The sequence below is a fragment of the Polypterus senegalus genome, chromosome 4 (assembly GCF_016835505.1).
Source record: "Polypterus senegalus isolate Bchr_013 chromosome 4, ASM1683550v1, whole genome shotgun sequence".
Lineage (NCBI taxonomy): Eukaryota > Metazoa > Chordata > Cladistia > Polypteriformes > Polypteridae > Polypterus > Polypterus senegalus.
The window spans coordinates 184351653-184423741 of NC_053157.1; the positions used below are offsets into that span (position 1 = coordinate 184351653).

Consider the following 72089-nt stretch of genomic DNA (forward strand, 5'->3'; position numbering starts at 1 on the left):
CACTCTGTCAGCCTGTGCGTTTCTGTGGCCAGTTAAGCCACCATGAATATTTGAACATGGCAAGAAGCAGCAACAAGAAAGGAATGGATAACAGCAAAGACGCACATTTTTGGAGCAATGTGGAAACCAAGGCTAAAGCTCAGCAAGAAATTTAATATTTTGACTCATTTAGATGAATAAAAGCAACACAATGGTAAAAAGATCAAATTTCTGAGGCAAGCGCACCAGAAATTGCATTATTCATTTTCCTAATTAAAATAATTTGTCTCAGTATTTCTGAAATCAACACATTTATGTTAATAAGCTGAAGGTACAGTGCTAAACAAGCAGCACAATCTCGGGAGACACAGGCTCCCAGTATGTTTTCAGATTCTTGGTAGCCAGTTATGACATTTGACACTTTTTTGTAGTTTAATGATGACAGAGTGTTTTGCCAAAGGAGAATTTCAAAATAAACCGTGCTAGCCTTATCCTGGTTTTGTGTGTGCATGTAAACACACTCCATGTTAGAACCAACAATTAAAATATGGGTTGTTCTATGCTAAAATAGTATTTTTACAGGAAACCCACTTACTAAGTAAGGATCAGTTCCGGCTGCAAAAAGACTGGACTGGCCAAATGTTCCATTCTAGTTTTACAAAGAAAACTAGAGGGGTGGGAATTCTCATACATAGAACAGTACCATTTGTAGCATCAGATGTAGTATTGGATCCTGAAGGGAGATATGTGATGGTCATGGGAGACTTATCTAACTGTAAAATGATTTTGATAAATGTTTATGCACCTAATGTTGATGATAAGGAATTTATACAAAATTTATTTGCATCCATTCCCAATCTGAACACTCATAAACTTATAATGGCTGGGGACTTTAATTGTGTTCTAAATCCACTTTTAGATAAGACTTCCTCCACAGGGGGAACGGCAACTAACACCGCAAAGATAATTACAAAGTTTATAACTGATCACAACTTATCAGATCCCTGGAGGTTTTTAAACCCAAATTCAAGAACATATTCTTTCTACTCACCAGTACATCATTGCTACTCAAGGATTGATTACTTCTTTATAGATAATAACTTCTTGCCTAAGATTAAATCTTGTAAATACGATGCTATTGTTATTTCAGACCATGCTCCGATGATCTTGGAGCTGAAATTACTAAGCCCCATACACTCACCCGCAGATGGCGTCTCAATCCGCTTCTATTAGCTGACGAGAATTGTACTGAATTTATATCCAAACAAATTGAATTCTTTCTAGAGACAAATACATCCCTGAGATCTCTGCAGGAATACTCTGGGAAACTCTTAAGGCCTTCTTAAGAGGACAGATTATCTCATATCTTTCCCACAGAAATAAATCCGAGAAGAAAGTAGCAGAGATAAAAGCGAAATTACTAAAATAGATGAAGAACATGCCAGACTACCAAGCGAGACTCTACATAAGAGGAGGCAGGCTCTACATTCAGAATTAAACCTCTTGACAACTAAAGAAACCGAACAACTAATTTACAAATCCAGACATCATTATTATGAACATGGAGAAAGCTAATAAGCTTTTAGCGCAACAAATTCACAAGCAAGATATGCATAGCGCAATCTCGGTAATTACTAACACGAACGGAGATAAAATCATCGAACACAAAAATATAATGTACACTTTTAGAGACTACTATAAATCCCTATATACTACTGAGTTTAAAGAAGACAATATACAATCTAATGCATTTCTGGATAAATTACAGATACCACAAATTGACGCTATTAGTGTGGAGGAGCTCGATAAACCTCTGTCATTATCAGAATTACTGGATGCTATAAAGTCACTCCAAGGTGGAAAAGCAGCAGGCCCTGACGGCTACCCTGCAGAGTTTTACAAGAAATTCTCCGCTCAGCTAGCTCCCTCCTATTAGCAACATTTACAGAAGCCAGAGATAACCAATCTCTTCCACAAACCTTTAAGCCAAGCACTAATCACTGTCTTTCCAAAACAAAATAAGGACTTATTACAATGTGCATCATACAGACCAATTTCACTTCTGAATAACGACGTTAAAATACTCTCTAAAATCATAGCTAGAAGGATGGAGAAAGTGCTCCCCTCAGTAATATCACAAGACCAAACTGGATTTATTAGGGGCCGACACTTATCTTCAAATCTTCGACGCCTGTTTAATGTAATATACTCACCAACTAAATCAAACACCCCAGAAATATTATTATCATTGGATGCAGAAAAAGCATTCGACATGATTGAATGGAAATACCTTTTACTATTTTGGAGAAGTTTGGGTTTGGCCCAACATTTGTGCATGGATTAAATTACTGTATACTAACCCAGAAGCTTCAGTTTGCATCAATAACATTTGCTCAGACTACTTTAAACTAGAGCGTGGCACAAGACAAGGATGCCCTTTGTCACCACTGCTGTTTGCAATTGCCATTGAACCACTGGCAATACATTGTCGAAATACTGATCAGATAAAGGGGATTAGCAGAGAAGGACTGGAACAGAAAATCTCATTATATGCAGATGACATGGTACTGTATATATCGGACCCAGAAAATTCTGTGCCTGCAGTCTTAGCAGCACTCACAGAATTTCAAAAGCTCTCTGGTCTCAGAATTAATCTGAATAAAAGTGTACTCTTTCCGGTGAATTCGCAAGCATATAATATTAGATTAGACACCCTTCCTTTTATCATTGCAGAACAGTTTAAATACCTCGGGTAAACATCACAAGTAAACATAAAGCTCTTTATCAACAAAATTTATCGTCTGTATGGAAAAAATTAAACAAGACTTGCATAGATGGTCAACCCTTCATCTCACACTAGCTGGAAGAATTAACACTGTTAAGATGAATATTCTTCCTAAGCTCCTTTTTATTTCAAAACATACCAATATACATTAATAAATCGTTCTTTAAGCAATTAGATTCAACAATAACCTCATTTATTTGGAATTCTAAACATCCACGCATCAAAAGAGCGACCCTACAAAGACAAAAGGCAGAAGGTGGCATGGCTCTACCTAACTTCCAGTTTTATTACTGGGCGCAAATATACAGTCGATAAGAACCTGGACACAAATAGAAGAACATACACAGGCATGGACCGCAATAGAAGTAAAATCCTGCAGTACTTCTTTGTATTCCTTGCTTTGTGCTCCAATAAACACACGTTATCGGCAATACACTAATAACCCAATTGTGCTCCACTCACTTAGAATCTGGAACCAATGTAGAAAGCATTTTAAGACGGAGAAGCTTCTTTCTGTGGCACCCTGCAAAAGAACCACCTCTTTCAACCCTCACAAACATATGCAGTTTTAATATCTGGAAAAATTTGGAATTAACTTGCTTAGAGATCTTTATATAGACAACGTCTTTGCATCCTATGAACAATTACATTCCAAATTTAACATTCCAGCTACAAATTTCTTTCACTATCTTCAAATCAGGAACTTTGTTAAACAGAACCTTCCAGATTTTCCTCATCTTGCACCCTCATCCACGCTGGAAAAATTATTGCTCAATTTCAAGGAGTTAGACTCCATCTCTACAATATATAAAATCCTTTTACAATCCCTTCCTTTCAAAGATCCAAGAGGACACTGGGAAAATGACCTCTCAATTAATATATCAGAAAAGGAGTGGAAAGTAGCAATGCAGAGAATTCACTCAAGCTCCATATGCAAAGCATACAATTATACAACTCAAAATTATATATCGAGCACATCTGTCTCACTAAAACTCTCAAAATGTTTCCAGGGCATGATCCAACCTGCGAGCGTTGCAACCAAGCCCCAGCCTCACTAGGTCACATGTTCTGGGCCTGCTCCAAATTAACATTATTCTGGACAAAAATTTTTAATTACCTCTCAGACAGTCTTGGACTCACAATCCCTCCTAACCCATTAACAGCTGTGTTTGGGGTTCTTCCAGAGGGTCTTAAAGTGGAGAAAGACAAACAAATTGTGATTGCATTCACTACACTGTTGGCACGCAGACTTATTCTGATAAACTGGAAGAACCCAAACTCTCCTCTTTAAGTCAGTGGGAAACTGATGTGTTATATTATTTAAAATTGGAAAAAATCAAATACTCAGTTAGAGGATCTGTGCAGACTTTTTCAAAACATGGCAGGATCTAATCAGTAATATTTTGAAATGATTTTATAAAGCACAGAGAATTTGTTGATTTAGGTATTTTTAAAAGCCTTAAATTTTACACGTTTGGCTTGCTCTCTCTCTCAAGGGTGGGGATCGATCTGTTCTTAGCATAATTCTTTTTTTTTGTAAAACTTGATTGCTATGTATTGATTGTAATAAAATTAATAAATAAATAAATAAAAAAAAAAAATATGGGTTGTTCTAGGGGGTCTGGGACCCCTTAATTTTTCCATTGTAACACCTCAAAACAGAAAAATCCAAATTGTGGAAGATCCCTGAAAATAAACTTTAAAAAAACATGTTGTGGTATTAAAAATCACTCTGTGCTCATTACAGGGTTTGAAAGAAAGTGTTGTAGCAGCCTGCAGACAGCTTGGGATTAATAAAGTATCTATCTAGCTATCTATCTATCTATCTATCTAGCTAGCTAGCTATCTAGCTAGCTATCTTCACAGGCTGAGTAGAAAAGCCTCCGATCTGTGAAAAATTTTCGAGATTTGGCCAGATTGGATTTTTGAGTGACAGTACCCTGTCTGGCAGGGAAAAAAGGGCATCCTTTGACAAGCTTCAAGAGGATTTGAGAAACAGGTTGGGACTTTCCAAGAAACTGTATAAAATGGAGCTCTATGCAGTCATTAATACTTGCCTTGGTCTCAGTGTTCCTGAAAAGTTTAATAGTGGGTAAAAGAAAGTCATAGAGGCTATTGAGTTTGCAATACTAACAGTGGTTGTGATGCAAGGAATACTGCACTACCCTTTAATTGACATGCTTCTGTCTTCCACACTCTTAACTAACTGGTCTGTGGCAGAGTGGTGAATTGGTTCATACCATGTAATGACCATAATCTGTTTGATGGAATATCCATTTTAGCCTTGCACACACAGTGTGTGTATGTCTAGTTAGAAGTATAAACTGTAGGATGTGATTCTTCTACTTAAGACATGCATAACCTAAATCACATTATTTAAAATATAGCTAATTTATTGCATACTAGGGAGCTTACCCCCTGCTCGCTTTGCTTGCGAACCTCCCTTTTCTGCACTATGTGCCAGCCACTTTGCATCTCTGCTGCTTGTGTTGTGAAGATGGGGGCTGAACGCACCCCAAGGAGACGCAGTCGCTCCTCTGAAACCCCCTTTTAAACGGTGATACAATGGGAAACAAATGCAGTTTTTTTTTTTTACCTCCTCTTTGCTTCATCAGCTGCTGGCTTGCTGCTGCCGTGCTGCATGATCTGCATCTCGCACGGCGCTTCAAACATTTAAAAGCCTGTACAGCAGCCATCTTTGTCATCTACTCTTTGTCTTTTATTTCCGGCCCCGGGCATGCTTAAATGTCTTGGCACAAAGTCTTGTCTTGCGGGACATGAGTTCTTGATATTTTTTAGTTTATAATTTAAAAATGGAATAAGAATCTGAAAATCTAATAACATCACATTAAAGTTCGAAATATTCTGAAAATAACGATACCAAAAATATATATGTAGGTTTTAAAGTAAGCCCGATTTAAAGCGTGACATAAAATTTTATTTAACTCACTTTTCAAGCAGAACAAGGGTAGCTCTCAGTAGATACAGCAAGCTTATTGGAGGTTTGATTTTAGTGCAAGGGGCATCCATTGACGTAGCAGTTTTCAGATTGGATGAGTACTTAGAATTTCTTTATTTTCAATGATTGGAATGATCGTAATTTAGTCTTCTTGTACAGCAGTTTGCATAATCACACTAGTAGCATGCCATAACTTCTTATTTTCACGGAACTCTCAAAGTGGTGATCTGGATAGTCACTGTCAGTTCTTACACACAAATGACCATTCCTCCATAAAATCAAAATTTCATTATCTTGTTTTAGTCACATGTCCCTGTGCAACAATGGTTGAGATTCTCATCTGTTTCTTTGCTAACAAACACATAATATTGGGTGCCAGGGTGGCTGGTCTAATCCCATAAATTACAGTTTGCTACATACATGAAAAATCAATTAATTATATAGAGGAGAAGGAGGAGAAGGTTATTAGCACGTGCTGATACAACGCATTGCCACACTCACCACACGACAAGCCAACTCAGGATCCAGATTAGGACCCGAGTGCAGCCATGCAATGGGTGACACCTCAGCACCACACTAGTTCAGATGGAGTGGAACAGCGTGAGGTTTTTTATGTTGGCTGGAGTGCCAAGTCTGTCATCAACCCCCAAGTTTTTACCTGCAGGTTGGAGAGCCTACATGCAGGGCTGGATGCAGATTAACGTCATACTCAGTACGGAGCAATTGCAGGTTAAGGGCCTTGTTCAAGGGCCCAACGAAGTAGAGTCATTTTTGGCATTTATATAAATATGAAAAATGGCTCAATATAAATCAAGAGATATTCTGCTTAGAATATACTGTATAATGCACTAGTTAGACCACATTTGCAGTGTTGTGTGTAATTCTGGTCACCATACTACAAGAAAGACACGACAGCATGTGAAGTTGTGCAGAGAAGAGCCACCAAGTGCATCCCAGGACTTAAAGACATGCCGTACTCTAACAGAGAATTATACCTGTGTAGTCTCGAGCAGAGGAGACTGTATGAGGACCTAATCCAAGTCTTCAAAATCCTCAGAAGACAGTAATAAAGTAGTTCTAGCCAAATTCTTTTGGCTTAAAGGTGAAACACATACTCAAGAATATCCATGCAGGTGGTGCAATGGTGGCACTGCTGCCTTGTAGTAAGGAGATTATGGCTTTGTGTCCGCTGTCCTGTGTGAGAAAAGCACTATATAAATGTAAGGAATTATTACCATCAGTGGAAATTAAGGGAAAAGTGCATTTAAGAATGAAACCAGAAAGTGCTTCTTTACACAGAGGTGTGGAAATCTGGAACAATCTACTGAGCCATGTAGTTGCATCAGAAACCTTAACATCCTTTAAGAAGTATCTGGACAAAATATTGGAGCTTGATGGAATAAATGTTCCACTCTAGTTTGTCAGGTTTCTTATGTTCTTATGAAAATATGGAAGAGAAATCATTATACTATATTTGACACACACTAGGGCACTGAGGTGTACAGTCTCCCTCAGTTGTAAGGTTTAAGTGCAAATTAGGTAGTTACTGTATGCTGTAGAAAAAAATATCCACCTCTCATTTTCATATTCACTTAATCCAGTTCAGATCAGCATACTGCCATACTGTTTTGGGTTCAAATCCCATCTAAGGCAATGACTATGTTTGATTTTGATGTGTTCTTTGTTTTTTTTAATTGCTGCTCTGATTTTGCTCAGTTTCATTGTCCACTTTATATTGCCACACAACAAGTGTAGGTGTGTGAGTTAGTGCCATGTGATGGACTGGTGTGCCATCCACAGCTGGTGCCCACAGCTTTTTAACAAGGGCCTTCAAAATTTTGCATAGCTTAGGGCCTCACCAAGTCTAAACCTGGCACTGGTGCCTGCCTGCTCTCCTTGCTGTTGGGTTTGGTTGCAGACTCCCAGGGCCTTGAATTGGATTAAAGAGCTCTGAAAATGGACAGATAATATAGAAAGAAAGAAAGAAAGAAAGAAAGAAAGAAAGAAAGAAAGAAAGAAAGAAAGAAATACTGACATTACATGTTTCTGTCAACTTAGTGCAGATTTCACATGCTGAAACTTTCAATGTTAGCTATCACAAGATAAGAAACTACATTGGACATAAAAGGAGCTCTTTTAATATCAGGACTGGCCACATCTCAATACCTCCACATTTCTTGTAAATTAAAAAGTAAATTCTTGCAGAATGGTGACATCTACTGGCATTCTTTTTCATATTGGCATTATTGTTTTTCTTGATTCGCTTTGGGATGGTGTTACATTTTGGTGCAATGGTGAACTTTGCTGCCCTACATGTCCAAAGTCCTATGTTAAGCGATCTGAACCAGTTATTATACTGGCTACCTTTTGACTCTCATACTTCACTGTTTAAGTAAACATACATGATTCGATGGTCAGTTACAGATAGGAGATGTACATGTCATTGGGTGTGTGATCTGCACAGGAGGAATAGCAAAACATGAATTGCCAGTGATGTACTATAAAATTCAACAAAAAGGTTTTAATATAGACAGCATACAACAGTTGGCTGGTTTACAGGATGTGGATCAAGATATAAATCACATAGTTATTCCAATTTTATTTAAAATGCATATATCACAATAAAAGTAGAGAAAACCCCTCCAATAACAAGACATTTTCTACTAGGGTTAAGGACTGCTGTTGTATAACTACCCAACTAAAGAGATTACAATATACAAGCTTTCGACACAACTCAGGCCCCTTCTTCAGGCAAGATGTAATCATTACATCTTGTCTGGTTACATTTAGCAAGAGGAAAATTCCTATCAGTCGAAGATGCCTTACCAATTAAAAGTTTTTTGAATTTGTGTCATAGAGCATTGAAATATAAATTGCTTTTGGAAGCATTATAGTGGAACTTATATGATCTGGCTCAGCTAAACAGTTGAAGCTGAAATGGTTGACAGGTTAAAATAAATATTTATATTAAAGTTTCATTATGTGCATCTTTAAAATGGAAACTGAAAAATTGTAGCCAGAATATGTGTATTTGTGGGTATTTATTTCAAATTCTGAAATCAGTTCATGGGAATCTTTATGTTGGGAACAAACATCATAATAAGCAGACACAAAAAAGTGACTGTGAGTTAAATGTTAATTGAAATTTTTAAAAAAAGTACCTTGGAGTCCTAGAATCTGCTCGTCATGCTATCTGAAAATATATCAGAGAGAAAACGTAATTGCTTGTAAATTGAAGTAAAATGATATTTATGAATTTTCTTTGAACAGACTTTAAAGAGGAGCGATACAAATAAAGAAACATCCTACAATTACATTTTTTAAAAAGATGGGACTTGGTTGAAGGATTTAACGGTCCTCTCCGCAGAACGCCTGATGGGGCGGGACTGAACTTAGGTGGGCGGGGGCGCAGCTCAGAGGGGCGTGCACATACACAGGCGGCTTTAGGATATCAGACCCGCCCATGTAACGTTATATTTGTTGTTGAACTTTAATAAAACGTGAGTTGACTGCTCCACAACAGAAGATGGCAGTAATTCGTCGCGAAGTATAAATTCAAAGAGCGCGTCCACTCGCGTACTGTTTGACTCTCAGCGTACGCCGTAGTTTAGAATTGATCTACGTAATCGACATGGCGGCCGCCTTGAGAAGTCTTTCAGGTCGGTATCAAAGAAATGTGTACATGCCTGTTATCAATACATAGCGCTTATTAGTCTTTAACTTTTAGTATTACAATTACTATTGTACGCTAAAGAATGATTGACGCATACGTTTTTAATTGCATTGTTTTACGCCAGTGTTCAGTAGAGGGTTACAGTATTGAAGCTGTTCCCATTTTTCTGACATTTTCACTGCAATGGTCTGTTTCAGCTGCAGGCAGCAATCGATCATATCAAAACAATTTAAAATAACGTGTGGGTTTCACTTTAATTGTGATTTTGTATTTTTTTTAAGCAAGTACGTAATATTAATGCCCATAAGGTAATGACACTAGCCCACCTAACTACTGTCAGCAGGCTGCTTTTCTGAAATCGATTTATTCGAAACCAAGAAATTAGGCGCACGGAACATCTGTCTATTCATAGTAAACAAATAATAATGTATCAAAATGTTCAGATTTTGAAAGTATTGTTTCTGTAGACAGCAGATCGCATTCAAAGCGTAGCAAACACAATTGTTGCGGAAAGCAAAACAAATCCAGAATTATACAATGGATATAAACCTTTTTTTCACTAAACAGTTTCTGATTTGTTTTCACCTTCTTTGTGTAGATTACAATTTTGCATTAAAGTTTGAATACGTTCTGACAGGATTTCTCATGGTTTCCTTGTTTTTATCACGCAAAATATGCCGTTTTGGCAAGGGTAGGTAGACTTTTTATGTCCACAGTAGGCGAGTATTTGAAAAGTATTTTGCAGGGTTAAAATATTCATCTAATTTCTTTTTAAACATACATTTAATTACAGTTTTTAATTGGGTTTGAAATAGCACCTTCTATTATTCCATCCATCCATCCATTTTCTAAACCTGCTTGTCCTGACCAGGGTTGTGGGGGAGCTGGAGCCTGTCCCAGTAAGCATGAGGCGCAAGGCAGGAACAAACCTGGGCCTGGACATCGGGCATCACAAGGCGACCACACACTCTCACCTGTCAGCGGCCAGTTTTAATATTACCACTCCACATAATATGCATGTCTTTGGACTGTGGAAGGAAACTTTTAAAATGTACACTGCTAGAAAGACTAAGAATAAAGTAACATAAAAATGTATGGTCTTAATTCCACCACACTGTGTGCATTTGTAGCTTTCTTGTAATTGATCAGTGATTATTTTCACATGCAGTTAATCTCAACATTATTGGCAGAAGCTCCGTGAAGTACTTACTTAGATGTCTTCCCTCAGACTATCCATCCATTATCCAACCCGCTTTATCCTAGCTACAGGGTCACAGGGATCTGCTGGAGCCAACACCAGCTAATACAGGGTGCAAGGCAGTAAACGAACCCCAGGCAGGGCACCAACCCACTGCAGGGCAGGCAATTTAGAATCGGCAATGCACCTAACCTGTATGTCTTTGGACTGTGGGAGGAAACCGGAGTATCCGGAGGAAACCCACGCAGACAAAGAGAGAACATGCAAACTCCACGCAGGAACCCGGGTCTCCTAACTGTGAGGCAGAAGCGCTACCCACTATGCCACTGTGCCGCCCTCCCTCAGACTAGTCGCTACAATACAGTATCAGCAACTGACAAAAAAAGTATAACAAATACAACAGTAAAATTGTTTTTAATTTTTATGTACTATACACAGTTGTGCTTTTGTGAATATGAATTGCTGTCGAGTGTCCTTATGACCGTTGATTAATAACCATTGCTGAATCAAGTGCTAAAGGTCCTGTGCTATTTTTCAGAACAGGGGTCCCAGGCAGGATGACCAGGGTCTTTAATGGTTTGCCTTTTGTACAGCAGCTTGAACATCCAGAACAGAAGACACTTGTTAGCCTGTGATATTGTGCACTAACTTCACCACCCAGTGTAGTGCTTTTCAGCCCTCGGCAGAGTGGGTGCCGTACTCGGTTGTTGTACAGTCAGTGAGTGTGGGTTGTATATGAAGGGCTGTTAGATAAAATTTTGTTGAGAAATTGTCAGCATCTACAGTACCTTCAGAAAGCATTCAGATCCTTTCACATTTTGTTATGTTGCAGCTTTGTTCTAAATAGTTAAAAAAAATATTCCTCATCAAGTAATACTCAGTACCCAAGAATGACAAAGCAAAAACAGGATTTTAGGAATGTTTTGTGGATTTACCCAAAATTTAAAAAAGGAACTATTACTCATTGATGGAAGTATTCGGACTCTTTACTTAGTACTTTGTTGAAGTACCTTTGAAAGCGATTACAACCTGGAGTCTTCTTGGGTAGGACATGACAAGCTTCACACACCTGGATTTCGGAATTTTCTGCCATTTTTTTTTCTCTGCATATCTGTGGAGACCATCAGTGGACGGATATTTTCATGTCTCTCCAGAGATGTTTGATTGGGTTCAAGACCAGGCTCTGACTGAGCCACTCGAGGACAGAAGTTGTCACAAAGCCACTTTGGTGTTGTATTTACTTTGTGCTTAGGGTCATTGTCTTGTTGGAAGATGAATCTTCAGCCCAGTTTGAGGTCCAGAGTGTCCTGAAGCAGGTTTTCATTAAAGATATCTGTGTGCTTTGCTCCATTTGGCTTTTGCTCAACTCTCACCAATCTCCCTCTCCCTGCCGCTGAAGATGTTGCCACCACCATACTTCAGTGGTGAAATGGTATTGTGCAGGCAATGAGCAGGGCCAGGCTTGCTCCAGATGTGACACTTAGGACCAAGACCATACAGTTCAACTTTGGTTTCATCAGACCAGGGAATCTTGATTCGCATAGTCTGATAGTTCTTTAGGTGTCTTTTTGCAAACTCCCAGAAGGCATTTGTGTGCCATAAAGCCCAGGTTAGTGGAGTTTTGCTGTGGTGGTTGTCCTCCAATCTCTACACAGGTTCTCTGGAGCTCAGCCAGATTGACCACTGGGTTTTTGGTCATCTCTTTTACCAATGCCCTACTCTTATGATTACTTGGTCTTACCAGGCAGCCAGCTCTAAGAAGAGTTGTGGTTGTTCTTCCATTTAAGAATTCTAGAGGACACTGTGCTTTTGCAAACTTTCAGTACAGTGGGGAATTTTTTGTAGCCTTCCCCAGTACCTCAACACAGTTCTGTCTCCCAAATTCTACAGAGAGTTCTTTTGACCTCATGGCTTGGTTTCTGCTCTGATACACATTGTTAAATGTGAGAACTTCTCTAGAAAGGTGTTTGCCTTTTTTCTAATCATCTGCAATCGATTAAACTGACTGCAGGTGGACTCCAAACAGGGAGTAGAAACATCTCGGTCATGATCAACTGAATGGGATGCACCTGAGCCAAATTTCAACTGTCATAGCAATGGGTCTGAATATTCCTAAGTCAAATTTGAAGATGCATTTTATTCCCCTTCCACTGATTATATAGCTTTCATTCATTTTTAAGCCTGCTTTTTCCATTCAGAGTTCAGGTTTGAGAACTAACACTGCAGGTAATTATTAACAATTGTCTGCTGTGGTCAGGTTGGGGAGAAGGCACTGGTACAGCATGTTGCCGCACCCACCACACAATGAAACGGCTCGGGATCCCGGTTGGCGACACACCCCAGGCAGACACTTCGTCCAGTCTCACCCACTGGAAATGACCCTCTTTCTGCTGCAGCCAGGTGTTACATGGACATCCCCTTGGCCTGGTCCAGCCACTCAGGTCCTCAACAATGAAGATCCTGCTTGCCAGATCACCCTCAGGGAATCGCACCACATGGAGATAGTCCTCAAAGGGAAGGTCTACAGGACGGTAGTGAGATTGGCTGTTATATAGGTTGGAGACGGTGGCACTGACCAGAAAGCAGGAGGCAGAGCTGGAGGAGGCAGAGTTAAAGATGGTAAGATTTGCATTGGATGTGACGAGGATGGATAGGATTAGAAATGAGTACATTAGAGGGTCAGCTGAAGTTGGACGGTTGGGAGAAAAGTCAGAGAGACGGGATTGTGTTGGTTTGGACGTGTGCAGAGGAGAGATGCTGGGTATATTGGGAGAAGGATGCTAAGGATAGAGCTGCCAGGGAAGAGGCAAAGAGGAAGGCCTAAGAGAAGGTTTATGGATGTGGTGAGAGAGGACATGCGGGTGATGGGTGTAACAGAACAGGATGCAGAAAGATATGGAAGAAGATGATCTGCTGTGGCGACCTCCAAAGGGAGCAGCCACAAGAAGACTTCTGGAATAGGCCCAGGTATTCCCCAAATCCTGAACTGGCAAAAACAGATAGGGAAAATGTCTGGATGTTAAGTAATTTAAAGTTTATACATGGTAGATAACTGATTAGTAATGTGTCATCATATTATTATATATAAATTATATTATTATAAACTGTACATTTGCTTATTCAACCCTGAATCTTAGGGAACAAGGTGGAATGAGGATTATGATTATTTTATTACTATAAAGGCTTTATTTTACTACAGTTATCTGCCTTCCTAAGATCACAGTGTCAGTGAGGAGGCTGTCTGCAATCCTGTAGATTCAAGTACACCTCCAGGCCTCACAGCCTGCCTAGCATTTTAGTACACAATCTTTAAGCTCAGAAAGCATTACTCAGTACTCTCGTCTAAACTGCTCCCCTCTATTCTGGCATCTGTGATTAGTTTTTAGTCAGTTAAACTTTGGATAATTTAACAGACAGTTCAAATCTAGGAAACAGAAGGTTAATTTTACAAAATCATGCACTGTGAAGAGGATGGACAGGATTAGAAATGAGAACATTAGAGGGTCGGCTCAAGTTGGACTATTGTGAGACGAAAGTCAGAGAGGCGAGATTGCGTTAGTTTGGACATGTGCAGAGGAGAGATGCTACGGAAAGAGCTGCCAGACATGAAGAAAAGAGGAAGGCCTAAGAGAGGGTTTATGGATGTGGTGAGAGAGGACATGCAGGTGATGGTGTAACAGAAAAAGATGCAGAGGACAGAAAGATACAGAAGAAGATGATCCGCTGTGGCGACCCCTAACGGGAGCAGCCGAAAGAAGAAGATGCACTGTATATAATATTACATCAGATTCTGCGTGTCTCTTTAGTGTAGATGAAGTGCAAACTACTTGACTCTGGAGTTGGCATTCAGCTTTTTATAAGCGTCATTTTAGTTTAGCATAGTATGTTTAACTATATTAACTGAAACTATTACTGGTAAAACGGCACATTTTCACAGGGTTGTTGCAGCATATTCATGATTTTATAAGTTTGTTGTAATTATGCATAACAAAGAAAACATTTAACGTCTATTAACTATTTGGAAATATGGAATACATGCATTTTACCCAGGGTTACACATTAGTTAGCACTGCTGCCTTCTAGAAAGACAATACTGGATTCAAATCCCACCCCTGGTCCATATTTATGAAGTTCACACATTTTCCTCAGGTCTGTTTGAATTTACGTCTTGCATCTCCAAGACTGCTTTAAGAATATTATTTTACTCTTTAATCCTTCCTTTTTCCACTTAATCTATGTGAGAATCATGGGGGTTGTAGCCTCTTCCAGCAGCACTGAATATAAGGGAGGGCATATTGTAATAACCATTAGATACTTGCCTCTTGGACATTAAGGAGGAAAAAAACAAGGTAGTAAGGAAGAGGCTGCCATTATCATGTTGAGAAAAAATATCTTTTAATGTTAAAACTCAGAACAGATAATGACATGGTTGTTTTCATTGTGTACCAATTTTATTTTGTTCTCAGCAGTGTTGAGACCCCTCATTTCTGTGGCTCAGAGAAGTACATGCAACTTTTGGCAGAGTGCTTGTAAGTTTTCTACTTTGAATGTTGGCTGTCATCATAGAACTGCAATTCAGCACTCATTTCAGCCATCAATGACAGTTTCAGATCATTTGAAATGTTCACCCAGCATTTTTCCAAGGTGAGTTTGAGATTTTTGAGAATTTACATTGAAACAAAGGTTGATGCTGCACACTGAAGTTTTTTTTTTTTTTTGGCTGATGTTACATGGGAGCTGAGATACAAAGTTCTTGTATTTTAATTGGATATATCAGATGATTTTAAAGGGAAAAAATCAACTGTACATAATTGTACAGAATTATTTTAAATATATTTAAACTAGGGGGCCTTGTTGAATAGATTAACTATACAATACATACCTGTACACACCACCCATTCTATTTGGAATACCATTCTGTTGTGTTCTGCAAGAGGAGTTTACACAAGGAAGATATTCAGAATAATAACACCACAGATGATTTTAAATGCAGACGGTGAGGAAATAGCTTATCATATGAGTTTGAACTGAAAGGTTGTCCTGTTTGTAAAAACATTATGTACATTTATCAAAATTATGCCAGAATGCATAAAACACTTTTGTTACTGTTCCTATGCAGGCTTGTGAGGCGCTTTTTTTTTGGTGACAGATTGGCATGTAGTTGCCCAGGGGCAGAGCAATTAACCATTAGTAGCCTTTGCATCAGAAGTGCCATTTCATTGCTTTCTGTATCATTTGAAGATGCAACTGCGCATAGATCAATGGAAGGAGACTAAGGGCTTGCTTAAGAGATTGTGTCTCTCATGTGGCCAGGGAGGTCCTTGTAATTTACAATGAAGAAGTGTAGGATGAAGGTATCTGCCTTGGCTGTTTATGCAGGAACTACTGTGACCTTCCTAAACCCACACACAGGTGGAAAGTACAAGGGTGGTTAGTTGAGTCAGTAACTAATGTGATTACAATGGGATTAAACTGTAATATCACAGGGAATTGTAATTTTAAAAAAAGACTACAGTAACATGTTAGTACAACATTACCCTAAACTTTAATATAGTTAATGTAAATAACTTGTGAATCAGATGATAAAACCAATTATTTGTTACACAGAAAGGTCATTGTTCAGTTTATGGGCAAAGTTGTTTTGAATGCAAAATAAGTCATCAACTTAAATCGGGGCAGATCTGTATACTTAGGTTACTTATAGAAATAACTTAATTTGTGAACATTGAGTTTATTGCTATTTCACTACAGTCACTCTAGTCCGTATGTTCCTCCATCAGCCAAGTGGGTGCAGGGGTGTACTCTGGTGTAGGCTGTCATCCTGTCCAGAGTTGTCTTACCCCTGCTATTGCCAGGTTAATCTTCCACTCCCTGCTACACTGTAGTGGACTATAAAAATGACTGAATAAATCTGAAAACACACCCTGTTAATAGTTTTGGCATATAACAAGTAGAATTATACATTATGTAGGGTGTCCCAAATATCAGGTTTTAATAAGTGGGTAGAATTTAAGTGATGAAATACATTATAATAATTGGCTTTAACGTTTTCTATTTAGGCACCAGAAACAATGTAAAAAAAAAATTGGATAGGTTAACTTGCAAACTGGTATCAAAGACAGTTTTTGTCTTCAGTTTCTGTGTTGGCTGTTGTGCAGTACTTCTAAGTCCACCTTTGCCCAGCAAGCTTTAACATTGTGTTGTGTAGCAATGACTGATATCATGGTACTAAAATGAGGCTCTTACTCCTGTTATTCCATGCATTTCACTCGCGTGAAGTAACCACATGTGCCTCTCAAGTTATCTGCAGTAGAAAACAATTCCCAAAACTTAGCATGCCATCTTTGAAGGGCATAAAGAAAACGGCTGAACATTTTGCTTGTGCCACTAATTAAATCTTTGGGGATAGGATGTTCGGGCACTTACTGCCTTATTTTGTACACTAGGAAGTTCAGCTTGCCCAAGCTCAACAGTAAAAACTAATTGTACCTTGTAGGCAAACAAAACCATGTGTATATGTATGTATATATATATATATATATATATATATATATATATATATAAATAAATAATAATTTGGGATTAACATAGCTGATCATGGTCTTATTAGAAATTGCTGACCGTTAACATGTAATTTTTATTTCTTTCCAGTGTTGTTCCTCTGCTTCCAAATCTTCTTCAGCAGCCATCCAGGCATCTTACCTACTACAGCCTACGTAAAGGGAAGAGGAAATCTGTGAAGGCTGTTGTCAAGAGGTTCCTAAGGCTGCACTGTGGCCTTTGGCTGAGAAGAAAGGTGTTTTTTTTTTTGTTGTTGTAGTAACAGACCATTTTTGCTTAACCGTGTTCTGGTGAAGAGTGTAGTTCACTTACCAAAAAAAAATAAATTAAAAAAAAAAAAATTACAATGACTGTGTAAGTAAATAAGTCTCAAACTTCATTTTGCAGGCTGGCTACAAGAAGAAACTTTGGAAGAAAAAACCTGCTCACAAGAGGCGGCTACAGCAGCATGTGTTTTGTAACAAAACACAAAGTAAATTGCTGGACAAAATGACCACATCTTTCTGGAAGAGGAGGAACTGGTTTGCTAATGACCCCTACCTTAAATACCATGATCGCCCTCAGCTGAAGGTTTAAATGGCTTTGGTTCTTTTGATAGTATTCTCAGCAAAAACAGTGATTTATATAATCCCTTAATAAAAAGGAACTTACTGTGTATTTAGTTGTGGATATTTGCTGAAAAATTTGAATCTGCCATTTGAAACAACATTGCATAACTAAATCAAAAAAGATTGAAATAGTACATTTTACTGCAATGATTCTTTACATTCCCACAAAAGGGTCACTCTGGGACTCCTAAGAAACCTAGTCACACTGAAGTGGGTTTATCAGCTAGACATTTGTAATTCTTGAAGTGTAATAAAGTTACCATTGTATATAGTCCTTGTCTCACCAAGACAAGCAGTATGATACACTAATAACAGTACAAATCTTAAAAGCTAATGGTTTAACTAAGCAGCAGTTTCAAATTGACCACCATCTCTGTTGTATGTTCTATTTTATGTCAATTAAGTGACAGTTCACAGCTTGTTCCATAATATAACTTGCATTGCAATGGTTTCAAGCTTAAAGTCATAAGTTACCCTATTTGCTGATATTACAAACTCCTGTGCTTTAAGCCCTTATTTAAGTTAGACAGTCTGTTCTCAGGGCTGTTTAAATCTCATGAGTACATACAGAACCATGGACTGTCAAATCCCAACTTGAGTTTAACATTAGTTGTGTGCTTGGAAAACTATGCTTACTGATCGAAGTCTCGGTTTCACAAGTGCACTTCGTTGAATACCCCCTGATTGCATACAAAGCCAGGTTTACATGTGGAAGCAATGAATCATGTGAAATTTTGTTGTTCTATAAAATGTTTAGTCCTTCATGTACTGTGAAGTAAATAAAATTCATTTCTTATCATACTTGAGCCCCAGAGGATTTGCAGTACAAATGCTGTTTGCTGCATCACCCAAATCACACGTTTATTATAATAAAATAGTCAAGTTTAATTTTTGATCCATCTAACTAAAAAGTGTGTTACCAGAGTGTATGCAATTTCATAAAAGATACTTGTAAATCTGATTTTTGCCTTACACCCAGTGCTGCAGAGTTAAAGCAGGTATTTTTACTTTTATAAAACAAGTTTTTGCCCACGCACTTGCCTCAAAAGGTTGTCTGAATGTCTCCACTTTGTCATATAGGTTTGTGAAACTAAGAACCATGTTATTAAAGCACATGTAAAAAAACACTTAAATGTTATGGTTAAAGATAATGTAAAATTTCTGGAATGAAGAGATTAGTGCAAAATTGAGAGGATGCAAGAGAACATGCTGACTGAACCAAAACACTCCGGTACTGCTAAGATAGATAAACCAAAACAGAGATGGATGCCATGAGCTTCTCTCCAGAACCACCATGTAAATGGAAAAGGCAGCAAAGGACACACATGTATCATTCAAAAATGTTCATCTCTCTAAAGAGCGACTCTGGGAACAAATGCCCCACCTTCTTACGTACATATAATGGCCATCAAAATGTTAGGGCACTCAGTAAATAGATGAAATGCTTGATAATATTTATTAGATTAACAAAAATTTAAACACTATTTACAGAAAAACTTTTCAAAATTAAAAATCTTAAAAAGGCATTTATTTCTCTCTTCCATTTTTCTGAACATTCATGATGAGCTCATCACAAAGCTTGGTTAGCTCTTCATTTTCTTTTGTCTGTTAGAAGACAGAAATTTGTTAATATTGACAAAGAATGACTATGAATCAAATAAGCTGAAATGTTTCAACCCAAGGTAGAAAAGTTTCAAAAATTCACGGTAGGTTATTATACAAGGTGGTATACAATAGGCCCAACATGGCTTGTACTTGTTAAAATTAGCAAAAGCAAAGAGTTTTCAATGAGCCATAGTAATAATCTGTTAAATTTAGTACTGTTAAATACACCAACCCACATACACACAAACCTGTATTGCCTTCAACTCACTCACCTTTTGCTCAAGGCTTCTTTCAAGCGACTGGATTTTTACTTGCTCACGACGGAGGGTTGCTTGCAAAGCAGCAATCTCGGCCTTAAACTTGCCTCTTACTTGAGCGATCTCCTCATTTGCACTTGGGAGAAAGAGGGAGGGGGAAGTCAACTTTAATTTAACCTTTATAAAGTTTTCACATTAAAATTGAAGGAACACTTTGAAAACACATCAGATCTCAATGGGAAAAAAAATCCTCCTGGATATCTATACCGATATAGACTGGGTAATGTGTTAGGAACGAAAGGATGCCACATCGTTTGATGGAAATGAAAATGATCAACCTACAGAGCCCTGAATTCAAAGACGCCCCAAAAATCAAAGTGAAAAAATGTGGCAGGCTAGTCCATTTTGCCAAAATTTAATTGCAGCAACTCAAAATTGTACGCAGCACTTTGTATGGCCCCTGTGTTCTTGTATACATGCCTGACAACATCGGTGCATGCTTCTAATGAGAAGACAGATGTTGTTGTATTTGGGGGTCGGCACGGCGCATCACTGAGCTCCTGGACAGTCTGAGGTGCAACCTGGTAGCATTGGATGGACCAAAACATAATGTCCCAGAGGTGTTCTATTGGATTTAGGTCAGGAAAGTGTGGTGGCCAGTCAATGGTATCAATTCCTTTATCCTGCAGGAACTGCCTGCATACTCTCACCACATGAGGCCAGGAATTGTCGTGCACCAGGAGCCACTGTACCAGCATAGGGTCTGACAATGGGTCCAAGGATTTCATCCTGATACCTAATGGCAGCCAAGGTGCCTTTGTCAAGCCTGTAGCGGTCGGTGTGACCCTCCATGGATATGCCTCCACAGACAATTAACCCACCACCAAACTGCTCATGCTGAATGTTACAGGCAGCATAATGTTCTCCATGGCTTCTCCAGACCCTTTCACTTCTGTCACGTGCTCAGGGTGAACCTGCTCTCATCTGTAAAAAGCACAGGGCACCAGTGGTGCATCTGCCAATTCTGGTATTCTATGGCGAATGCCAATCAAGCTGCATGCTGCTGGGCAGTGAGCTCAGGGCCCATTAGACGACATGGGGCCCTTGGGTCACCTCATGAAGTCTTTCTGGTTGTTTGGTCAGAGACATTCACACCAGTGGCCTGCTGGAGGTCATTTTGTAGGGCTCTGGCAGTGCTCATCCTGTTCCTCCTTGCCCAAAGGAGCAGATACTGGTCCTGCTGATGGGTTATGGACCTTCTATGGCCCTCTCCAGCTCTCCTAGAGTAACTGCTTGTCTCCTAGAATCTCCTCTATGCCCTTGAGACTGTGCAGGGAGACACAGCAAACCTTCTGGCAATGACACGTATTGATGTGCCATCCTGGAGAAGTTGGACTACCTGTGCAACCTCTGTAGGGTCCAGGTATCGCCTCTTGCTACCAGTAGTGACACTGACTGTAGCCAAATGCAAAACTAGTGAAGAAACAGTCAGAAAAGATGAGGGAAAAATGTCAGTGGCCTCCACCTGTTAAACCATTCCTGTTTTGGGGGTCATCTCATTGTTGCCCCTCTAGTGCATCCGTTATTCATTTCATTAACACCACAGCAGCTGAAACTGATTAACAACCCCCTCTGCTACTTAACTGACCAGATTAATATCCCATAAGTTTCATTGACTTTATGCTATACTCTGATTAAAAAGTGTTCCTTTAATTCTTTTGAGCAGTGTGTATATATCTATATATCTCTATATCTATCTCTCTCTATCAAGAAATGCAGCTAATTACATTCAGTACAATCACTTAAAACCGTGTTATTCAGGAGACTATAAAAGGCAGATTCATTTCAGTCAGCTGTTTTGAAGTGAAAAGTGACGATTGCCATATTACTTTACATTGTTCTGATAGAACAAATAGCTGGTGTATGTAGTAAGGGGCCTGATTAGTGAACCTCCATACAACAAATATTATGGAGGTGTTTATTACTTAGGTTTTATATATAAAGAAACTACACAATATTGGAATGGTTAGCACTTGGCCTGGATACTCGTTTTATTGAAAGATGCTACATGTAGTAGTTCTATACAACACTCTCAATGGAGCAAGAGTAAATATTCCACTGAAAGTTTCTTGCATTTATTTTTATGAAAACTAATTGTGTGGGATCACTATTTAATACGTGTTGGGGCTTAAAATTGTCTGAAGTGGGGTACTGATTAACAGAGCATGGTATTAACCATACCTCTAAGCTCTCAACTTATTTTCAAAAAGTAAATGCTGCGACGGTGCTGTTCAGATCCAAGCTCCCACTTCTGTTTGGGAGCCTCTTGAAGCAGACACCATTGATAGTCCTAACTGGAATGAACCAGCAAATGAAGACATAAGGCACAAACCAAGGGGAAGGTGTATAAGTGAAAAGGTGCTTTTATTAACAGCCAAGTCCAAAACAAACCATGTTCAAAGTGCAGCACTCAATCCATAATACATAATCCAATAAAATGAAGGTGCTGGTGGAGATTAAAGTTACAGTAATTAAATCCATTAAAACCAGAGGTTAAAAACACAGTCATCAAAACCTTAATGTTTTTTACTACAGGATGAGCAGAGACCACCATTAGTCTCCCTGGCTCACCCATGCAGCCGCATTCTCACTACCCGACACCTGTCTTGGCTGCCTCCAAACGGCTCCTTCCAGACTGCGTGGGGTCACTTGTCCTCCAGTCATTCTCCACGCTTCCACTATCGTACCTTGGATTCCTGGGGAGGAGTTCTCCATGCTCACACCAACTCCACATAATTAAACAGTGGGTGGAATCAGCCCCTATAGTGCCAATCCTATGATCCACAATTATTCAGCCTTTCCTCTCTAGCTGGCTGGCTTGCACTGCCCAAAACTGCTCTCACAGGTACTCACTATTTTGCCCTCTATTCTATGCCTAAACAAATAAGTTACATCTAGATTACAGATGTTCTACCAGACTGCTTAAAAAGTGACAGTACTTTCCTCATAATGTTCCATTTACACAAAAAATGGAAAACATGCTGTGAACAGAGTAAAAGCTCAAATTTTGCAATAAAATAAAATGCAGTTCTAAACGACATTTTGCTCACAGTTTAGTTGCAAGATTAAATGCATTCAGAATACCAACAAATCTAATTTCAAGTTGCTTCAAGCTAAAAACTCTTTGATTCCAGTGCTGTTTTAAATCCAGTGACATGTAAAAACAGACAATTTTAAATGCCAATTTAAAAATATTACTTACAAATTAATTTTTTCTTCTGCATGAGCTTTAAGAGCTTGGTATCTCTGCTCTTCTTTCTTGATCCTAGCCAAGTAGTCTTGTGCACATTTTTTTAATGTGTCTTCATTCTAGGCATTTAAAAATTTAACCATTAACAAGCAAAACAAACAATATGTAACATGGATGGAAATGTATGCATTTTCCATAGCTTTGCAAATTTTAATATACACAATACTAATTTAAAAAGCTACCATCTACATTTGCCAGTTAAGACATGCACACATCATAAAATGAAGCACAGTTCCAATAATTAAAAACAATGTGCCCAACGTGTAGACTGGGTTTGAAAGCAAGTTGTATAACCATTGAGTTTTAACTGGACTTCATCTCTTTTCTAAATCCCAAAGTGTAGTAAATGGATGCAAATCTTAAATTTTACAAAATTACCTTTTTATAACCTTCTATTGCTTCCTTTTGCTTCTCAAATCTCTTAAAAAGCTCAGAGAAAGATTTCTCCATTGAACTCAAGTCAGCCAACACTTGCTGTTTCTCTTCTGCAAGTTTTTGTATTTCTAATTGAGCAGCTGCTTTTTGCTTTTCACCATCATCTAAAAAATAAAATATGAATTTCATCCAGATTTTTTTAAGAAATTAATGACCCAGAGACGGATCCAAAAAAAAAAAAAAATCCTGGGCAGCAAGCTAATGTTAAAAACTATTGCTCACTGGCAAAAGCAGCCCCTTAACAAAAATTAGAAAATAAATTCAAACTCTTATACTATTAAAGCAAGGAATTATTGCAGCCACAGTGCAAAAAGTGTCTTCGGTTGAACTTCTTTTCTTTTCTTAAACTGCATTTATTTAAACCACAAACTATACTCACCCAATACTCTTGCCAAAGTTGCTTCAAATTCTGTCACAATTTTCCTAAGAGAAGAAAGAATCTTTTATTATTCAAATAACTGAAATGCAGGGCATTATGATATTCAAACATCACTTACACCATTTGAGAATAATCCGTATTTAGCTGATTATACTTCTCTTGCCACATAGAAACTTCATTGTCCTTCTCCCTCATCTAGAAGAAAAAAAAAAAAAAAACTGCAGTAACTGCATTTACATTAATTACAAAATGCAACTTCATTTGTTTAGAAGGAATAGGGTGGAGCTTCCCATGCCAACACTGGAAACTATACCAGCTTACTGTTGAGCACACAGCTACATCCAGACATGTGCATTTAAACATCCCCACCAAAGTTGCACCACTGGTATATTAAGTCCGGAATTTTTCAAGTCAAATTTATTTCTTCACAATGATTTTAAATTTTGCCACAAAACTGCATCCATAAGTGAAGCATTTTATAAATTAAAATGGCTCCCTAGCAAAGTCTTAGTTATCAAATACAAAGTAAATATTTAGACTATTGATCCACACCACTAGACAAATAATTGAAGACATTTTCGATTGTTTATATTGTTTCATGATATGAAAGCATATTTATTTCCTAAAAAGATTGCCTGCTACCGCTAGACTGATAAAGCATGCATATGCTTCAACGAGATAAAGGAGACAAGCAGCATGAAATCAAGTGATAGGAACTGAATAGACAATCTTCTTAACCCTCTTATCCCGGGCAGGGTTGCAATACAGTTGGAGCCTATACCAGCAAGTATCATACACAAAGCAGAAACAAATGACTGGGCACCAGTCCACTGCAGGGCACATACACATTCTAGGGCCACTTTAGCAACTCTAATTCATCTAACCTGCAAGTGTTTGGAATTGCATGTTCTTCCAGGGTTGTCGGGTTTCCTCCTAGTGTCCACACAGTGAACACAAAAGGATGTGAACCCTATTCTCATTTACTACAACACAACAGTGCTACCACTGCACCACCTAATACATATTGTTTTCAAGATCTATCCACAAATATGTATTCTTCTCTGCTATAGGTAAAGGAGAAACCAACCATCCATCCTACTAAACCACTTATCCAGGAGTCGTGGGGCTGTTGAATCCCATCAAAACAGTCATATGTTACAAGGCAGGAACACCTGAATAATGTTCCAATGGACAATAAGATCATAAATGTTGCCCTTAATGTTCCTTCCATTGACACATTAACCCTCTTCATTAAGTTAAGGCTTTGCATCAAATTGTGACTTTGGCACCCATTAGCTTTATTACAAACCTTAATAGCAGGCTATTTAAAATATGCTACACTATTTCATGTAGAAAAGGAATACCATTATTGGGGTTTATATAAATAAAATCATATATATATATATATTTTGCATATTACTTTTGCTATACTATATTTTGCATATTACTTTTGCAGACGGTATGTTTCAGCTCTTTCCAAAGATGCTCAATAGGATTGAGGTCAGGGCTCATAGAAGGCAAAAGGCACCCTTCAAACCTGAGACAACTGGAGCAGTTTGCTCATGAGGAGTGGGCCAAAATACCTGCTGAGAAGTGCAGAAGTCTCATTCACAGTTACAGGAATCGTTTGATTGCAGTGATTGCCTCAAAAGGTTGTGCAACAAAATATTAAGTTAGGGGTACCATCATTTTTGTCCAGGCCTGTTTCATGAGTTTATTTTTTTAAATAATTCTGTTGAAGCATGGTTGTAAATCAATGTCTGACTTTCATTGGTTAAATTTCATAGAATTTTTATTTATTATTACTTTTGTCAGATTAAAGTTATTTCTGTGACCATTTTGAGTTTTTCTTTCATTGACTGAAGGGTACCAACAAATTTGTCCACGTGTGTATCTCTACATGGAGGAAAAACCCAATATGGGTAGAATGTTGAAACTCTACACTGAAAAGGAACCTGGCCAGTCTCCTTTAGTGAAGGCAGCTATCTTGCACTGTAAAGGCAATAATGGTAATTGTGCACAAAACAAAAAGCAGACTGAAGTTTACCTCATGCTTTACATTTTCAATGGCAGAATCCAGGTCTTTCTGGGTATATTGCAAAATATCACAAATTGCATTCTCTGTAGCCAGTGGAAAATCATTAGGCACAGTAGGCAAACTTGGAGCACTAGAAACTGGCAGTGTCTGCTCCTAGAGAGAGAGAAAGAGATATTGAGTATATTGCAAGTTGTAGTCTTGACTTGTGAATATTAACTAAATAAAAACAGACGTAAGCATTTAAATAAATACATGAACACCTAAAAGGACAAGCACACTGCACACTATACATTGTAACGAGTGCCACCTTCAAAAGGCGGATCTGCTAGACAACCACCACTTACGTAGGTGAAGGTAAACTCTAAACAGAATGTCAACATTTTCACCAAGTTGTCCTAGGCAATATATTCTGCCACCAAGGCCTGGCCATGGAGAGGCAGTTGAAACCTAAATGCAGTTTCATTAGCAAAGGACAGCTATCACATTGTAAGAATAACTGCATAAATCTCTAACAGATGTAAAGAGGGTTTACATCATTAGTCATCACGCTTCTTGTAATAAAATTTTGAAGGGGTTTAATACATCTACAAAAGGTATATTTGTTGCCTCATTGAGAACTGTACAAAACACTAGAAAATACCAAAAAGGTCAAAACATGCATTTGGACACTTTGGTTGGATGAAACACTTCAATCACACTGAATGCCAATTTACTGTAACGATGCAGGTTCTGCTCCACACTCCCATCGCTGTTCAGGAGCCCTTGAACACAACACCGGTCGATAATGTCACCGAGTTGAGCTAGACAGTTGAGGCAATAAACAATTGAGCAAGGGGATGGTATAAATGTGCAAAGTGCTTTTATTAAAAAGAATCAAAAACAAAGTGTTCAATAAAGTGCAGTGCTTCAAAAAAATAGTTCAATAAATAATCCAATAAAAGACATGTGGAGGTTTAAAATCAATAAATAGAAAAATCTTCTTAAGACGAGGTTAAAACGTGCTTACGGAAGCAGTCTTTAAAAAACCAACAACAAGCTCGGTGCATCTTTTCTGTCAACGTCTCACCTGCTTCTCCCGCTAGGGCTATGCAGCAGGCGAGACTCTCTCAGCAGCTGCCCTTTTCTCATACACCCTTACACAGGTCTGGAGACCTCCCGATCCTGGCTTCGGTCTGGCACTCATCCCAGACCAGAAACTTGGACTCCTTGGTCTCTAGGACGTCCATACCAAGGACTACAACTCCAAGCCTCACGGCTCCCGCTGCCTTTCCGGTCTTCTACGGCCAGTCGCCTTTCCCTGGTCACTCCCGCTACCTGCTCGCTCAGCAGAAGCAACTTCCAACTCCAACGTCTGGGCGTCGGCCTAACACCCAACTTCCTCGCGGCTGCCCACGAGTGCTCGTTCGCTCGCTCACCACACACTCTGTGCGTCTCTCTCGCACCGACCTACTTCCTCTCTCGCTCCCTGTAACCTCCGTCCTTTGTTTCTTTTTTTCCTCTCCCCTATCCGACTCGCGCTTCAGCAGCTGCAGAACATTAGCCATTGGAACAATCACGAATGTGGGCAAGCCCTCACCTGTGCACTAGGTGAGAAACGCCCACACCGCAGATCGCCCCGCGGCTTTTTACGACTACTACGTCCCTCACGAAGCCGCCGCGAGTGCAGCGATTTAAAAAATATCCTTTGCTGAATGAGCTGTGGACCCATAACACCACATTTACAAACAGCCTATTTGCTGAATTCTGTCAAGAACGATTTAGGCACCTGCATAAATTGCAAATAATGTTGCTATTAATTTAACCATGGAATGGATTCATTAAATTAAAACCAGGATGTTGACTACTTGCCAACTTGTTTCAAGGACGGATGGGGAAATCACATCAATAAGCATCGATAGTGGCAGTGATACACCACAGCAATCTCTTCCGATTTTGAATAACCATTTGGTTTCAACTTGATAATATTCATGTATTACATATGTTTGAATGGAAGAACGTTCACCGTTTAATATATAACCATGTTATCGGTATATTGCATGTATAGCTCTGCTGTCGTTATGGTAATCTTCTTGGGCATCAATATGGTGCTTTCTGATTTGGGTTTTGAAGAACCCCTGAACTATATAAACAAACAAACAAACCAACCAACCTCTCTGGAGCCACCGCACTACTCAACACTATTAACTCGTCAAAGTGAGCTTTATAGTAAGCCAATTCACAGCTAATAGCAGGAGGAGCCTAAAGTCTAGTTCTGTGCAAGAATGTCTGCGGTATGTGTTGTATGAAATTTACCAAAACCTATTTTATCTACATTTCAGAATACTCAACTGCAGAAGATTCTGAAGTGCTACCACTTAACTGAAAACATCTTTAAGAGGATTACCTGGCAGGGACTAATGCAGACAGACACCAATTACACTACTCTACAATGGGTTTAACTGAGTAATTATGTTTACAGGTAGTGTTATAGAATGAAAGGAAAAGCTAAACACTGTTTTAATGAGTTCAACAAGACAATATAACTTTTTTCCCTGTTGCATTTGACTCACTTTTGCAGAGTTGTGGTTTCTAGCTATATTCAGATGCTTTTCATGAAAGATCAGAAAACACACTCATAAAAAGATTACTCAAATGCGTTTTGCTGTGCAAAATAATTTGGTATGCTATGTAGGATATGAAATTTCATTACAACCATTCCCACCCTCTTTTCAGTAAAGACAGTGCACACGCTAAGAAAACAAAGCAGCAAATGAACCTGGAAATAATGCCATCCAACACTCCAGGCTTGACAGTGTTGACTTTGTAGGTGTGTGAAAAGTGAATTAAAAACACACCTCCACACAACTCATGCTAGCCTATGTGAAGTAAAATACTGCAAGTTCAGAGTACTTCAGTCAATACACAGTGCAACAAAATTACAAAACAGACACCAAATATTTTTTTAGTCTTGGAATAATCTTAATGGTTGCAACATAAGTAACATTCTCTGACCAAAGTTATGCAATATTAAAACAGAATTTAAAAATATGGATTTTCCCACTTTCCCAATGTAATTTCTAGTGCTCTGCGTACATGCTTCCAGATTTGTTTACATGGCATGTTCATTAACAAGCCTACAATATTAGCCAATTCACAGAAGAAATGCAAGCAAAACAAACCAAATTCTCTATTTACCAAAACTTACCACTGATAATGACTCAAAAATATTCAATGTAGTAGAAGGTTTCAGAGTTTGGGTACTTTCAATTTTAGAAATTGGTTCTTGTTCCTCAACACACCTATGTGGGAAGAAGCAAACAAAAAAAATTTTTTTTTTTTTTGGTTATTGTACAACAGTTTCTGTAAAAGACTCATTAAATCCTTTGTGAGAAAAGCATTACCTGGGGAGAACAGAGAACGGCAGAGAACCGCCACTCCAAGAAGCAGGCTGGGAAATGGATTTATGAGGACTGTCCCTCAGAAGGGGGTCAAACTTCAAATACAAGGATTGCTTTCTTAAAGCAGACTCTGCAAACTGAGACAACAGTATTCTAAAAAACAGGCTACTAAATAATTAACAAATCTGACCATTTACCACCAATGTCAAGAGGATTGATGCCCCTGTCAAGGGGCATCAAAATTAGGAATAAAACTGCACAATTCTGTGAAACTTGACAAAACTGGAGACTTCTGTATGGCTTTTCCTATTTAAAAGGACAGCATTTGAAACAAGAAATATAACCCAAACGTGAAAAAGCATTGGTTCCTCCTCCTTGTGGTGGTGAGCCACATGAATAGTTTGCTTTCGTTTTGGACCTTACCTGCCTGTTAAAACTGAAAGATTTGTTGTGTCATTCATGCACAGAGCACCATCCATAATGGGACAAAAACATTTTTTCCTCAATTTACGCCTCTATTCCAGTTTAATCTCATCTGAAACGTTTAATTTCTTTAAAGTGCACACTGTAGACTAATTTTTGGGTATTTGCATACACTAATCAAAACAAATGTAAAAATTACACTTTCTACATTGTTCCACAACTTCAGGTTACCATAATGTTTGGGATATTTAGGTATATTAAAACAGTCATATTTAGTGCTTTGTTGCATATCCCTTGCATGTACTTCAATTTAATCATGCATTCAATTTAAAATTTTTTTTTTTTTTTTATCAAAGCTACAAAACACACCACACACACACACACACACCAAACACAACACACTCCTGTACCACCATTATGGAGGGCAGTATCTACGTGTGTGTGGGAACTTGCCACTATTTTGAACTGTGAAGAGCATACTTACCATCCATTTCGTATAACTGTCTTCCTAGTAACTTAACTGTACATTCTAAGCATTTTTTTAATAGAGAAAATGGTTTTGAAATCCTATTGTTGAAAATACTCTTGCAAGGCACTTTTAGTGTATTTGCAAGTTCTAACCTGATTGTGAGCATCATTAGAGGGGGCAAAATGGGAATGAACAGGGAGGAAAGGTTTCAAAACTCATTTTACCAGATCATTTTGTTGCTACACTTGACTCCGTTGCACAAATTTGTTTTATAAAATCAAACTGCAGTTTACAAAGAGCAGTTTCAACATACCCCACTTGTCAAAGTACACTGTGATTTGAGGTAATGGTAAAGGGTTGGGCCTTAATTTTCTTTTCCTAACTGACTAACAATCAAATTGGTTGAACAATTAATCTTTTCACTTCCATCCCTATTATAATACACATCTGTTCTAAACAAGCATAGATTTGCCAAAGATCGAAATATGGATCTTGACACTTCACAGTACATAGCCCCATGATTTTCTGTTGTGAGCTTCTGCTATCTGATTTTTATGGTATGGTGAAGCCTTACAATTACAGTGCATCAACATTTACAGGATTTTCATGGAAGAGAAAAAAAAAAAAAACCAACCCACACACCACAAAAAACACAACTTACCGTAGATGTGCCAAATTGTTCCAGATAGTCAATTGGCTCTGTAAAACCAGAAACTAAAAATACAGTTCAAATTAATAAAGTAGGTTGTGAAAAGGCTAAAATTACTGAATCAACAAGATATTAACAATGAAAGAGCCAAAGGCTATTCACATTAAGAGACGCGAAGAAAACAATTGTTACTGAAAACAATTTTCTTAATCTGTTTGCACATCCCTTTAGAAAATTAGAAGTTTGCCAAAGGTGACCGTATAAATTGTTAAACTGCAGATACACTGTAAAAAATGTCAGTAAATTTAACGGTACAAATACTGTAAATGGTGAAAGTAAAAGACCTTTTCTGGAAAAAAAGGAAAGTTACCTTATGTTCTACTGAATTCCCTGTATATCAACCAATAAATTTCATTTTCTACAGCGAAACTCTGTAAAATCAATATTTTTCTACCTTCAAAATATGCTACATACCATTTATTGATGTGATAGTTATACTGAAAAAAAAAAGTGTACTATGGCTTAAAACAGACTACTAATCTGTAATTCTGATAGCAGGGACCTAAAAATTTGAAACAGTGAATTATGTACTGTATGTACATGGTAAAAATCACTAAAAATTAAAAACTTAACATTAAGAAAAACAATGAACAGTCCATACATTTTGAAGGTGACAAAAAAGCTTCATCTCTTGTGATATCAAGTCCAGTCAGAGTGCAATTTATAGTGTTGTCCAAAGATACCGGTTTGTTCGGATCTGCAGCTTTCACCATCAATAGATCTCCCCCATTGTTGGAACAGCTACTCGACAACTTTGACAGATCCTACAAGGATTGAAAAGCATTCATTTAAATAACTGAAATTATACATTGTGTAGTGTTTCAGGGATTTAAAAGCTATGTACAAGATGGATGTCAAATACACTGCAAGTAAATTGCCTTTGCACAAGCAACATGATTAATTCTTACTTCAGCTTGCAACATTTGAGGACTTTTACATTACTGCCTGCTACATATGTCATTATACATTAAAGCAGATAATGAACATCCTGTTAGTGACTACTCACGTCATGAAAGCTTTGACAAAACACCGAATTAACCAAAATATAAATAAAGCAATAATTCACTCACTCACCCTGGTTGGTGTCACAGATGACTTTGTCCCATCTGGCCTAGTGAGGAAAACCAAAAAGATGAAATAAAAATACATACAAAACCCCAAACAATTGAAGTACTGTACGCGAGTACAAGTCTGGTCTTGGGGAAGGGAAAACAAAAAAAAACCCCACACACACAAAACCAAAACACACACGCCACATACGATCATGTACATCTTCTTGCCTCCTCCAATCTCACATTAGGTTCTCAGACACATCAAATTTTATTGCAGCAGCGCAGTTGCCAATTTATTCTGCTACTTCAACAACGTTCAATTTAAAACCAGCTTCATATTTTCTTCTGGTCGAACACTCCATTGTAGAGAATGGATGCTGTTACAATAAAGGTGTATGAGGGTGCGAGATAAAAAAATTTCATATCAGTGCAAATTGCTTTGGAATAGTTTGGGTATTACCGTGTGGTCACATAGGCCCAATACATAGAAAGAAAGAAAAAAAAAAAAAAAGGCAGTGTGCTCCATGGTTACTCTCTCAGGTGGGAGTTAGCATATCAAATCTCTTGGACCAATAGCACGGGTTTTCTGCATTCGACTCATACAGCCGACATTATACTACCAGAAATTATATGGTAAAACCAAGTCCCAACTTATCTGCGAGTGTATACGGTTAGGGAATTTAAAAAACACACACACTTCATGCTTTAGTACTTCACTTCATTTACAAACTTTACTCTTTTTAATGAGACCATCTAGGATAACCTTTACAGAATTTTTTGGTCTTGAGAACAATTATATTTTCTACAATAATATGCAAGATTTTTTAAACATACACAATACTCAAAAATTCACAATGAGCTGTGAGACCCGGTGAAGCAAGCACTTTAAACGTTATCTCAAAATATTCAAAGCAAGTTATATATAAAAAAAAAAATAAAAAATAATACACACGTCTCCCATTAGCCAGTCAAGCATATCAATCCACTCTAGCCTTAAGTCTGTCATGTGAAAATCCAAGCTTCCAACCAAAAACCACAGGTATAAATCAAACTCAATGAAGTGTGTAAAGTGACAAAACTCACTGCCCATAAGACACAGTTGGACTACTGAGTGAATACATACATTTCCTTTAACCATTACTACTTTTAAATTAGGTGTTGCCTTCTTAAATTTGACTAAGCCAACATATTGCCCAATACTTCAATTTTTCAGCAAGTATTATAAGTTCAAGGTCATTCATGAGCACAATTCAGCGAATGCCCAGGATGCAGTGTCTGTGTAAACAAGAAATAGGTATTGGATCTCAATCGAAGCAGGTAAAGACCTAGTATAAAATTTGTGAATTTACTAGGTCTAAACATTTGACTAAAGTCAGACATTGCTGGCTTAAACATATTATACACAAGTAGGGCTGGGCAATAAAACAATCATGAAATAAACTTTCCCTTAAAAGAAACCTAACACATGGTCCATACAAAGTCAAAAGAACTCCTTGTCAAAAGAAGCCAATGATAAGGAGAATAGCACCATGCTGAACCAATCATGTGACTGGAAAAAAAGTTAAAGCTGTGTCAGGTTAGGCTGATGCACACAGCAGCATGCGTGTTAATGTTTGTTTTGCAGCAGCCATGCACGCCAGTATGTCAGGAGTGTGGCCAAGATAAGAGAAAATGACAGAAAAATGTAACAAAGTCATGGGTGGGGTGAAGGACCAACATTACTGAAGATGACACCCCAAGGCTCAAAAGACAAGGACATTGTTGAAAAGGGTCAGTGGAACTTGATAGTGTGGAGATATTTTGGCAGTTTGAAGTCCAACACAACACAAAGTAGCATGCATTGCAAATTGTTTGAAAAGCATGTTCCCACAAACGGGTAACTAATAAAACATTTCAATATACACATTTTGCAGTGCAGAGCTTCAGTTCCATATTACCACCAAAATAAATGTTGGTACCTCTAAAGTCTTCCTTGTCTATGTTGTGAGCAGCGAGAAGCTGAAGAGCTTAATTTTCAACTAATACAGTAATCAGTATATTAAACATTAAAGTATTTGAATTAAAGCTAAAAAAAAAAAAATCACCTTCAGAGAGGGAAAAAAGTAGAATAAAATTTAACAATGTAACTGAAAATTTGAAAAGAAAAAAAAATATATATAACACAGGCAACAAAACCAGAGCACTACCTTGCAGCATTAATATGAAGTGTCAATAACTTACCCATTCAAAATTTCTGTAGTTAGTACATCATTTACAGTTTTCTCCATTATGGCAGTCTCAGGGACTTTGGAAGAATTAGCTGCTTCAATCTTGTTGCTGCAGTTAACTGGCAGCTTTGGAGAATTGCCTATTTTTACACCAGAGCCAAACGGGTTAAAGTTTGGATCATCCAGTTTATCCATGTCAAGGCTGTATGAGGCTTTTGGTAAGGGAACGTCTTCGGCCATTTTCTCAGCTTCTACGCTGGGTTTGCAGCAATTCTTTTGTGCTGGTGCCACTCGAGTTGTGACTGGTACTTTGGCGCCTGGTGGTCTTTTACCAAGTTTCATTGGAGGTGGTTTCCTTGTAGCCTTTTTTCCATCATCAAAGTTAAATTCCAACTTTACAGGCTCATCCTTTGGAGGCGGAGCCATTTTTGAGAACTCGCTTGAATCCAGGCCCACAGAGATTCCCTCGGATTCAACAGTTTCAGATTCCATGCTCTTCAGATTTAAAGGGATGTCATTGACTGGCTCAGAAACATCTAGTGGGGGCTTAGTGGCAACAACAGGAGAATTCTGAATCTTTGAACCAGCACTTTTGAAAGGATTAACTGAATCAAGATCATCAAAATTTAAAGTGTAGGTACCTTTTATTAATGGAGACTCACATAGAGTAATGGATGAAGATGGCAAGTCAGGAACCTCTGTTTTGTCTAGTTCTTGTGAGGGACAGGAAGCAATTGTTACATCTTGGGATGAAACAGTGCTTGAAGAATCACATTTAACTATGACCACACTTTCTTCAAAATTAGTATTTTTAAGAAAAGTGACAGACTCAGGCTGCTGTTCTACCTGTGGAACAAAATCGTCAATTGATGGAGCAAAAAGAATTGTATCTTCTAGGTACGGTTTATCCGCCACACTCTCTTGGCTAAATTGCTTGGCATCTTGCCCATTTTCAGCTGTGATGTTTAAATCACAAGGTTGAATAGCAGGTATATCCAAAAGCAGATGGTTGTCAACATCTGACTTGTCTCCATTCTCTTTGTCAGTAGATAACGCATCATCACCAGATATACCTATTAAATAAATTAAAAAAAACAAAAAAAGTTAATGGAAAATTTGGTTTGGAGTCAGAGAATTAACCATACACATACACCCAGGCTAAAAAACAATTTAAATGCATAAAGTTTTAAATGTTTCCAACACCTTCTTATCAAGTCAAATTAATACATTAAAGTAGATTTGCAGGTCATAAAGTTTAAGCCTAAAGAATCAAGACATCATAAAAACTATAAAATCTAAAATTATGTTTATGACGCACCTTTACTGTAAATAAACCTCCCAAATTACTATTAACATAGGCATTTGGTATTCAACTAGCACACATTTTAAACGCCAGTTTTAGGCAAAAGTTACCTGGAATAGATTTCCCTGCTTCATTTTGTCTGTCAACATTCAGAGTGCTGTTGGTGATGGAGGAGAGGGGGGGAAAAAAACCTAAGTTTACTCAAGTTTTTCAAAAACAGTCCATACATAAGACATTAAAATTTTACTGTAAGAATTCATATAACTTGGATAATCCATTAAATATTTAAACAGTCAGAGAAGAAAAAAAAAAAAACCACCACACACACCACCATTTCTGTCACTTAGAATAAATCTATGCAGAGCTTAAAGGGTGGCGAGACATTATTGGCTATGCGTTGTACTTGGCTTAACTATCGAGGCAGAGAGTGACACAGCCATATTAAAACTGCCCTACAGATTTTGCCATCTTCAACCATGGGGAGGAAGAAAAGAAAAAAAAAAAAAAAAAAAAAAAAAATAAAAACACCACACCCCCAAACAACCACCCACCACACACACTAAAATAAGAATTTGATGTCAGCATTCCAAAACCTCCACATTGGCCCGACACTCGCATAGCTCATTTTGTGATGCTTCCTAGAAACAGAAGCAAGACAAGTGTAATTATACTAAAGGTAAACTAAATTTATGATGTTCTATAGCAGGCATGTCAAACACGCGGCCCACATGACAGATCCAAGTTAGCACTGAACTTGAACAAAATGATTACTATCAATAGTAATTGAATCACTCTGCATCTTCAGCGTTACTTATTGACTTTTCTTACTTCTGCCACCTGACCAAAAGCACATTTTCCAATGGCATTACGGTACCGGAAACGTCATCTGCTAGTATAGCCACGAGGGTGGGGTAACATCTCACAGCAAGAACTGACAAATCTGGTCCAGTCCATGAGGAGGAGATGCACTGCAGTACTTCAAGCAGCTGGTGGCCACACCAGATACTGACTGGTACTTTTGATTTTGAGCCTCCCTTCATTCAGGGACACGTTGTGAAACATTTTTAGTTTATGTCTTATGGTGTTGACTCTTACTGTTCATACAAACATTTACACATTAAGTTTACTGAAATAAAAACAGTTGAAAGTCAGACTTTTTTTTGCTGAGTATATATTGAATATAAAACAAAGAGATAATAACACAGCTGACAGCAATGTGGCCGAAAAACATTGTTTCTTGTTTATTAATACGCTGTATTTACTAATGTTGCTAGAGTCGGAGCAGTACACTATACGTAGTATTAACACATTCTGCCGTAATGAGAATATCATGGTCCGCCACTTGGTTTTCAAGTTACAAACACGCGCATATAGAAGCAGGACTATGCAGTGTCCGCAACGGACGTGGCCATCCGCGGTGCATAAGATACAATATTGACATTAGCAGGCAATGGGGCCACCGATTCTCTCTCTGCCCAGGGCTGCCATGAGCCTAGAGCCGCCCCTGCTAGGCTATACTACTGGCTGGGCTTCCGAGACTGGCCACTGGGCAGAACTGACCATCACGAGTAGCAATAACCCGCATATTTTCATGTTTTTTTGCTCTTGTTTTATGTAATTTTGTGCTAGTTTTGTAACAAAAGGTGCAGACTACAGCTGAAGATCTGAAGTGGACGCAAGAAGTTGGTGAGTTGTTTAACATTTTTGTGATTGAGTTTGTAAAATTAGTGTAAGTCAGGTGGCTTTTTGCATATCTGCTTATTTTACAATATAAACTTTGAAGTAAACTTAATTTGTTAGGTTTACTAGTAAAGTAAAATTTGATTTTTGGAGGATTCCAAACTTTTTAAAACTTTGTGTTACATTTTTTAAAGATCTCAGTATTGGAAGGAAAGCTACAGCAACTTTGTATAATAGTATAATATTTGTTACAGTGCGGCCCGCTGAGCACATATGGCAGTTGAAGCGGCCCACCAATGGCGAGTTTGACATGCCTGTTCTATAGGGCTTTGGAGTCAAGTCTGAGCAGTGATGAAATGTGATGAAAGCAGGGGAAGCACATGTAGCATACAGTACATTTTCCCATACAGCAAAAAAAAATGTATTGTTTACCTTACATTAAGCCCAGCTCAAAGCTCCATTATCCACATGTTATAAAATGATTCACTATTTCACAGACCCCATACTTTACTACTGAGGCCAGACATCCAGGTGACAGGAACAGCCTTTATTTCAGATTATGCAAGAAAACATCCCCAACCCCCCACCCAAGAATATCACAATGTCCCGGGTTTATTAGGGTGCCCACTGTATAAAACATTACTTAAAAGGGGAGACCAAAAATTAAAATGGGGAAGATGCAAGTACTTGTCTTAAATTTGAAGATCACAAGGACAACAAAGCAGACTAAACCAGACAGTATGTTGGTTTCCTCTGCGAGTACTCGTGTATAATCAAATTTACTTACAAAAATGTTCCCTAATGTGCCTTCAACTTTCACCGTCACTAAAAAGATCAAACAGGCATTGAATAAATGAAGATGGGCTTAACATATGGATCTGCATGCTCTAAAATTGTACTTGGTTGAGGCTTTGAAAATCTGGTCATCCTGTAATTTACTATCAGAGTGCCACACATTCACTTAAATGTCCATATAGGTTATTCACCACAATAATGATGGCCTCTTACTTTTGTTATTCCCTTATATTTGTCATAACTGAACACCAATATTGCACAGACCAGACAAGCTCAAGCAATGAAGGAACTATTTACAAAAGTTTTAAAATTTAGGTGATGTTAATTGGCAATTGCAAATTGTCACTGTGTGAAAGACAGCCAATTTCAGCCTATTGCAATAATGGTGAAAGTCTTTTGCCGCAACCACCCTGAAATACATTGAGAAGGATCTAGAATCAACCTACTGAACTGTCTACTGAAGGCCACAATGCTTACACAGGCCTCAAACGCAATTGAATGTTATTGTATCATTAATATTTCAGTAGGTGGGTCCTAAATGTAGGTATTAAGCTCTATAACCAAGAGTATGTAGTAACTGTAGCTGGATAAATTAAGCATTCCAAAAAAAAAAAAAATTCTACACTACATACAAATTTATCCCATTTTCTGTTAACTCAGGCCCTCACAATCCCAGAACAGAACAGAGTATTATAACCCAACATTATAATCTAGTATGTGAAGTGAGAGTATAATATACTGTACACTTAAAAACAAGTCTCACGGCAACAGAATGATTACAATAAAGTCATAAATTACTCACTCATCTGTGTGAATTTTTAGTAACTGCATGGCCTTGGTGCAGTCATCTACGTCAAAAGAACCATCAAATCTTCCACAGAAAGAGGGAGACACAATTTTGTGGGAAACAGGATCTCTCAAAGGAGTCTGAAAGCTTACCTATTTATATATTAAAAACAAAACACACCCAATTAAGCAATTAATATAAAGTCAAAGCAAGTTTGCAGGAGCAGTTCCATTACAGGAGACACCTCATTTGCATTTATTATAAATTTAGTATTGATATCTATATGATACTGTAATTAGAATTCACCCAATATGTGGATAACTGGTACAAGAGGCCAGAAATGGGTAAAACCAGATAATGGCCTTAACTCTTGCATTCAGATCTCATTTGTTTTAGGTGAGACATTGAAATACCGTAAAGCATGCAAGAAGTTAAAACTTCCATTGTACCATTTTAGAAGCAATTTGTAATACTGTAACTTTTCAAACCTTTGTGAATTTGGGTACATTTTTTGGGAGCATGTTCTCCTTTTGGGAAGGACGTAGTATTGATGGTCTTCCGGTTTGCTGCTGAGGAAAGAGAATCTCGCACGAATCCAAACTGCAATGGTTGTTTGACAGGTCAATTCCAAAATTCTCATCATTTGTAATTGAGACACTCATTCTGCAGAAAAACACAAGATCCTTGTATTTCAGAAAAACTGTTTCATAATGATCCAGAGTTATTCTAGTCAGTGTGAAAGACGTGAATATTCTTCTGCCTATAGGATACTCTCATTCTGCAAACTGAAAATATAATACAAAAACAATTTGTCAATAAGAGGTGCATAATAAGAAAACTACTTTGTGTAGACTTTGCAGTTTTTTTTCCTTTTGTAGTTTGAGGGCTACTTATCCAAAAACATTCCTCCTTTAGGCGGACATTCTTTTCACATCATTTACAGGAATCTTTCCTTAAATTCTGTAGTTGACAACTTTTTTTTTGAAGCACTCATTGCTCTTCTCTATACCCAAGACACACCTGCTGCCATCTCGCAGGTGACTTCTTCCAATCGAACAGATTAGCTTGCAGAGCACACCAGCCAGCTTTTTACCTCTGCGATTACTACAGACCTTTAGAGTGAGCCACCTGTAGAGGAGTCATTTTTGCCAAGTGCACCCTAATAGCCTCCAAACGCCTATTACAGACAGCCATTTCGTTATCCACCCCAATGTAGCCTAGTCACAGCTGTAGGCTAAGAAGAGGCGACAAAACACTCTGGCATATTCTTCCCTCAGCCCCATACAATGAAAGCTCTACTAACCACCACATTAAAAAGATAGATAAGAGTTATTTGTGCAGTTCATGCTGAAGCAAGGCAAAGAATACTTTAGAACTGCTGGTTGAAGACAGGCTTTATCTCGGCGCTCTCTTACCCTGGTTCCATTTAAGTGCGGAAATGGACTGGATGTTTTACCACCATTAACTTCTTTTGACAATTTGCAAATTTTACATTAGTCTGCCTAACATTTGATCTTTCAGATCTAAACCAATTCCACACAACTGATTAAAAGTGTCTCTCTTTGGAACAAGCTCATACACAAGAGAAATGCCACTTCTTTCGGCTGCTCCCATTAGGGGTTGCCACAGCGGATCATCTTCTTCCATATTTTTCTGTCCTCCACATCTTGTTCTCTTACACCCATAACCTTCACATCCCCTCTCACCACATCCATAAACCTTCGCTTAGGCCTTCCTCTCTCTCACCTCTATCCTTAGCATCCTTCTCCCAACATACCCAGTATCTCTGGGTAGTGCCACTTGTTATATTAATGAATTGTTATATATGAATACAAGAAATATTGTAATGGCCTTCCCTGGCACAAGGTACAAAACCACACTGACAGCTTCCTATGCAACAATTAAACATGTTTATTTTTACCAACAAACACACTCAATGAATCAATGTAATCAGGAACCATTTACTACCCTCCTATTTATGGCCATAAAAGACAGTACAACTTCAGCCCTTCTCTCTTTTTATCTTAAGGAATTTGCACTTTCAGCCTCATGTTTTAAACTCACATCCGTCTGTGGGAGCATTACATGTTGCTGGCCCACAGGTTCCACTCAGCTCCATCACCATCCAAACAGAAAAGCTTGCCAGTTCCCCTTGGTGCCCCATTTTCATTCCTAATCCCCCCCCACCCCCAATCTCAGTTGCTGCACTGCATCATGAGTGAGCTCATGGACTGATGAAGGGCCTCTGTGCCCACAAAGTTGATAAAACTAAGGTCTGGAGAATTAACTGTCATTTGGGTAACAATAGTGATCAATACTTAAAAATTAAACTTTCAAATTAAAAACAAATTATCTAGACCTACACAGTTTATTCGAAGATTAAGTGGGTAGAAAGCTGGAACAAGATTAAAAAGCAAAGCAGAAAGGATTCAGAATAAGTCTGCCATCCACTATAAAGGGAACTATTCAATCAAAGAAGGAAAAAAAAAAAAACCGCAAGCACAAACTGTGCAGCATTTGTGTATCGCAGAGAGTGGCTTAAACCTTATATGCTAGACACTTAATGCTGGACAAGTTTCAGTCAAACAGCAAGTACAGTAGAGAGGGCAGGTGCAGGACAGGGAAAAGTCATCTACATGGCAGAGGAACCAATAAATAAAAAAAAAAAAAAAAAACCAAATATGTAATCTAGACAAATTCTGACTGCACGAATGTGTCCATTTTTATCTACCTGGGGAAATAAGTTGCATTGCCCTGGGCATCTTTGTTACTGTCCTACAGCAAATAAGGACCCCAGGGATGTGCAAAAATTCTCAGTCATCACTCTAATGATGAATCATTCCAGCCCTACAGTTAAGATCACTTTGTTGTTTTTAAAGCTTTATAGTTAATGGTAACCTTATCAGTATACAGTACTCCACTTCAGGAATCAACAAGCTGTGCCTAGTTTATTCATATGTTAAAGATGGCTTTAAAGTGTAAACTTGTGGCACCACTGAGCCGATGGAAGGAAGATGGTTCAGACTGTGGTCCTATCTACAAGCCTGTTAAAACAGAAACCTTTTGCCACCAGGATAGTGAGGAAATGGACCCTTGAGGTTGAAATGGCTCTGAATGATTGTTTCCAGAATGAAATGCAAGACTCACATAGAAACAATTTCAAGGGACACTATCACTGCATCACAGACAATATATTAACTTTGATGTTAACATTATTGTACTATTACAAAAAAAACTGTGCAACTTTCAACATAAGAAACCCTAAATTACTAAGAAGCTAAAAAGTCTCCAGAATAAGACACATTGTAAATTTGACAGAGAGGCTGTGAGGGTATAGGAAATGCTGAAGAAAAACCAGAGTGAAAAGAAACAGAGCTTTAAAAAAAAAAAACACCCCTTGCGCAGAAAAAGTTTGGAATGGACAAAGCATAACTGGACTGAAGTAATCACAGGCTTCGATGCTGGAAGGGAAAATACGCAAAGCTAACAACCTAAATCCCCTTTTTTTTTAAATTGATTTTCTCTCCTACTGCCAACTTTTTCTTGACAAAGAATGAATGATATTGCAAAAGTTGTATAAACATTTTTTGGTGCAACTTAGCATCCGCTAAAGAAACCAATTTACTTTTGCCACATCAAAGAGCAACTACACAGACATCTTAGGAGACTACATTTCTTTAATGTGGATAGTTACAAATTCTATATACAACTCTAATAGCCAGTGGAATTACATTTCTCATTACATTGAGATTTCTGTCTTAAAGAAACAGGAGTGCAACATCTACAGATGTAATACCTTTGACTTCAAGTGTCTAGCTAATTGGACACATTGGTGTATTAGCTTGGAAAAACAGTTTTATTTAATTGTTGTAAAATTAATAGAAGACACTAATGTTTTGTCAGAAGTTATTATCACCTATTATACGAGCCTATTTAAAAATAAAAAAAAAAGCAAACCTGCAATGGCTAAAATAGCAAGACTCCTAGAAGAAAGAGCAAGAAAATCTGTTCTGTAATTTTCTGCTGCCAGATCGATGTCAGAAACAGGACAAAGACAGACAATCTACAGTTCAACTTAAAAAGCCAAGCACCACTATGCCCTATAATGCTCCCTTTTTGGCTCAGAGTTTGTAGAGTGTGTACACTCTGTTTGGGGCTGCAGAAAGACCAACCTTTATAGATTAAATTAAAAAAATATAAAATAAAAAATAGCTTCAACAATTAACTGTTTGGAAAAAGACCTTTAAAACCGATTACTGGTGCTTATTTTCCCCTTTACCCCTAGCTGATAAAAAAAGCAATGCAACTTAATATGATGCATTATTAATTCTTGTCATTTCAAATGGATAGTATAGCTTAATATTTTAACCATTTGTAATAATTATACCTAATTTACACAATTCCATAAGAAACAGCAACATTAAACAAGTTAAAAATGCAACAAATTTCACCAACTCTCAAAACACTAAACTAAGCGTCAAATTTGGGGGTGATGGCGAAGAGTGGTTTCAATACCTCAGTTACCAAGTGTGACTTACCCTGATCTCCTTTGGTTAAACCAATGCCAAAAGGCAATAGGCCCGACTTCTCAACTTAATCAGGGATTACTGTCTAAATGTGTTTCATTAAGTACTCCCTGGTTTACTGTAGAACAGATCAAGAATCAGTTTAAAACTACACAGATAACTCTGGTTAGAGAAATACTGACACAGCTTCAGTTTTTTCACAATGTACATGAAAATCTACAAACATATTTACATACTGTATAATTTATACTGCTGGAAATTTACTACCACAAATCAAAAAAAATGCACAACTGAATTTTATCCTTAAAACAAGGGTAGTCTGTTAAAATGTACAGTATTCATTTTTCACAAACAAAAATCCCAATCACACCGACAGTATTCACCTGTACAGTTACATCATTAAAAACATTATGGTACTTTAGTTTAAAGATTCAGCACTTTCTGTAAACCAGCAGGTCAATTAAAAAAGACATTTAAAGAGTGTGTTACGTTTGAGACCACATCATACACATTTACAGTTTCTTGCGCAGAGGTAAAAGTCTCAGTGTGCTAAGGTATTTCAAAACACATTAAATCCAGAGAATTAAAGAATATTAAACAAAAGTTCACTTCAACTCAAACCACAAATGGACATGTATGCTAGTCACGTACATTTCGAGGAACCATCATCGATTTGAGACTGGTGAGCTATACATCATTAAAAAGGTTAGACAGCTCTTGCTGACCAAATTGCTTAGCCAGTTGATTCTCTTTTTATATATAAACGTCACACAGACAGACCAGTGAATCAAAGTAACCTAATGGAATTCAATCTTCCGGGATAGAGACTCGGCTGAACTACACTCTTCAAAATACAAAAGCATGTATTAAATAATTTCATGCTATTACAGCTGGCTATGAAAGAATTTGTATTTTCAGTAAAATGGCTTTCAGACTCCAGTATAGGGTAATCGTTCCAAGTGTTTCAGAGATTTTCTGATGTAGCATGAAACTAGACAATCCGGGAAAACATGGCAAGACAAATACTTGCCACCGATGCGTTTCCAGCTTCAGGTCATCATCAATAATAATAATAATGATGATGTCAAGATCATTCTGAATCTACGTTCAAGAAAACTTACGTCAATTAACGAAACCCCAACTGTACAGGGTCCATACTGTTGTAACGTCGTTGCGATCGTTACGTATAAAGAGTCAGAAATCGAAGTGAACAATCAGAAAAGACACGAATAATCCCATTAGCAAACCACGGAGGAAAACTGCGTCTTAACCACAGATATAACCAAGGTAAACCGTCAGGGTATAAAGGAATTTATCAATAGGCGTGTGCTTTATATAGCGAAACATGTTCAATAAAAAGCTCGCCATTAACCATTTAATAAAAACAAAAACACTCGGTTATTTTTTCCAGGCTCAAGTAAAAACACCGCATACAAACTTTAAAGCAAAATGGCGAAAAATAGCTTACCATAAAAACGCATGGAACTAAAGACTCAAAACACCTTTGTAATAGCGTGGACAATTTCCACAAACTAGACACCTAGCTTTATACACTAAATAAAAATACCCCTTTTTGAAAAGAACGTACCTGTGTCTCTGTCAATGCAGCTACTTGAAAAACGAGGAAAAAACAAAATAACTTTCTATTAACACTCTAGCACCGTATTGCCTTATAACGTTTGGACGTTTCACGTCTAGCAGGTTTTAAATTTGAACACGACTACACTCTTCCAATCAGAAACGGTAAAATAGCATCAAGTAGGCAAGTCTGTCATACAAACCCGCCAATCACGTACTGCAAGGTTCCGCCTACGGAGGCTGGGCATGTCTGTGACTTACCGCTTCATAATGGAATTGTAGGATTTAATTCGGGCTGCGACAAAGACTTCCGCCCTGCCCTGGGCGCTATGCTTGCTGGGATATGCTCTAGCTCCACCCTTAGGCTTTGCTCAAGATCTAGCTATCTTTGAAAGTGGTGTGGTATGGTATTTAATAAATTGCGTATAGTGAACACATTTGTGAGTTCTGAAGTTTTGACAAGCTGGCTCAAACGCGCAAAGTAAACTTAGAATCAAAATCAGCATTGGTAAAAGTAGTAGTGCGTTATCCCAAACTCTAAACCTGTATGAAATGTTCTATTTATCCGCTAATTAGTTTATAAGTTCATGGGTGAAAAACCGCTACGTCAGCGAACTACATAATTAATTTACAGTCCTTCAATAACTGAGTTTAGAAATATTCAGCCAGAATGGAGCGACAACATATCTCAGCTACATATCTCAGCAGGGCCGGACTTGGAAGTTTATTCAGACAGGGAATCCCAAGTCTAACCCAAGCCACACAATATACATCAGTTTTCTTAGCTTGGCACAGTATAAAAAACAACACCTAAAATTGTCCCTAGTGTGTGCTTGTGCCCTGTGGTGGGCTGGCACCCTGCCCGGGATTTGTTCCTGCCTTGCGCCCTGTGTTGGCTGGGGTTGGCTCCAGCAGACCCCGTGACCCTGTGTTAGGATATAGCAGGTTGGATAATGGACGGATGGATGGAGAATGGATGAAACACCATTTTGTCTTGGAATTTTTTATTAATGAGGAGACAGTAGATTCAGCTTTTACACATACATTTCACTCTTAAATATTAGTCTCAATACAAACTCTGATAAAGTGTGGAGCAACACTTCATAAATAAATAAACCATGCTGTTCTATAATATTGATATCAAAACAAATGTGCAAAAAGTACTGAACCACAAAAAACATAGTTGTCAGTGGAATCCACAGTGCATAGATTATGTTTACAATTTCAACTCTGAGCCTGGAATCTACACAGCCAAGCCGCTGTTAGTGCCTGGATGGTAATGCTGAATACTCTTCCACAAAGTTTGAAGTGTTGGTCCAAAAAGACCATTTTGAATTTCTTCAATAGACAGAATTCTGTCAAGCGTTTTTTAAAGAATGCACTTAGTAAAAAACTTTAAAACATTTCATGTAGCCTCTTCACTCACTCTTTCATCATATCGCTAAGGTTTAACTGTCAGAGCGTGAGAGACGCACTTTAAAAATATTCAAATAAAGTACAAACAAGACAAGTTAATTAACAAACGTATCAAGAAATAAAGAACAACATGTACATTTAAAAAAACAAATCATTCCACTCACATATGTGTTTCATTAATAAAAAATAAAACATTGTGTGTAGCCTATTCAGTTATTCCGAGGGATTGGGGGGAAAACCATTAAAAATGTGATCATACACTTCATTAAAATTTGAAACAAAAATAAAACAAAATAAATACACAGTAACAAATACCAAAACGCATATAACATCCAAATATAATTCAAAGTACAGTATATTGTAAACTTAAACAATCTTCATATATAACTTTAATTACAAAATCATCATAGCGCTACTCTTTCACTGTCAGAACACCAGGTGCACGCGAAGCCAAAACTTGACTTGAACAAAAACAAGAAACCATCCAACCAGAAACCAGAAAAGAAACTCTCCAAAATTAAACCAAAAGGATTTGTGCCCACTACACAGCAATAATGCCTGCTCGTTTTCCAGTATAATAACATTATATAGTTTCACCATTAGTTTATTGCACTGGTTACTCTGAATGCCAGGCCAGACAGCAGGCCACCTGCTGATTGTAAACGTCAGTCAAGTACAAGACTAGGCCAGTTTTTCTAACAGGAAAACCAAAATATTTGGAAATAGGAAAACACTTTTTTCCTTGTGATAGTGTTTGTTGAACTGTATCTGTAAAGCAGGTTTTACTTGTATCATTTTGTGGATCCCATTATGTTAATTAATTTTATCTGTTTCAACATGAAAGTATCTTTTCACATTGGTGTATTATTCCCATTAAGCATATTATGTGGATGCATTAAATGTGTGAAAAGTGCTATTTAAAACTCTTTTTAAAGCAGATGAAGTTTCTTTGAATACAGTATAGTGGTAAAATCCAGACGTCTGTCAGAGTGTATCAGGACCAGGAGCTTAGCTGGGTTATTTAAGCACAACACGGGTATATCAAGAACAGGTAAACTCTAAAAACACCAGTATGGTCTTAAATAAACCACTGATTGATGTAGCTGATACAGCTTTACACAAAAAAAGGAGGGACCCCCTCTTACCCCAGCCATGATCTGTTTACTCTTTTACCAGTTCAGGAGCATACGTGCCAGCATCATCAGGCTCAGGAACAGATTACTTGCAATTCATTTCTATTTGCAGTGCACTTCTGGTTAGATGCAAAACTACATTTCGTTGTCATTCTGTGTTCAATGAGAATAAAGTTGAATCTAATCTAATTATACTAGCACCTTCCTAGGCTTTCTTTTATATAGTTTGGCGTTGCTGCTGTTCATTTTCAAGGACTTTAATCAAGGACTTTGTTAAATTGTGTGACTCAAACCACTTACACCTGAACACCAGCAAGACCAAGGGACTGGTGGTGGATTTTAGGAGGCCCAGGCCCCTCATGGACCCCGTGATGATCAGAGGAGACTGTGTGCAGAGGGTACAGACCTATAAATACCTGGGAGTGCAGCTGGATAATAAATTGGAATGGACTGCCAATACTGATGCTCTGTGTAAGAAAGATCAGAGCCAACTATACTTCCTTAGAAGGCTGGTGTCCTTCAACATCTGCAATAAGATGCTGCAGATGTTCTACCAGATGGTTGTGGCGAGTGCTGTCTTCTACGCGGTGGTGTGCTGGGGAGGCAGCATAAAGAAGAAGGACGCCTCACACCTGGACAAACTTGTGAGGAAGGCAGGCTCTATTGTAGGAATGAAGCTGGGCAGTTTAACATCCGTGGCAGAGCAACGGCCGCAGAGCAGGCTCCTGTCAATCATGGAGAATCCACTGCATCCACTGAACAGTGTCACCTTCAGGCAGAGGAGCAGCTGTCCTACTCCACTGACACATTGAGGAGATCGTTCCTCCCCCACACTATACGACTCTTCAATTCCACCCGGGTGGGGGGAGGGCGAGGGTTAAATTAAACGTTAACATTATTCAAAGTTATTGTCTGTTTTTACCTGCATTTTTATTACGGTTTAATTTAATTTTTTTTTTGTTTTTTGTATCAGTATGATGCTGCTGTATTATATGAATTTCCTCTTGGGATTAATAAAGTATCTATCTATCTATCTATCTATCTATCTATCTATCTATCTATCTATCTATCTATCTATCTATCTATTTTATTAACTGTGACGTACTGTACCTACTGCTATTATGCACACTGCATTTATTCATGGGTTCCTATAATAATCAGATTACATCTAAGATACTCGTTAAATGGATTATCCAGTACATGCTGAAAGATGACAGTTACATAGTTGCATTACTGCTCTGAGCGTCAGGGTTATTTGGTGAACTACATTTCCCATGATGAACCACGAACACCGTTGTGCCTCCGACGGGGAAGCTTTACGGTGTACACGCTTCGTTCTTCGTATACGAAAGTAAATATGGAGAGCCCCGAGGTTACTTTTACTTTGGCATACGTGGTGTTTGCGGTTTGCTTCGTTTTTCCTCCCAATGAATTTCGGTCTGCCGGGGTGACGGTGCAGAATTTGTTGTCAGGTTGGCTTGGCAGCGAGGACGTGGCATTTGTTCACTACCACATTAAGAGGACCTGCGCGACACTACTTGTGCACTCCTTATTGCCACTAGGTGAGTGCGGCCAACCGGGGCACATTTTCAGTTTCATTTCGATGGCGGAGTTGAAAGACGAAGGAGATGGGTATACTTATCCAGACGCGTTACTGTTAATAAACTGAGAAATGCTGACTTCACCTCAGCAGACTGGAAGAAAGCATCAGATGGCAAATTTGAAGGGGCGCACGTAATGACGAAAGTTCCAACCCTGTGGTTTTGTGCTCATTGAACTTCTGTCACTTGATTTTCAAGCAATAGCCAAAAACATCACCAAAAAGGTGGTCAAAAGGAGGCTGGCATTGCTGATTAACTTGATATGCAGTGTTTATTGTCCAGTTCCAGCTTTTGTAGATTAGACGAAGTGGAAAAAAGAGGAGTTTTCAGCAGATTTAGAGGGGGGTTTTACCGATGGTTCATATTTATGCCACAGTTCTGCATACCTATTGAAAAACCATCCACTAAATATATAGTTTAGCGTCTGTAGTGCATTGTGTAGAATATCCTATTTGCTGTTTAAACATTTAAAGTTCTTTACCAATTTAATCAAATAGGTGATGTACCCTTCCATGCTGTAGAGAGTTTCAACCCTGAGTCAAAGGTTCTTAAATAATGTAGTTGCCAAGCATTTCCTGGCTTCTCAGACCAGGAGCAAAAACAAGCCATCAAATGAAATGTAATGTTTCACTGTGACTGTCAAGTCAGAAGTTTTATTTCTTTTTAGGCATTCTCTTGTGTGTTCAGACCATTGTGTGTTATTTATTAAATTATTGTGCTTCTGCAAAAAAGCCAGATTTCCCCAGGAGACAAATATATATTGACAGGTTAGTTTTCAGACCAATAAATTGGTTTGAATAAAAAGTAGAGACCTCATGGGTACCAGCAGATTGGGATTAAAAGCCATGCCCTACGTCATTAACTCTTTTACCTGTAATTTTTAACAAGTGTATTAAAAGAAATGTATGGAATGTAAATAGATGTGTGGGAAGAGGGGGACAGTAGACATGTGGAATTTGTGTTTTATGGTATGGCAACTCTAGGCAAAGTCTATGTTTCATTAAATTGTCAACTGAAAAGACAGCCTTGTAAAACATGACACATTAATAGTTTGTTAATGTACAAAATATATATATGTATAGCAACATAACATGCTTGTCTTGCATATTTCTGCACAAATTGTTGTTTTGTGACAAGTTTGCTTAGTTGAGATGCTAATGCATTTTTTTCTTTCATTCCTTACAGGTTATTATGTAGGAATGTGTTTTGCATCTCCAGAACAAAAGTTATATTATGTTCATCTTGCAAGCGATGGATGGCAGCTGTACTTTTCCTTGGCATTTGCTCTTCCTTTGGTTTGTGTCATATTAGTATACTACTGGTCATTGAGGAAATGGAGTTGCCATCCCATTGCCAGGACACTTGCTAGCCATGCACTTCCTCAATCAGGCTGGAGAGCTGTGGCATCTTCTGTCAATACTGAATTTCGCCGTATCGATAAATTTGCCACCGGTGCTCCTGGTGCTAGGGTGATTGTCACAGACACTTGGGTAATTAAGGTAACTACATATAATGTGCACATTGCACAGCAACAGGAGATTCATTTGACAGTGACAGATTCTAAACAACATGAACTATCCCCGGATTTTAATACACCAGTGCAATTTCTTACCATTTGTGTCGCCAGCATCAACCCTTACATAAAACCTTTTGACATAAGGTAATAAACCATCACAAGTAAAATTCTTTTTCATTAATGGCATATTGTTGTATATCTGTTTTAAGATTATTTGTATCTTGGATATTTTAAGCAAAGGATCGTGATTTGTTAAAATTAATGTTACTTTATTTAAATAGTAATGTAAAGTTTAGGCAGGTTATTCTTAATAATTACAATAATGAATTTTGTCTCAGTATTTAGTATTATGAACTCAAATTGATGCATGCTCAGTCTTTTATTGCAGTTTGAATGCACACAGACACCTCTGTCAGTCTTGTTCATTGAACATTGTTTTAGTGTACAGTAAGTACTACAAAAGACACTTGCATGAGACCAGAAAATGTATTTTCATTGTATTACACTGTGGACCTGAGAAAACTAGTCACATAATAATGTATGTTTGTATTATTGTTGGATTTTTCTGACATTTGCATATTGTCTGTTTAGAAATTTCTAAATAATGAAAAACATTTTTGTGATAGTGCTGCCACCTCACAGATTAAGTGTTCTAAATTCATTCCTAGTCTTTGTCCCTGTGGTGTGTGTTCTCAAACATGTCTGCAAGGGTTTTATGCCTGTCACCCCAAAGATTTGCTGGAAATGTTGACTAGTGATCCAGATTGGGCTTATGCTAATATGAGTGAAGTTTGTGAATATGTGAGTGGGCCCTGCAATGGATTAACACTCTGTCCGAGGCTGTTTTTTGTTTTGCATTCATTGCTGCCAGGAAGGGCTCTTGCCCCCCAGGACGCATAATTAAAATAAGTTAGTTGACTATGTTATGTTATTTAGTCAGTCAGTCAGGATATAGCGGGTTGTGTAATGACTGACTAACACAGGGTCACGGCTGGGATTGGCTCCAGCAGACCCCCAACACAGGGTTTAAGGCAGGAACAAATCCCGGGCAGGGCACCAGCCCACCACAGTTATTTATTTATATGCATTTTCCTGTCTTATGGTAATCCTTTAAGAGTTAAAATACAGTTACTGCTATTCCTCATTTGTCAATCTACAGTACATCAATCAATGTATTGTAACTTGAACATATTCAGAAGTCAGCAAAAATGTGAAGATACTGCAGTGTACACTTTGATCAGTTATTTATCCATTAACATCTTAATTCCCTTTAATAATGAAAAGATGTGCCATTGCTCATTTTTAGAAAGAGAAATGTCATTGTTAACGTATTTTTTTCCTCATATTATTTACATTTGACTTTTTAAATTAAAATGGATTTGTTGTATTTTAAATATATAACTATTGTTTATTCTGATGTTGAGGAATGCCTGCATGTAGTTGCATGGTCTTGCCTTGTTCCAGTTATTTTCTGCTTTCTGATGATATTCTAGCAAAGGCAAACACAAACAACCTGTAAAAACACAGGCAACTAGCCTTCCCTTTCAGTATAAGCCAGGTAATCACTTTATTACAGTATGTACATATGTACATGCATGTATCTTTCTTTACAAGTGACTGCTCAGCCACAGAAATCATCCAACTGTATGTGTAGACAATTCTATTTAAAGTAGATATAGGTAGACAACCAATTATCCATGCATGACCAAATTAGAGGAAACATTGGCAATGCTGAAGTTTTAAAAGCCTTTGAATTTAGAATAATTATAGATAACAGATACACTGACATGAGCGCTTAAGTAACAGAAAATTTGCTCTTGAGTTCATGAACAATGCATTTTAATCAATGTGGTAGGAATCTGCAGTAGTAGGAACAAGTGCACCTTGTTCATGTTTGTGTGTGTTTTTTACAGATAGTACTGTTAAGAATTTGTTTACATTTCTTTTTACATCTAGGTTGAATTCAACAGAATATGGTGAAATGCGTGAGAAGCTTCATGCTCCAATCCGAAATGCTGCTAACGTTGTCATCCACCAGACCCTAAGTGACATGTTTTTGGAAACATTTAAATGTCAGGTGGAATTGAACCAACATTATTCTTTGCCTAGTGGTCAGGTAAGTTTATAAAATCCTGAAGTGGCAGTGTTACAAGTTTTATTCTATATGACAATAAGCTGAAAATTATATGGAGGACATCTGTGTTCAATAGTAGATCATTAAACTATGCACTTAAAAAGTTAAGTGTATAAAATCTTAATATAGATCCATATTCTTAAATTTGCCAAAATAAACACAGGAGTTTTAACATCTTCTATTGTCACATTTATGGCTGAATGTTTTAGATACTATTGTTAAGTTTTTTTTTTATTTATTTATTAATTTTATTACAATCCATACAAAGCAATCAAGTTTTTACAAAAAGAAAAATTGAGTTAAGAACAGATCGATCCCCACCCCTACTACTATTGTTAAGTTTATATAGATGAATTATTTTATCACTAGCCATGTGCGCCCAACTACGTTGCGCATGTTAAAGTTGTCTGTGAAGGGCTCCCTGTTTAAACGCGGCTGCCAGTCGTGAACTGGGCCCTTCATCGCACAGCATTATGATTTTTTATAAGGGAAACAAAATTACAAAAGAAAACCCTTGGATATTGATTCGATAGGAACGGCCTACTCGGAATTATTGTCCGAATCGTAATGTGGTGTTGTAGGAGCATTTCTGCTTCTGTCTGTTCACAGTCTGTCTCGTTTTCACGACGCTGTTGTTTCCTCTCACGATCTCTTCTCAACCTTTCTCCAATCTCGCAGGTTGCTTTGTGGCAATCCAAAGAGTAACGCAATATACACGGAGCAATGGTTATAAAAGGGGGACACATAGGTATCTAGGCTCTTTAAAACATAAATAGGGATCACTTCACTGACATGTGAGCAAGCTACGGTACAACTGTGAGATGTGCAGCACTCACCGGCTACAACGTAACAATAATAATTTCCGGAACGTGCTGTTACGTTGTCATTCATTTTACCCACTGTCTTTCTTTCATTCATATGTTACGTAGGCACGTACCTTTTATCTTCGCCAATCTCATTCTCTAACCAGGCCTCAGAAGCTAACCAGCGTAACACTGTCCACCACCCCTTTCGTTATTCCGGCACATTGTTGACATCCGTGAGTAACAACAACGTACTAAACTGGAAGGTGGTTTACGCATGCGTGGAATTCGCGGACAAACAAAGATCAAGATCTAAATGAAGATCTCTTTAGTTAATTTAAAGCACAACAATTTGTTTAGTTTGAATGTCTGTGTTTTGATATGTGACTGGCGTACTACAGTCTTCAGTAATATAAGCCTGGAGAAGATCCTTAATGCAATGCCAATGTTTTAGTTGTCTCTCTACTGGCTTCTAGTGCTGCTTCTTCTTCTAATTCATTCATGGAAAAACAAAGATCAAGATCCAAATGAAGATTATATATAGAGATTGTTTATCATTATAGGACTGAATACACTCAGATGAAAATAGTCATGTCTGTAGATGTCATTATATTGCAGGTCAAGCGTTTGTGCATATTTTAACTTGTATTTAAACTTTTGTTAATATCGGGCTTCACAATTAAAGACATTGTAGTAGTTATTGAAGTAAGCTGTACATGCTATACATACTGTACATGTTCATATATCACTATGGATCATACGTTAATTTTGCACTGTATTTTTAATTGAATTAGGATGGCTTTAACAGTGATCTTAGCAGGCAGACTTTTGTAAAAGCAGTTTAAAATTACAATAAAAATAAATCTGCTTCACATATAACATTTTGACAGTGGTCCCACTTTAAAAATAATAATAAAGATAAAAAGAGATATTTTCAAACAATGGAGATAAACTAAAAGTGATATTTTTACAGCTGAAAATGAGGACCTATTTATAGTGTATTCTTGGATTTTAGGTTTAAATAGGATGAAAAACTTGCAATAGGTCAAAAGAACTACTTTCTGACTGAAGGCAGGGGTGGACTTAGGAGTGTGGGGCCTCTAGGCTTGAACTATTGTTCTGCCTGACCTAAGTGTTCTGAACCACAGAAAACTAGTATGTAATGTCAAAGCTTAGGAGACACCTACACTTGAATAGGCATTACACAGAAACAAGTAGTACATTCATAGGTGTATGTATAGACAGAAAAGCCAAAAACAGCATCTGAGAATATGAATGGTTTGAAGGATGGATGATTTGGTTGGGGGTTGGAGGGGGCAATGTTAAAGCTTAAAATTATACTTTATGGCCCTCAAGCACAATATGCCATGTCAAATAAGAATAGCAACATTTATTTATATAGCAAATTTTCATACAAACAATGTAACTGAAAGTGCTTTACAAGATGTCAGGAAAGTTAAAAACAAAGAGATTATGATTGATTGACAGTATGATTTAAATCGTGATTGATAGTATATGTATCTGATAAATCTGCCTTGTGCCCTAGTGATCAGTGAACAACAATTATGAAAGCTGCCTAAAGGTCCTTTTATACTATGCACATTCAAACTGGCATCAGAGTTTACCTTTTGTGAAAAGTCATGACCTTGTATGCTTCACTACCACTAGAACTAGAGTCTATATTGCTGTCACTGGAAAATGACGAAGAACAATCATTATTATAACACAACAGATCACTTTGTTGTGCATATCCTTTTTGTTCTGACAACCCATAATCAGTTCTTTTACTTTTACAAATCCCATCCAATGGCTGCCTTCAATCACTACCTGCAGTTCGGTGGAGATGCATAAACCCTTGGGATGACAGTGGATGATTTATCTTATAGATAATGATTAAAAGGTTAAAGAAGATTTGGATCATCCAGTATAGCAGTAGGAGTACTTATTTAAAAAGACCAACTATTTTTCATGTATCTTGATTAAAGGGGCCTTCTGCTACAGCAGCCCAGGTTAGTCTGTGAAAATGTTCAGATGTGACTGTACACAAGTGAAATTGTAAAACTTTCATGTTCAGCATACATCCCTTTAAGTATGCAGCTGTTAGAGTTAGAATTTGTACTTATGTATGTATAATACAGTATTTGTCCACTTACCAATTTCCTGTATTATTGGAAATGATACTGAATATTTTCAGGTCTTTAACCAAAATCTAATGTAAGATGAAGCACACTTGACTGAACAAATAACACACGTTTTCTTCTGTCATTTACAAAGTTATCCTGCACCAGTTCTTGGTGATTGAGAAAAATGTAAACTTTAATTAGTATCTTAAGACTTGCTGGTTCCTTAAAGCACGGAGTAGAAAAGTACAGCCTTCAAACATCAATAGTTTTTAGTCTGCTCTACTGTTGACATACCACAGTCAAAAGTCAGTTAAAAATGTTGTCAATATTATTGTTGTCTGTTTGCTCTTGTTAGTGATATGATACCATATTTTAGGAGTAATATCAGCTAGGATGAAGCACTTTTTAAGGTAACAAAACATTTAGAACTTCAAGGACATGAACTACTGTTATCTTACTAATCCATCTACACTGAATCTAAGCAATGTATGACAGATAAAAATGTGTACTCCATGAGATATGCAAGTTCTTTTTCTTGGTGCTCTGTCCCCATCTACTCGTAGCGCATAAGTGTGTATTTGGCTACTGGGTCATAAAGTGCAGTACTTGTATTTGTTTTGCTGTGTTTATTTTCTCACTGTTTTAGAGGACTTGGTGCCCCTGGCAAATATGCAAATAATTCCTGGCCGGAGGTGGTGGTAGTAATGGTTCCAGTTGTCATTTCCTATATCTGCACAATTTACACATTTAAGAGTATGCTGCCACTTCAGCAAGGTAAATTCAAATACCTAGGTGCTGAGATGGAACTCACATGTATTTTCTTATATTTTCCCCGTGCTGCTCTCCAGTCCAGGCATGATTTGATAAAATTAGAAGATTTATTTATTGTATGACTCAGATCTTGGTGTAGGTTTATGGGGCACTGGGGTAACTTTTGAAGTAAATTTACTTGTACTGCCAGTTTGAACTTGAACCAGAGGGGCAATGATGTTAAACAAAGGTGTATGCAAAGGGTCCTCTCTTTCTTCCTGTCTTGCAATAGTACTGAGTGGGAGGAGGTTCACAAAAGCAGTGAGTGTGAGCTGCAGCATTTAAAGTTTAGTCCCTCTTTTACTATTTTTCTTACTGTTTATTTTTTCTAAAATTGAATTTACTGGCATGTGGCTTGCACTTAGGACATTTAGGAGAGTCCTTCCGTGGGACTTCACTTTTCAGAATGACAAATTTGAGAAATTTGCTCAGTGGCAAAGAGTAAAACAGATTTCTTATTTCTGTTGAGTGTGTTTTAATGGTTGGCTGTGCAACTTGGCCACATTGAAAGTTACAGTGACATATGGCAAAGTTTAGGTGCTTGAGCTTGTTGTTTGATGGCAGGAGAGGCTTTTTCCGGTAAGCCTCCGAAATAACCTGTGGTTATGTAGGTGGCTTCTGATTGAAGGTTTGGAAACATTCTGACCCCAAGTCCCAACTTATATCTGCAATTCATGAGCTGTGACCCTTGGAGATTCTTTGGCCATCTTTCATGCTGTGTGTTGGATCAATGTTGATACAATTCCAAATCTTGGTAAAATCTTAGCATCTCCAGTTGACTTTAAACAGCCTTGTGTTGCACATCATTACTTTCCCATTTTGAAGGATGACCAAGGAAGTTTGCCTTTCGTGCCATCTCATATCTCACAGCTGAAAATATCCTACATGGAGAGGTAGGAAAAACTTTTTCTCAGATGATGTCAGAAGCTGGCAGACAGTATTGGGAAACTCCTACATGAGGTTATTTCTTCGACGGGGCAATACCAGCTGTTAGATCCAAGGGTGTACTTACTATCTGTTACATATCTGTTCATTATTTGTTGAAGAAATTATTGCAAAGTCAAATTTTCATTTTTATTTTACTTCCTCTTTATATATAATATGATTAAATAATATATAATAATTATTAGTGTTTTTTATATTAAGATACTGTTGTCATTTCAAATCTTGATATGTTCACATATGTTGTGTGACAGATAGGAGGCGCTATCGCTCCCTTGAACCCCTGTCCACGACTCCAGACACCAGGTAAAAGTCCACAAGTTGACTTTATTTAATTGCCACAATGCACAAAGCACCTTCTCCTCCACTATACTCATACAAACACAAACACAATTACAAATACAATAAATCAATCCTCCAACTCCCAGACGCGTTGCCACCCTTCCACTCTCACAGTCCTTTTATATTCTCTGACCCGGAAGTGTTCCCAATCCCCAGTCCATGTGATCCTGTATCACTTCCGGGTCAGGTAAAAGTTCTTTTCTCCACCCCGGAAGCCCGTCACTCTTCCCTTGACGAACTTCCGGGTCATAGGGCACAAATAAGTTTTTGGTCTTCCCTGCAGCTCCCTCTTGCGGCCCCTGTGGTATCCAGCAGGGATGAGGATAAAAACAACATAGTTCATGACTCCCTGCTGGTCTTCAGGGCACCTCCATACTGCAGGGAAAGCTCCATCTGGCGGCCTGGGGGTATTGGCCGGGATGACAAGCCGGCCACATCTCACAGTTGAAAAAGATGCATAGCAGCCTATCTAGTTTGTTAAAAGAGTATGACTAGCTTAGTGTTTTTGTTTTCTCATATTGCTCTTATTTTATGTATAGTGTACTGTAACAGTAGTATACTGTTCAAATAATGAGCTGAATGATTAAAATTCATATTAATTTACAGAGTAGCTTTTGATTTAACTTGACGATTATTCTTTTTTTTCTGCTTATATGCTGGTAGGATTTGGAACCTTGTATTGGATGCATGCAAGTCTCAGCCAATATGAAACTGTTGAAATTGTGCCAGGAAGATGATGATGGAGAATGCCAAGACTGTTATTGCCGCCCTATGTGGTGCATGACCTGCATGGGCAAATGGTTTGCAAGTCGACAGGACCAGCAGCACCCTGAGACATGGCTATCAAGCAGGGTTCCCTGTCCAACCTGCAGGGCAAAATTTTGTATTCTTGATGTGTGCTTGGTGGATAATTAATGTGGAAATCACAAGTGAACAGTGACACTGAAGCATAAATATCCATAAAGGACGTGAAAAAACGTTTTAAAACAGACCCAGTATTTCTAATCTTTTGCCGTTGCAAGGAAATGGATGCAATGATGTTTTTTTTTGTTTTGTTTTTGTTTTATGTCTTCAGTTCATTTTATTAATCTTTACTCAGAAGCTTAAAAATGCTTTGCAACACTTGGGGAACGTTGAAGTTAATTTATGAATTATGGTCATTACTGTTATTTCTTTATTATTTTGAAGTTTTCTTAAGGAAAGAAATTGCTTTCTGAAACATTTTCTGGCCATTTCTTTGTTAATGTTTATGATTATTTGAACCCTGTTTCAATTTTCCATTTAAATACCAACAACCGCAGCCTATAGGCCTTTGACATCAGTACTTCATAGTTCTAGCAGTAATTGCATAGTTTTCAGATTTACAGAACTTGGCTTTTGTTTACGTTCACTGTAATCTTACTAACAGTTCACAACATTTTCAAGTATACTTTTTTTTCCAAACATTAGTGTTTAAAATACTTTATAAGCCACAGTTATAGATCAAATTTAAAGAATGTAAAGCAATAAGACTATACATATTTTAATTGCTTAATTTAATTTAATTGCTTACACCATTAAAGCCCCTTTTTACTGCTAAAATGTTAATAATGTTAGTGCAAGACATTTTACAGTTACAAAATCCTGTCACTTTTTAATCACTACTAAAAGACAACAAGCTGTATTATGATTTTGAAAACCATGCACTACTGCTGACAATTTAAATATCTGTTTTAAAGTATAATATTTAAATAGCTGATATAACCCATGCAATTTTCCAGCAATACAATTTTAAAAGACCACTGCTATCTTTGTGCAAAGGTTAAAAATAATTTCTGTCTGAAATTTTTGAAGTACATCCATAAAGGTACTGCAAGTGATGCTTACCTGTTAGGGTGTTTTGGACGTTTACTTTTTTCTGAATATTCGACTGAGAGCAATACAAAATGTTTTAAGTTTGACACTTCTCTTGTTTTTTCAATTAATTGTAATTATTAGATTTAAAAATATTGGGTAAGATGTGCAATATTTCTGCAAACGTTTAATAAATAAATCATTGAAATTTAAAAAATTGCATATTTTCAACTGATCCAACATGTATCAGAAATTATTTTGCTTTACCATGCTATTAAAATGGTATGAGATTTTGGCATCATATTTCCAAAAACTATTTTTTTTCTTGGTGAACACTTAAAAAAAAATATTCTTGCCAACGTGCATCTTTATTATCTTTATCCGTTTGTTTATGTTTCCAATAACAGACAAAACAATATTTTTTTATGCTTGGTCATCAAGACTTGACATAAGCAGATTGCTGGAGGTGCATTACCAGCTGTTATGTGAATATTTGAGACAGTGGATTCAGACCCCTTCACTTTCTACATGCATTACTGTGCTTTAATTTTAATTGATCAATTTGCCTTTTTTGTTCATCAATCCACACTTAGTAACCCATAATGATAAAGTGAAAAAATGTTTTCAGAAAGGTATACAGATTTATTAATAATCAAAAACTAAAATCTTTCTTTTATTCAAGTACTGTATTCAAACCCCTTTTCTGTGGTCTGGTCCATCCTTTGCTTTAATTTTCTTTTAGATATGTATAGAACTTGATTGGAGGCCATCTTTAGAAAACTGAACTGATTGGACCTCATTTAGAAAGAAACTCGCCTGTGTATATAAGGTCCCACGATTCACACTGCATGCCAGGACAAAAACCAAACCATGAAGCCCAAAAAACTCTCTGTAGTCTTCTGTGATAAAACCGTGGCGAGGCATAGGTCAGGGCAAGGGGATAAAACCATTTCTGAAACTTTTGAGGATTCACAGGAGCACAGTGGCCTTAATAATTGTGAAATGGTGTAAATTCAGAATTACCAGGACTCTTCCTGGGGTTGGCCATCCAGCCAGACTAAGTAAGTTGGCAATAATGGTCTTGGTCAGGGAGGTGACCACATACCCAATCTTCACTCTAACTGTGCTTCAGAAGTACTCTGCTGAGATGGGAAAACCACCAATCAAAAAGACAACAATTTCAGCAGCACTCCATCAGTCAAGTGTTTAAGGTGGAGTTGCTAGATGGAAAGTACTTTTGACTTAAAAAGACACATGAAAGCATGCTTGGAGTTTGCCAAATGCCATTTATAGAACTATGATCTGATGAGACAAAGGCTAAACTCTTTTGGAAGAACTCCATGTTTTATGTCTGGTGAAGTCCAGGCACTGCACATCTCCTGCCTGATACCATCCCTGCAGTGAAACATGGTGATGGCAGCATTATGCTATGGGAGTGCTTCTCAGCAGCAGACACAGGGAGACTGGTCAGAAGTGAGGGAAGGATGAAGGCAGCCAAATACAGAGAGGTCCTTGAAGAAAACCTGCTCCAGAGTGCACACTCTGACCCCAGACTGGGGCAACAGTTTAACTTTCAGCATAGCAATGACCTGAAGCATACAACCAAGACAATGCTGGAATAGCTTTGGGACAAGTTTGCCTGTCCTTGAGTGGACTGTCAAAATCCCAGACTTACATCCTATAGGACATCTGTGGAGAGACCTGAAGATGGCAGCTTACAGATGCCTTCCAGCCAATCCAGCAGAACTTGAGAAGATCTGTCAAAAAAAAATAGGACAAAGTACCCAAATCTGGATGTGCAAGGCTTCTAAAGATTTACCCAAAAAGATTCAAAGCTGTAATTGCTGCCAAAGGAGCTTCAAAATAGTTAATTGAGGGTCTGAATATTTATATGAGTGAAATACTTCAGCTATTAATTTTAAACAAAGTTGCAAACATTTTGGAATACATTTTAACTTTGTCATTATGGGTTTGTGAGTGTAGATCAATGGTGAAAAATGACAAATATATCCATTTAAAACTAAATCTCCAACACAATAAAATGTGCCAAAAATGAAGGGCTCTAAATGCTCTCTATATCCTCTGTGTCATTGACTTGTACATTTAACATTTTAAATAAAATATCACTAACTTTGACCTACTGAAGGGATGACAAAGGAATGATTCTGATTCCTAATTTAGAAAGACTGTTGGAGCATTGAGAAGGAGTGTTGTTAAAAGGTATACTGTATAAGGTGACTTTTGAGATAGAACAGGGTTCAATGGGGAGTAGTAGCAGAGTACTTTACGCTTATTAATGTGTCTATTTCCATGTAAGAAAATGTTATAGAACCAACACTGAACCTTGTATGAGTGCAATGCTATCCCAGCAGGTCATCATAATATACAGTATAATGTTGCATGTTTGATGATTCTGCACCAAAAAACTAGCACTAAATATTTTTGATGTAAGGCATAATGATATTTAAATAATGTAAATATGAAACAGAAGAATCATACAAAAGTAGTTTTGGAGTACCAGTTGGTAACCATTTGTAAAGGTCAAAAAATAAACAGCATGTGAATGTGCTAAAAACGAGAAAAGAGGGATGAGGTGTGTAAGAGAGCTATCAATGTCTTGATTCGAAATGCTCACTTCTGTTGGAGCCGTTCGTTAAATATTGTCATCTAAGAAAGGATGGGGCTTCAGGATGATGGCAGGAGTAAGTCAGCAATCCTCCAGTGAGAGAGTCTCAGAAATGCAGATGACAAATTAGAAGTGGTTAGCAACAGCACCCCCACTCTACTTGGGGTGGTATTGTGAACTTGCTGAAAGTCTTTAAGATGTCCCTAAAATAGACATGCATGATGCTACTATTGAACAGAAAGTGATTTGAAGAGAATATATCAAAATGGAAGAACACTGCAAAAGAATGTTTAGGGGGTATATGATAGAATTGTTTAAAATTATGCAGAAAATAACTGCTAATTTAAAATCATTTATTTAACAAGAATACAGTATTATAGATCAAAGATAATGATTAAAGTTAAATTTTACACAAATGTATAAATATATGTTCACATGAAGATCAAGTTACATTGTAGAATAGCTCAGAGGCCTTCATATTTTCATCTATACTAATAAAAGGCAAAGCCCTCACTGACTGACTGACTGACTGATTCACTCACTCACTCACTCATTCATCACTAATTCTCCAACTTCCAATGTAGGTAGAAGGCTGAAATTTGGCAGACTTATTCCTTACAGCTTACTTACAAAAGTTAAGCAGGTTTCATTTCGAAATTACAGTCAACAACATCCGCTATGTTGAACTTTCTTATTTATGGCCCCATCTTCACGAAATTTGGTAGGCTTCCTGTGCTAACCGAAACCGATGTACATACTTATTTCGGTGGTATGATGCCACTGTTGGCCACCATATTGAACTTTCCAATGTCACTAATTCTTCAACTTCCCGTGTAGGTAGAAGGCTGAAATTTGGCAGGCTCATTCCTTACAGCTTACTTACAAAAGTTAAGCAGGTTTCATTTCAAAATTCTATGCGTAACGGTCATAACGGTCGACAACGTTCGCCATATTGAACTTTCTTATTTATGGCCCCATCTTCACGAAATTTGGTAGGCGGCTTCCCTGCAGTAACTGAAACCGATGTACGTACTTATTTCAGTGGTATGACACCACTGTCGACCGCCATATTGAACTTTCCAATGATCTTTGTTACTTATGGGCCCATCTTCAAGAAATTTGGTACGCTGGTTCCCAATGCTAACTGAATCCTACTTACGTACATATATACGTCCATAGCCTGCAGCTTGGTCACTGTGTGAGGCGGCGTTGGGTTCCCCCATCCCAACGCCTCCCACGTTGTTGGCTGCCTGCCTATATAAGGCCAGCCGTCGCTCTGATCTCTACATTCCTTTCCTTGCTTCGCCACAGGATTCACGTCTCCCTGCTGATAACTACAGCCTTTTTATTTAATCCACGGCTTCTCCGCTGTTTTATTGTTTGTTTATTACAATTATAGTTATTGTGTAGGAATTTTAGACTTACTTTACATTGTTCCTAAAAAAACATGTCTGCCTGCTGTAAAGGAGTGTTTTTCTGTACTTGAAGTATCCTGCCAAGGGAATCCAGGTAACTTCAGGAAGGCTGGCAGGTAAAACAGGTAACTTTGAAGTTGTGAAGCAGTCATGGTGTGGGAAATGCTTTGGTGACTCCAGCCGCCTCTGTGACCTCAGTGTTTCAGTGGTAACTTAGTGTTTTCTCTATTTCCAAAGCAGTTTTTTTTGTAAACAGCTGTCTTCAATCCTGGAGACTCACAGGAACCCTTGAGGCTGCACAGCCAATCTTCAGATAGCAGTCAAGGAGCCATTCACAGATGAAATACTTTAGCTTACTACAATGCATCACTACCTTTAGATGAATCATTAAATGACATTTTTGTATTTGCTGAGGCCAGAATATCAATTGTTTCCTTCATCTGACATATCTGAAACAAGGTGAGACAACTGAAAACAGAGTAATAATTTTGTCCGATAAAGACTAGTAAACTCCGCAAACGAATTAATTATTCTTAGCATTTTGGGCTGGATAGATACAATTTTCTTCATCTTGCTGGAATAAAGACATTTTTTGGCAACACCGATCCAAAACACTGGAAGTCACATCATTCTCAAGAAACTTCCTTTTTAGTGCATTTATTTTCTGATTTTTTTGCAGTTTTTTGAAAATCTGTGTTGTCCTATTAGGCTGTGGCATATGTTACGGTTATTATTTACTAATAAAGTCTCAGTAAATTTAATCTTTGGATTAAACATTCTCTGTGTCTATTTCTCAAATCAATTTAATTCAGTTTGTTAACTGAGTAGAGGCTCTTAACACTTATTCACACTTACATCTATAAAGTGATGAAATCACACAATCAGGTTGTTAACCAGTAGATATCTATCCATTTTCCAACCTGCTGAATCCAAACACAGGGGTCTGCTGGAGCCAATCCCAGCCAACACAGGGCAGGAACCAATCCCGGGCAGGGTGCCAACCCACCGCAGGACACAAACACACACTAGTGCCAATTCAGAATCGCCAATCTACCTAACTGGCATGTCTTTGGACTGTGGGAGGAAACCCATGCAGACACGGGGAGAACATGCAAACTCCACGCAGGGAGGATCCGGGAAGTGAACCTGGGTCTCCTAACTGTGAGGCAGCAGCGCTACCACTGCGCCACTGTGCCACCCACCAGTAGATATTTTTGGTTAATTCCAATAAAATCTGCACCTCGTTGGGTTTCAGAAGCAAATTTCCACTTTGTCTTTCATCTTCAAGAACACAGCGTGATTAAAGGTTTCTTGATGTAGGTTGCCTCTAAGTTTAAAAAACCACAAAAGTAAAGGTTTCTGGACTTTCCAGAAATAGGTCTCCTGCAACATCAGAACTTGTTATTGTAGCAGCCTGGTCATCTGGTTTGTAGCTGAAATGTCACATAAAATCAAGCAAGCAGAATATTTTTGGCAAGTCATTTGTCTGGTATAATGGCACAGGCAGGAGGTACAATGGATAGCACTACTGTTTTATAAGGCCATCTTTGTCACATTGCTGGTGTTTTTTTTCATTTGCACCTGGACTGCCATTTTATTTGTTCTGTCCAAAACCAAGTTAGATTTACCTGAGATTTTTTAGTAATTCTAAATTGTGCTGTGTTATTGTAACAATAACATTCATCCATCAATGCAAGATTAAGTAGGTACTAAAAATGTTTGAAAATGTCAATATCCCCAGTCCATTTATAATGATATTTGCAATTTTTTCGCTTAGTAACTTTTTTTCTAGGCAATGATGTACACTGCTCATACACTAAGCAATCTCAAATTTCTTGGACATAATCTTTCTCTATAGTGTTGCATTCTGGGTTTTGAATTGCACAAATAATCTGGAAGCTAAATTTCCTTTCACAACAGACTTTATTCCAGGTCCATAATATTGTGATTGTTGATATTTACACATTTTATACATTTTTCTATTCTAACAAAAATTGTTTCAGTTAGGGTTTTACCCCGACTGATGTACATTGTCTTTTATTTAAAAGTTTTTGTTGTTTTATTTTATTTATTTTGATGTTAATTCTGTTTTTTTTTTGTTTTGCTCTCTGTGCAGTTTTTGTATTTGATACTATGTTGTTCATTCATTTTTCAGTTTTGTATTATCGTCTATACAGTGGGATGCAAAAGTTTGGGCAACCTTGTTAATAGTCATTATTTTCCTGTATAAATCGTTGGTTGTTACGATAAAAATGTCAGTTAAATATATCATATAGGAGACACACACAGTGATATTTGAGAAGTGAAATGAAGTTTATTGGATTTACAGAAAGTGTGCAATAATTGTTCAAACAAAATCAGGCAGGTGCATAAATTTGGGCACCGTTGTCATTTTATTGATTCCAAAACTTTTAGAACTAATTATTGGAACTCAAATTGGCTTGGTAAGCTCAGTGACCCCTGACCTACATACACAGGTGAATCCTATAATGAGAAAGAGTATTTAAGGGGGTCAATTGTAAGTTTCCCTCCTCCTTTAATTTTCTCTGAAGAGTAGCAACATGGGGGTCACAAAACAACTCTCAAATGACCTGAAGACAAAGATTGTTCACCATCATGGTTTGGGGAAGGATACAGAAAGCTGTCCCAGAGATTTAAGCTGTCTGTTTCCACAGTTAGGAACATATTGAGGAAATGGAAGACCACAGGCTCAGTTCAAGTTAAGGCTTGAAGTGGCAGACCAAGAAAGATTTCGGATAGACAGAAGCGGCGAATGGTGAGAACAGTCAGAGTCAACCCACAGACCAGCACCAAAGACCTACAACATCATCTTGCAGCAGATGGAGTCACTGTGCATCGTTCAACCATTCGCACTTTACACAAGGAGATGCTGTATGCAGAGTGATGCAGAGGAAGCCTTTTCTCCGCCCACAGCACAAACAGAGCCGCTTGAGGTATGCTCAAGCACATTTGGACAAGCCAGCTTCATTTTGGAATAAGGTGCTTTGGACTGATGAAACTAAAATTGAGTTATTTGGGCATAACAAGGGGCATTATGCATGGAGGAAAAAGAACACAGCATTCCAAGAAAAACACCTGCTACCTACAGTAAAATATGGTGGTGGTTCCATCATGCTGTGGGGCTGTGTGGCCAGTGCAGGGACTGGGAATCTTGTCAAAGTTGAGGGACGCATGGATTCCACTCAGTATCAGCAGATTCTGGAGACCAATGTCCAGGAATCAGTGCCAAAGCTGAAGCTGGATCTTTCAACAAGACAATGACCCGAAACACTGCTCAAAATCCACTAAGGCATTCATGCAGAGGAACAAGTACAACGTTCTGGAATGGCCATCTCAGTCCCCAGACCTGAATATAATTGAAAATCTGTGGTGTGAGTTAAAGAGAGCTGTCCATGCTCGGAAGCCATCAAACCTGAATGAACTAGAGATGTTTTGTAAAGAGGAATGGTCCAAAATACCTTCAACCACAATCCAGACTCTCATTGGAACCTACAGGAAGCGTTTAGAGGCTGTAATTTCTGCAAAAGGCGGATCTACTAAATATTGATTTCATTTCTTTTTTGTGGTGCCCAAATTTATGCACCTGCCTGATTTTGTTTGAACAATTATTGCACACTTTCTGTAAATCCAACAAACTTCATTTCACTTCTCAAATATCACTGTGTGTGTCTCCTATATGATATATTTAACTGACATTTTTTATCGTAACAACCAACGATTTATACAGGAAAATAATGACTATTAACAAGGTTGCCCAAACTTTTGCATCCCACTGTAAGTCGGGGTCTGATTTTATGACTGATTTTTTGTATTTCAAGACCCAACTTCTACGCGAGTACAGTATATACGGTATGTTACATTTCATTGTTTAAGTTTTGTTTATCTGCCCTGTTTCCATTATATCATAATCAGGGCTGAATTGTGGGGTCTTAAAGCCTTTTCCTATAGTATGGGCCATTTTGTGTACTATTATTAAGGTTGTGACTTGTGTTTCTAGGGCCGTGGTCTCTGAAGTCGTGACCTTGAGTTCATCAGCAGTCAGGATAAAAGGTCAGCGGTTGCACTACAGTAAGCTTTATCTGATCTGTGGATAAATCCTTCAAAACTCTTGTAGCATTCCTTTGTGATTGATGTTCATGTCTTGCTTGGTTTTGAACTTTTTGCCTGAATTTTGATTGCGGTTTTTGCCTCTTGTCTTGGTTTCGGTCACTTCAATTTTATTTTATTTGTTTTGTTTTTCCTGTTGCATGCATGTCCCGGTTATACTAAATAAATTAGTTATCTGTTTCCTGCTGATTCAGGACACATTATGTTGACCCAACGGAGTCGGAGACACTTGATTAGGCACGTTCATGGACAGCATTTAATTTTCACCATTGTGTCTTAGTCGTTTTTGAGTTTTGCTTAGTTTGTTATTGGGGTTTCTCGCGTTGTTTAAAGGTATTGTCTACTGGTTTGTGGACTATTAGATTTGTTTGCTGTTAGCTTTGTCATTTTATTCTAAATGTACCTTTGCCTTTTACCTGCCTCAATGTTTTACCTTTAATCAAAGTTTTAAATACTAAAAAATGTTGTCTTTGTTGTCTTTAGATTGACTTTCTATCTATCTATCTATCTATCTATCTATCTATCTATCTATCTATCTTTTTTTAAAAATCATAGCCCCAAATGACAGGCTGTCTGTGGAGCGGGCTATTCAGTGTGCCCAGACCTTTTGAGTGTGTAAGTGTATATGTTTTTTTTTCTTCTGGACTGCTCCTCTTTTTGTGGTTTGTGGAGACAAAAATCACAAAATCTGTAAGTTACAATCATTTATTCATAATGGTTTTGAATGATGTTTATTTTCATTTTCTGTTCATATTCTATTCATATTTTGTTTGAGGATTGTTGAGTTCAATTTTTGTTATGTTTTAAAAATTACTGTGATACTATAAGAACCATTCATATGACTTCACTGGCATAATGCTATCTGAGCCAGGGCCATGTGCCCTATGTTGTCCAAGCTTGTAGTTACAGTATTTTGACTTTTGTAAGCACTTTGTATTGATTTATGGTAACATGTTTTGTGCTTGAAATTTTGTCTTTGCTTTTTGGTTCTCTTTTTGTTTTTCTTAACTAAAGATTGCCTTGGCTTTTTGGTATTGATTCTTCACTTTTGCGTATTGATTGACGTTTCATTTCCTGGGTTATCCTGTTCTCCATCTGTATGCCGATATTCAATTTTGTGGCAGAACACTTAAATAAAATTGTGTAGTTTCCATAAAAAACATCAAAGCATAAAACAAAAAATCTACTACAGCAAGGTTAATCCACTCTCATTTTTTGAGAGTCAAAAAATTTTAAAGATATTTTTGCAAGAGTTAATCTCCAGTAGATGTGGTGCCCTCTATGAGGACTTGAAAGACAGAAGAACCCCAGCAGGAGAAGAACTACTTGTATTAAAGAAACTACACTTGAAAAGACTTGAGATTTGCATGTTGCTGTATTCAGTCTGCCATTATTTTGATTTAATTTTATGAGAAAGTGTGTTTACTTACAGCAAAAGAATCCTACGAAAGCCCTCATTCACAATAATCAAAGTCCCAGGAGCTCCATGTTTTTCATGTGCTCCTGTGCACCTCAGTTTTTTATGTTACTGGCCTTTTGCTTGTTTCAATTAGGAAAATTTGGGTATGCTGCTGGTGGTCCTTTCCATTTTCTTTATGCAGAGACATCTTCATGTGTCATCATTCTTTAAGCTGTCCTGCTGTTTCAGTTCTATATAAAACTACCTCTACATCCAGCTGTTGTTGTTCCCCATTAAATTCTGAAGGTCATACATTTCTAGAGTCCGAAGAAATACATCTTGTGAGTCATGCATGCAAGGAAAAGGGCTTGACTGGAAAGGATGTGCAGGACCAAGGTGTTTGAAGAAGGTTGAATAAGCACATTGACCCCACATGTAAGTGAGAAAAGACTGAGAGGAAGAAAAAAAAGTCATACAGGAAATTAACTCTGCCATTATTTCATTAAACATCTATTATTACAAATTTAACAAAAAGACAAATGGATGGAAACAAAGACGAATAACATGTACTCACCTGCTCACACTGACTTAATTCAGCTCAGTTTTGAGGGTGACTGGAGTCAATTCCAGCAGAACTGGGTGTAGTCATTATTTATTTAGTTATTTGTATTGCCAAAGCTGTTCCTCATACACAAACTGTTTTAACTTGGGACGTTGTTTTTTGATTATGAAAAAATGTTATTGTTATGTTTATGACATTTTTGCACTGTCATTTAAGGTTTCATTAGTTGCTATGGATGTTTTGTTTTCAACGATGGTGCAGCATTACTACTAATATGTTTACGAAAGTGGTAACACATGGTGTCTTAATCTCAGGGCAATTTAAGATGGTAGCACTCTGCTTACTTCATTCAAACATTCAGGATATCACAAATTTTCACGCGATAGCTAGTGCTAAAATTACTTTTCAGGGAGAAAGGCCTTTTTTGCATGTTAATTTCACTTTTCTTTTGGTTATGCATATTGGGCTTTAGTGACATGGAATTTTCATCTCCTAGTTTTGACCTTAACCTGTTTTTTGACTGCGATTTTCTCTGACATCCCCTAGTCCTTGATACCGTTTGTTTCCACCAGTGATACTTTTCTTAGGTTTCAACACAGGTGACTATCCTTGGATAGGGAACTGGTCCATCACAATACCCACAAGCACACACACACATTCACACATAGACACTTTAGAGTCTGGATGAATGGTCATTACAATCCTTGATTGGGTTGATGTCTACTCCAGAGCTGGTTCTTGCCTTGTCTCCTTTGATGCTGAGAGTCCAGACTCCAGCGCCCCTTATTTTTAATATTAGCTTTTAGTACATTGTGTCTCGTTTAATTTCCGGCATATGCAAGAATTAATTGCTTTAGTAATGAAATAAGAAGTTCATCAAAATTGCCATTTGTATTCTAGAATTGTACAACTGATTCAAAAATTTTAAAGTTACACAGTTTATACTATTAATGGAATCAGACTTTATTAAATGGCCACTTTCTGGCAGATGTAGCTTTATACACTAACACATGATAAGGAAGTTAAAAGCAGCTTTGACTAAGATCCAAGCAGCTTGAATAATGTGATAGTGCAGCTATCAGGTTTACAGGATAGTTAAGGAAGAGATAGCCAGGGCAGCTGAGACCAGTTCTAGATGGTTGTGGCTAACAAGAGCTCGCAGTTGGAATTGTGAAGCATACAAGTTAAGGGGTGAAACACTTGTGACCCTTAAGTACTTGCTAAAGGTGAACAAGGGTTTTCAACAATGTGTATGCTCTGAATTGCCACTAGGGAATACATTTCTGATTTTAGTTATGCATTTTCAGTGTTTACTTCACCTGTGAAGAAAAATCATAAATGGCATCCCCTCATAAAGGATTTGTGCCATACAAAAAGGTTTTGGTCTATTATAGAGGAATTATTGCATATTACAAGATTCACAGTTTAAAAAACGTTTTCAAAGAATGCATTAAAAAGCAAATTTTCTGATTTTTTTATTAAGCTTCAAAATGTTGTATCTATACTAATAAAAGGCAAAGCCCTCATTTACTCACTCACTCACTCACTCACTGACTCATCACTATTTCTCCAACTTCCCGTGTAGGGAGAAGGCTGAAATTTGGCAGGCTCATTCCTTACAGCTTACTTACAAAAGTTGGGCAGGTTTCATTTCGAAATTCTACGCGTAATGGTCATAACTGGAACCTATTTTTCTCCATATACTGTAATAGAATGCAGCTCGATAGCCGTGGGAGGCGGAGTTTCGTATTAAAATATTTAACCAATCACATTTCAGCCATCATTTGTTGCCAGGAAGAGAGGCTTTCACAATCTGTTGTGGAGGCGCTCTAACACAGAATAAATGTCGATTAACCTGTTACTTCAACCAATCAGATTTTGAGTTGGTGTCAGTAGGGCCCTCTAGCAGGTGTATGGCAATGTCACCGTATTCAGATCCATTGATTGGATAGAAGCCAATATGAGGAACTCTCCAAGGCCACTGAACGCACCGCAAACGCTCCAAGCGAAAGATCGTCGCATGCACTATGGCCAACTCTATGGCAGGATTCTGGACAATATTATTTGCCAGACACAGACCAGATTTCAAGACCACGAGAACCTGATGTTTGTCACACTCCTCGAGCCCCAGAAGTTTCGGGAATACAAGAAAAATTTCATGAATGCAGCCTTCTCCACTTTAACACAAGAGCCACGGAGCGCTTTTTGATCTGTCTCGGCTAAAAACAGAACTGACAGTAATGTATGCCATGGATGATTTTGCAGGAGAATCTCCCACTGATCTCCTTGACTTCCTTCATCAGAAAACTTATGCCAGAAATACCATAGGGAGGATGGAACTGAAGCACATGGATAATCCGTACGACAGAGTAATTGAACTGTTTTTGAGGAAAGAGAGGACGATGGATTTTATTTACAAATAATCCAAATTTTTGGTGAGTAAAATGTTGCAATTTTCCTAAATAATATTGCAAGTTTATGAGTTATTATTGATGTTTTTAATGTGTGTCGCGGCTGTGGCTGCAGTAGAAAGGAACTTGTTCATCCCTGGTTTGTCTATTCAATAAAGGCATTTATTGTGGCTACAGGAGTTATCTTATATATATATATATA

The 72089-nt window shown here is 37.7% G+C and overlaps 3 protein-coding genes across 5 annotated transcripts; 2 read left to right on the plus strand and 1 right to left on the minus strand.

Annotated features, from left to right (window-relative positions):
• The first annotated feature begins 9274 nt into the window (after positions 1–9274).
• On the plus strand, positions 9275–18035 carry mrpl35 (mitochondrial ribosomal protein L35). 2 transcript variants are annotated; one of them, XM_039751758.1, is made up of 4 exons: positions 9275–9382; positions 15064–15238; positions 17246–17390; positions 17543–18035. In XM_039751758.1, exons 1-4 carry the CDS (start codon positions 9355–9357, stop codon positions 17729–17731), a joined length of 537 nt encoding a protein of 178 aa, XP_039607692.1. In that variant the 5' UTR covers positions 9275–9354; the 3' UTR covers positions 17732–18035. The 2 variants fall into 2 exon arrangements, with proteins under 2 accessions (XP_039607692.1, XP_039607691.1); XM_039751757.1 differs by having other exon boundaries at positions 9293–9382; positions 15061–15238.
• A 1161-nt stretch (positions 18036–19196) lies between these two features.
• On the minus strand, positions 19197–44999 carry tacc3 (transforming, acidic coiled-coil containing protein 3). 2 transcript variants are annotated; one of them, XM_039751755.1, is made up of 17 exons: positions 44955–44999; positions 39078–39252; positions 38605–38741; positions 35438–35484; positions 34038–35097; positions 31840–31876; positions 31367–31529; positions 30718–30770; positions 29168–29301; positions 28972–29065; positions 25797–25940; positions 23868–23944; positions 23750–23793; positions 23314–23474; positions 22888–22994; positions 19641–19761; positions 19197–19368 (listed from the first exon to the last, which is right to left on the minus strand). In XM_039751755.1, exons 1-17 carry the CDS (start codon positions 44960–44962, stop codon positions 19291–19293), a joined length of 2640 nt encoding a protein of 879 aa, XP_039607689.1. In that variant the 5' UTR covers positions 44963–44999; the 3' UTR covers positions 19197–19290. The 2 variants fall into 2 exon arrangements, with proteins under 2 accessions (XP_039607689.1, XP_039607690.1); XM_039751756.1 differs by lacking the exon at positions 44955–44999 and adding an exon at positions 44704–44841.
• A 3532-nt stretch (positions 45000–48531) lies between these two features.
• Positions 48532–59921, plus strand: tmem129 (transmembrane protein 129, E3 ubiquitin protein ligase). The gene is made up of 4 exons (XM_039751760.1): positions 48532–48804; positions 50029–50503; positions 52316–52475; positions 58177–59921. Exons 1-4 carry the CDS (start codon positions 48600–48602, stop codon positions 58426–58428), a joined length of 1092 nt encoding a protein of 363 aa, XP_039607694.1. The 5' UTR covers positions 48532–48599; the 3' UTR covers positions 58429–59921.
• Positions 59922–72089: the final 12168 nt, after the last annotated feature.

What these genes read in the sequence shown, in the direction of transcription:
- mrpl35 (XM_039751757.1), top strand. Translation starts at nt 9,355, where the DNA reads ATGGCGGCCGCCTTGAGAAGTCTTTCAG. An exon ending in CGCCTTGAGAAGTCTTTCAG is followed by an intron (nt 9,383 to 15,060) that starts GTCGGTATCAAA and finishes TTTTGTTCTCAG; the next exon opens with CAGTGTTGAGACCCCTCATT. An exon ending in TCACCCAGCATTTTTCCAAG is followed by an intron (nt 15,239 to 17,245) that starts GTGAGTTTGAGA and finishes ATTTCTTTCCAG; the next exon opens with TGTTGTTCCTCTGCTTCCAA.
- tmem129 (XM_039751760.1), top strand. Translation starts at nt 48,600, where the DNA reads ATGGAGAGCCCCGAGGTTACTTTTACTTTGGCATACGTGGTGTTTGCG. An exon ending in GCACTCCTTATTGCCACTAG is followed by an intron (nt 48,805 to 50,028) that starts GTGAGTGCGGCC and finishes CATTCCTTACAG; the next exon opens with GTTATTATGTAGGAATGTGT. An exon ending in ATTCTTTGCCTAGTGGTCAG is followed by an intron (nt 52,476 to 58,176) that starts GTAAGTTTATAA and finishes ATATGCTGGTAG; the next exon opens with GATTTGGAACCTTGTATTGG.
- tacc3 (XM_039751755.1), bottom strand. An exon ending in TTTTTGAGTCATTATCAGTG is followed by an intron (nt 25,941 to 28,971) that starts GTAAGTTTTGGT and finishes CTCTCTCTCTAG; the next exon opens with GAGCAGACACTGCCAGTTTC. An exon ending in GCAGAAGAAAAAATTAATTT is followed by an intron (nt 19,762 to 22,887) that starts GTAAGTAATATT and finishes CTTTCTCCCAAG; the next exon opens with TGCAAATGAGGAGATCGCTC.